This window comes from Hylobates moloch, unplaced genomic scaffold, assembly GCF_009828535.3.
Source record: "Hylobates moloch isolate HMO894 unplaced genomic scaffold, HMol_V3 SCAFFOLD_10, whole genome shotgun sequence".
Taxonomy (NCBI): domain Eukaryota; kingdom Metazoa; phylum Chordata; class Mammalia; order Primates; family Hylobatidae; genus Hylobates; species Hylobates moloch.
This window is the reverse complement of record NW_026652285.1, coordinates 46,925,087-46,994,718: the sequence shown is the minus strand read 5'-3', so window position 1 is coordinate 46,994,718 and position 69,632 is coordinate 46,925,087. Positions and strand designations below refer to the sequence as shown.

The following is a 69,632-nucleotide window of genomic DNA, read 5'->3' as shown; positions in this document are numbered from 1 at the left end:
CCTTCCTTCCTTCCTTCCTTCCTTCCTTCCTTCCTTCCTTCCTTCCTCTTTCTACTTATGTAGTTTTCTTAAAGTTTATTCTTAAGAATTTTATTTATAATTGTTTTTGTCTTATAAATGAGGTCACTACTAATGTTATTATTACTATCACCAATTGTGTATATAGGAAGTTTATTATTTTCTGTGCAATAATTTTGTATGCAGCCAACTCTATTGAGTTACCTTTTTGTTTACGATAATTTTTAAGCTAGCTTTCTTGAGTTTCCTAGGTAGCAGAAAGGTTATTTGCAAGTAACTAATTTTTCTCTTTCTTTGCAACTGAGTTTACTTACTATATTTTTGCCTTCTCTAATTGCATTGGTTAGAACATTTGGAGCAACATTAAACAGTAGTGATTTTAGTGATTTTGCATTATTCTTACATTTAATAGATATAATTTGGGTCAGGCATAGTGGCTCATGCCTGTAATCCCAGCCCTTTGGGAGGCCCAGGCAGGCAGATCACATGAGGCCAGGAGTTCAAGACCTGCCTGGCAAACATGGCGAAACCCCATCTCTACTAAGAATATAGAAATTATCCAAGCATGGTGGTGCATGGCTGTAATCCCAGCTACTTGGGAGGCTAAAGCAAGAGAATTGCTTGAACCTGGGAGGTGGAGGTTGCAGTGAGCTGAGATCATGCCACTGTACTCCAGTCTGGGTGACAGAGCAAGACTCTGTCAAAAAAAAAAAAAAAAAACACACAAACAAAAACAAAAACCAAAAAACAAAAATGCCAAAATGGATATAATTCTAGTATTTTCCCATTTCATTTAAAGAATGATCCTGGTCTTAGAAGTTTAACAGATTAAAAAGAACTATCCACCCATTTCTGTTTTTTTAAGAACCTATTGTTTAATAAAAAAGGTGTGGAAAATCTTTTCATCAAATAATTATTTAACAACAATGGATATATTTTGTAAGTTAGATCTATTCACACTTTAATTTATATTAACTGTAATTCATTGAATTAAAGTTTATTCTTTGAATCACAATTCATTGAATTACAGTTAATATAAATTAAAGTGTGAATAGATCTAACTTACAAAATTAATTTTTTGTAAGTTAGATCTATTCTACATACAGTTAATATAAAGTGTGACTAGATCTAACTTACAAAATATAATTCAATGAATTACAGTTAATTATTAATATGTGCTCTGAAATCTCTTTGCCAATATTTCATTTTGTTTAAATTTTTATTGATTTCCATGAGTGATATTAGTTAGCATATCCGATTTTTATAATTTTTTCTGACCTTCAGTAATATATTGCATTTAATACATAAGAATCTTTTAGGAGAAAGTCTCCAGTTTCTATTATCTGAAACAGTTTAAAACATTGTGATTACCTTTTATTTGATGATTTAGTAAAATTATGTGGTGAAACTATCTGGAGCTGTTGATTTGTGATTTATTATTTAAAAACTATTTCCTCTTTACCACTGCCGCTTCTTAGGTTAATTGGTTTGTTTAGATCTTTCACTATTTCTAGAATCTGTTTGGTGCATTTTGAATTGCAAGAAAGAAAGTAATTTTATATAGATTTTCAAATTTATATGTATAGAGTTAATAATTTCCTTCTAGACTCTTTTAATTTTCTCAGTTTCTATAGTTATTTCCTGTTTTAGTATTTCTTATTAGTTCTTTCTCCCTCTCACCACCCCTCACTCTCTGATTGGTTACTTAATAAGGTCAAGTATAATTGAAAAACAATTTTTAAAGAATCATCTTTTAGATTGTTACTTCAACATTTTTTTTTGCCATTTCAGTAGTTTTTTGTTATTAAATTGTCTCTCTGCATTTTTTCTTTTCAAGTTAAATGTTTATACAACTTACTCTTATTTTTAATAATTAATAGCAGATGTTTAACACTGAATTTTAACCTAGCACTGCCTTATGTCCAGTCCATGAGTTTTAATCATAGCTTTTTTTTTTTTTTTTTTGAGACAGAGTCTTGCTGTGTCGCCCAGGCTGAGTGCAGTGGTGCGATCTTGGCTCACTGCAAGCTCCGCCTCCCAGGTTCATGCCATTCTCCTGCCTCAGCTTCCCGAGTAGCTGGGACCACAGGCACCCGCCACCATGCCTGGCTAATTTTTTTGTATTTTTAGTAGAGACGGGGTTTCACCGTGTTAGTCAGGATGGTCTCCATCTCTTGACCTTGTGATCCGCCCACCTCGGCCTCCCAAAGTGCTAGGATTACAGGCATGATCCACCGCGCTTGGCTAATCATAGCTATTTTTTACATAAGTAGTTTAAATTTTTTTAAAAAAAATTTTTGATAGTAGAGTCAAAAAATTTTCTAGTCTTTTAAATTTTCTAATGTCTGGATTGTGTTCACATAATGTCATTAGTAATTTTTAGTACTTATTTTATGGCCCAATCAAGATCAATTTATATGTACAGCGTATCTGTGTCTATTACTCAAATGAAAACATCTTACTAATTATATTATAATTTTTATTTTGGTTTACAAAATAGTTCTGGCTTGCCCCACCTCTGGACCTAGGGTAGAATTGCATCTTTCTGTCCTCACTTTGTGATTGGGAGGGTGCAGTGTAATGAATTGTAAGCCAAAATGATGTGTGTTATTTAATTGCTAATATGAGTTTCTCCAGGGTGCTTTTTTTCCTATTAGTTACAAGTGACTGGCAATGTTAGAGAGCATGGCTGATCTGCCATTCTGGGTCCCTGAGTGATTACGCTGAGTAGGGGCCCCTTCCAACTCTTGACGAACATGTGGTGAACACAAGAATAAATAGCTACTGTTTTAAGTCAGTGGGATTGAGAAAACTGGTATTGTAGTGAAACCAAGGCAATATTGATTGAATTATTTTTCATAATCATACTGATTTTTGCTCACTTGATTTGTCACGTGCTGGCGGGCTTGAGTCTTTGTCGACGGATGTGTATTTCTGACGGTTTCTATTTGAATCTCATATCGTTTTTATTTTGCAAAGGTTGATGCTAAATTATCTGGCATCTAAGTCTTAATAACTGCTGTATCTTCATAATTAATTGTAGCATCAGTATTTTATATCTTTTTTTGTCTCACTCAATGGTTACTTGCATAATTTTAAACTCAATTAGGATTCTAACAAATCATGTTTTTTTTTTTTTTTTGCTTTTATATCCTAGTATTCTTTGGTCACCTTTCATTTCTAGGCCCTGGGATTTACATATTTTTCTTCCATAAAGCATAGAGTTTAGGGAGTTTAGCGCATATTTAAAAAATGGCCTACAGAGTTAAAAGACTTGTTTTTGTAAATAAATTTTAAATATTGTTCAATGTGTGGTCACTATGTTTTATTTTGTTTTTTCCTGATACTTAGAAAGTTTTTATTTTCTTCTAATGGTTAACTTTATATTATATCCTTAAGAATACACACACACACCATACATATGTATAAATATTATATAGATATTTTATGTACAACATATGTATACATATATATGTATATAATTTTGTGCTTTTATTTTTCCACTAGAAACAATGTAAAGTTTGTGTATTTCTTCCTTCTTACCTTCTTTTTCTCCTCCACCATTCATTTCTTGTTAGGTAGTTTCTTTCACAGTGTTGTAATGTTTAACTTCACGTTATTATATAAAATTATACTTTTATTAATTAATTCTTAGGTTTGTGGATTCTATTTTGACTTTTGCCAGCATATTGTCACTACTTCTATGTTTTTTCTTCCTTTAGCTCCAAAATTTTCTTAATTTTAATATTCCTTACTATGATTTATCTTTTTGTTAGTCCTACATGTAAACAGATGTTCACTAACATTTACTCCATGTTTTGAGTTACTTCGTGGTTGGCTCTATTCTCTCTCTTAAGAATAGTTCATAGGAATATCGTTTCCTCAGTTCCAGCAAGTTCTCTCTTCTCTCAAGTGTGTTTGTTGCTTTCGTATTTTAATGAGGATTTGGCCAAGCAGAAATGAGTTTTTCGTTCTTTAAAATTGCATATATTGCTTCACTGACTTCTTGATTTTAATGTCGCTGTGGAAAAGTAAGAGGTCAGGCTATTTTTTCTCTTATAACTGCTTTGGCGTTATTATATTTAAAATCTTTAAAATATAAAAGATTATTTTGAAGTATGGCAAATTTATTATGCTATACATTCATGTGGTCATTCTGGATAAATCTTTCCAGGGTCATGGTGATTAATCTTTCAATATATAATCAATTCTTCTTTTAAAGACAGTTTTCTTGAATTACATTTTAAATATTTGTTCTTTTCTGTGGTTTCCATTTTTTCAGCATGGATTCTAATTATACATTTGGAAATCTCCTTTGGCATCTTCCATACCTACTCATGTTCTTTCATTTCTAAACTCTATTTTCATTTCATTTTTATTTTTATTTATTTTTTATTATTATACTTTAGGTTTTAGGGTACATGTGCACAATGTGCAGGTTTGTTACATATGTATCCATGTGCCATGTTGGTTTGCTGCACCCATTAACTCGTCATTTAGCATTAGGTATATCTCCTAATGCTGTCCCTCCTCCATCCCCCACCCCACAACAGTCCCCGGAGTGTGATGTTCCCCTTCCTGTGTCCATGAGTTCTCATTGTTCAATTCCCACCTACGAGTGAGAACATGCGGTGTTTGGTTTTTTGTCCTTGCGATAGTTTACTGGGAATGATGTTTTCCAGTTTCATCCTTGTCCCTACAAAGGACATGAACTCATCCTTTTTTATGGCTGCATAGTATTCCATGGTGTATATGTGCCACATTTTCTTAATCCAGTCTATCGTTGTTGGACATTTGGGTTGGTTCCAAGTCTTTTTTTAAATTGTTTTCTGGGTCATTCATTGGGTTATTAGCACTATCTTTTTGCTTTCCCTAATTTAACCTACAACTATGAAATTTCAGTATTAAAAATCATTTCCCAAGATCTCCATCTCCTAAAGTTTATATCATTACACAGTCTTCAATCTCTTTCCTAAGTTATTTTGACTGTTACGTATGTTCTTTCTGCTGTTGCTCCCTAGAGGTTATTATTATTATTTTAATTTGTAGTAAGTTTCCTCTACTTCGTGACGATATTTGCCTGTGAGAGTTCTTTACTAGGAATTTGCTTTTAATATCTCTTCCTCCTTCTCTTCCTGTCCTTTACTCTTCCTTTAATTCTTTCTGAAAATAAATGAATTTTCCTAAACCAGCCATCGGAAAGGATATTTGTGTAGTAAGGAAGAGCCTAGGGCCAAATTCAATGCTAACTGGCATTACTTTTTAGCACCTGGATTTCTGTATTTTAGCACCTGGATTTCTGTGTTAGTTCTTTTAGTCTTTCATTCCTACCAAACAATGGAGATAGGTGGCTGGGAAAATTTTGCAAACAGCATTTTTTTAAATTAATAAATTTTATTTTTCAGAACAGTTTTAGGTTCACATCAAAATCGAGTAGAAGGTACAAGCAGCTCTCATATATTTTCTGTCCCCTGTATTACTAAGGCTCTCCAAAGAAAGAGAAGCAATACCACACACACACACACACACACACACACATGCACACACTTGCATACATCCATGCAAACAGACAGTCCTCAACTTATGATGGTTCAATTTACAATTTTTTGATATTACAATGGATTTATTGGGGGTATTAAATGCATTTTAGACTGACATATTTTTTATCTTATGATGAGTTTATGAAAACATAACCTCATTGTAAGTCAAGGAGCATTTGTACACATATATACGTATATATGTGTATACATACACACACACATATATGTATATAGTGAGGGATTGGCTTATGTGACTGTGGAGGCTGAGAAGATTCACAATTGCTGTCTGCAAGCTGAAAGCCCAGTAAACGAGTGGTGTAGTTCCAAACCAAACCTGAAGGCCCAAGAACCAGGAAGCTAATGAATGGAGTTTCAGTCTGAGTCTTAAGGCACAAAACAATAAATACCAATTTCCAAAGGCAGGAGGAAATGAATGTTGCAGCTTTAGAAAAGATTAAATTTATTTTTCCTCTTTCTTTTCATTCTACTCAGGGCCTCAACAAATCGGATGATTGTATTAGTCCATTCTCACACAGCTATAAAGATCTACCTTAGACTGGGTGTGGTGGCTCACGCCTGTAATCCTGGAACTTTGGGAGGCCAAGGAGGGTGGATCATCCAAGGTCAGGCATTTTATGACCAGCCTGGCCAACATAGTGAAACCCTATCTCTACTAAAAATACAAAAATTAGTGGGGCATGGTGGTACATGCCTGTAATCCCAGCTACTCAGGAGGCTGAGGCAAGAGAATCACTTGAACCCGGGAGGCAGAGGTTACAATGAGTAGAGATTGTGCCATTGCACTCTAGCCTGGGAGACAGCGCAAGACTCCATCTCAAAAAAAAAAAACAAAAAAAACAAAAAAACAACTACCTTAGACTAGAAGATTTATGAAAAAAAGAGGTTTAACTGACTCACAGTTCTGCAAGCTTAATAGGAAGCATGACTGGGAGGCCTCAGGAAACTTAAAATCATGGATAAGTACCACACACTTTTAAACCATCATATCTCATGAGAACTTATTCACTATTATGAGAATAGCAAGGGGGAAAACTGCACCCATAATCCAATCACTTCTCATCAGGCCCCTCCTTCAATTTGACATAAGATTTGAGCAGGGACACAAATCCAAATGATATCATTCTGTCCCTGGCTCCTCCCAAATCCTTTGTCTTTCTCACATTGCAAAATACAATTAACTTTTCTCAACAGTTCCCCAGTTTTAACTGATTTCAGCATTAACTTAAAAGTCCACATTCCGAAGTCATATCTGAGACAAGGTAAGTGCCTTCCACCCATGAACCTGTGAAATCAAAAACAAGTTAGTTAATTCCAAAGTGCAATGGAAGTACAGGGGTTAGGTAAATGCTCCCATTCCAAAAGGGAAAAATTAGCCTAAACAAAGGGCCTACAGGTCCCATGCAAGTCCAGAATCCAGCAGGGCAGACATTGCAGCCTAAAGCTCCAAAAAAATCTCCTTTGACTCTATGTCTCAAATCTAGGGCATGCTGATGCGACAGGTGGGCTTCAAAGGCCTTGGACAGCTTCATCCCCTGTGGCTCTGCAGGGTACACTCCCACGGCTGCTTTCACAAGCTGGTGTTGAGTGCCTGTGGCTTACCCAGCTGCACCATGGCAAGCTGTCAATGAATCTACCATTCTGGGGTCTGGAGGATGGTGGCCCACTTCTCACAGCTCCACTAGGCACTGCCCCATTTGGAACTCTGTGGGGGTTCCAACACCACATTTTCCCTTTGCACTGCCCTAGTAGGAGTTCTCTGTGAGGGCTCCTCCCCTGTAGCAGACTTTTGCCTGGACACCAAGATGTTTCCACGCATCCTCTGAAATTTAGGCAGAGGCTTAAAAACCTCAATCCTTGCCTTCTGCACAGCGGCAGACCCATAAACACATGGAAGCTGCTAAAGCTTGGGGCTTAAACCCTCTGAAGCCATGGCCCAAGTTGTACCTTGGCCCCTTCTAGCCACAGGTGGAGCTGGAGCAGCTGGGATGCAAGCTGCCATGTCCCAAGACTGAATAGAGCAGGGGGCCCTGGATCTGGCCCACAGAATCATTTTTTTCTCCTAGGTCTCTGGGCCTGTGGTTTGAGGAGCTGGCGGAAAGTTCTCTGAAATGCTCTGGAGACATTTTTCCCATTGTCTTGTCTATTAACATTCCACTTTTATTTTTTACTTATGCAGATTTCTGCAGTAGGCTTGAATTTCTCCCAGAAAATGGGTTTTTCTTTTCTATTGCATGGCTGGGATGCAAATTTTCCTAACTTTTATGCTCTGCTTCCCTTATAAATATGTTTCATTTTCAGATAATCTCTTTGTTCATGCAAATGAGTGTACGCTTTGAGAAACAGCAAAGTCAAATCTTGAATGCTTTGCTGCTTAGAAATTTGTTCAGCCAGATACCCTAAATCATCTCTCTCAAGCTCAAAGTTTCAGAGATCTCTGGGCTAGGGTCAAAAATCTGCCAGTCTCTTTGCTAAGGTATAGGAAGAGTGACCTTTACTCCAGTTCCCAATAAGTTTGTCATCCCCATCTGAGATCACCTCAGTCTGGACTTCATTCTACGTATCTCTCTCAGCATTTTGGTCAAAACTATTCAACAAGCGTCTAAGAAGTTCAAAACTGCCACATCTTCCTGTCTTCTTCTGAGCCCTCCAAACTTTTCTAACCTCAGAGAGTTATCCAGTTGCAAAGTCACTTCCACATTTTCAGGTATCTTTATAGCAGTACCCCACTCTTGGTACCAATTTTCTGTATTAGTCCATTCTCACACAGCTACAAAAAACTACCTGAGATTGAGTAATTTATGAAGAAAAGAGGTTTAATTGACTCACAGTTCCACAGGCTTAACAGGAAGCATGACTTAGAGGCCTCAGGAAACTTACAATCATGGTAGAAAATGAAGAGGAAGCAGACACCTTCTTCACATGATGGTAGGAGAGAGAGAGAGTGAAGGGGGAAGTGTCACACACTTTTAAACCATGAGATATCATGAGAACAGCAAGGAGGAAAACTGTCCTCGTGATCCAATTATCTTCCACCAGACCCCTCCTCGAATTCAACATGAGATTTGGGTGGGGACACAAATCCAAATCATATCAATAATGATACCACCTGCATTGGTGAGAGTAACCTTCTTACTCAGTCTACCAATCAAATGTGAGTCTCTTCTGGAAACGTACCACTACAGAAACAATGTTGAACAGCTATCTGGGCATTCCTTAGCCCAATCAAGTTGACATAAAATTAACCATTCCAATTCCACAACTTGTCAACTTGTCAACCAACTTGTCAACTTGGCACCCAGACATATATCTCCTTAAACCATACTTGATCCTCAGTAAAGACAATAACAAGGTCACAAGTCCACCTAACATGATACAACTGTATCCCACGTGCAGCTAAAATTGAACTAGTCCCTTTCTAAGAAGAAATGGTAAAGTCCTTGAGTGCTGTTTACTCTTCTCATATCCTTTAAGTACTTTTATGTAAAATCAGTAATTTTTAGATAATGACATAAAGTCAATATATGGTATGTACATAAGAGAAAAAAGACAAAAGAGAGCAAAGATATTTGTTTAATACATATGTATACACACACATGTATTCACAACAAAATAAAAAGGAACTACTCATAATTACAAACCTTGTCTCTGTAACTGGTAACATAGTCATAGTTGATATTATTTTATTACACATTATGTATTCCCTTTGCCTTAGCAATAACCTCATCTAGTTGTATTTCTTTTCCTGGTAGAGTGATCCAAACTCCTATTCCTAAAGGATCTGGGTCGGTCATGCTACTGTGTGGGGTGGGTTGTGGTTTTTCATTGACCTTAATCACTGGACCTTAATCAAGGCTAATGCTAAGAGACACTAAAGCATTACATGTGTTTCAGATATATTTGTCCTTACCTCCATTGTGGAGTAATAGACCATTTTTCCTTGGTATTAAACACCAATTATCCCAGCCAAAACTGTAGCTCCCTTCATTGCTGCATGATTCAGAGACATAAAGGGTCCAAAGTAGATGAATGGCAGTCTTCACTTCCGTTTCAATAGCATCATTGTATCTCCTGGTGGAAACATTCCTCCTTATAAAACTAGACCTGTAAGCCAGCAGAAGGGAAGGTCTTGGGAACAAGAAACAAAAATTTTGCTATTAGGTCACTAGGGGTAATATTTAGTGGTATCACTTTCATTTCCCAGCCCTTGATTTATAGATCTGTAAATCTTAGCTCTGGAAGAAAAAACACACCATATGTTCAATGCTGCTTCAATCCATATACAGCCTTCTGGAAAACCTTGCCTGAGTCTTGCAAAGTATTGTCACCTAGCTGGTGCTGTAGATGCGACTTCAAAAGGCTATTTCACTATTCTATCAAGCCAGTTGCTTCAGAATAGTGAGAAACATAGCAAGATCAATGAATTCCATAAATATGGGCCCATTATTGTACTTCTTTTGCTGTGAAATGAATTCCTTGATCAGAAGCAATGGTATGTAGACAACCATAATGATGAATAAGGCATTCTGTGCAGGGTAGTTTTGGTAGAAATATTGTATGCAATTCTGTATCCAGAGTAAGTGTCTATTCTAGTAAGGAAAAACTCTGCCCCCTTCATGATAGAAGTGATACAATGCAATCAAACTGCCACTAGATTAGCTGGCTGATCACCCTAGATAATAGTGCCAAATGGGGAGCGCAGTACTGGTCTCTGGGAAGTCAGTAATGACTATATCCAAGTCAATCTTGATGGGTGGAAATTCATGTTGCTGAGCCCATGCATAACCTCTGCCTGGTCACCAGGGCCATTTTGCTCATGATCCTATTGGGCAACGACAGGAGTTGCTGGAGAAAGAGACTGTCTGGTATTCAGAGAACAAATCATTCTCTCTGCTTGATTATTAAAATCTTCCTCTGCTACAGTCACTCTTTGGTAAACATTCACATAGGACACAAATATCTTTATGGCTTTTTGAGTATTCAGAGAGGTCTGTCTACATGCCTCTTTCCCAAATTTCTTTGTCACTAATTTGCCAATCATGATTTGTTTCTTCCAAAACACTGATCATCCAGCCACACTATTGACTGTAGTCTCTGCAAACTAGGCCTGCGTCTTTTCTTCCTGTGTCAACTGATTATAAGGAACTCCCCATGAAGCCATAGATACAGTCTGGGAGAGAGAAGGCACTTCAACAGCAAAGGACTCATTCCTTTCCTTAAAGAAGTGGGCATTTGGGTCTACTTCTTTGTGTAACTTACTTGGGTGTTCAAGACCAGCTCAGGCATGATCATGTATATACCACTTACAATTGCTGATGGACTGTTGTTGTGTGTGCCCAAATTTAGAGCTTTAGAGCCAGATACCCCTCAGTTTATGATGGGAAGCTCAGGTTGCACAGTAGCTTGGTGGTTCGTGGTCAAGCACTCAGTCTCTGCTAAATCCCATTATCAAGCCATGAACTCTTTCTCAAAAAGGGAGTAGTTATCTGCAGATGAGGGCAGAGCCTTTCTTCAAAATCCAAATGGGCTATGCTTCACCTATAGGTGCCTACCAAAGACTCCGAATAGCATCCTTATCTGCTACTGACACTTTAAGCACCATCGGGTCTGCTGGATCATATGACCCAAGGGACAAAGCAGCTTGAACAAAAGCCTAAACCTGCTACAGAGCCTTCTCTTGTTCTGAGCCCCACTCAAAACTAGCAGGTTTTAAGCCACTTGGTAAATGTGCTGAAGTAACACACCCTACTGAAATATATGTTGCCTCTAAAATCCAAAGAGGCCTACTAGGCATTGGGCCTCTTTCTTGCAGGAGGGGCAGCTGTAACAACTTATTCTTCACTTTAGAAAGGATATCTTGACATATCCCCCACTCGAACCCTAGAAATTTACTTTCTAGACCTGTGAGTTTTAGTCAAATTCATTTCCCACCCTCTGATATGCATGTGTATTACCAGTAATTCTGGAGTAGTTGCTACATCTTACTCACAAGGTCCAGTCAGCACAGTGCCATCAATATAATGGACCAGTGTGATGTCTTGTGGAAGGGAAAGGCAATCAAGATGCCTGAATACTAAATTATGACATAAGGCTGGAAAGTTGATATACCCCTGGGGTATGACAGTGAATGTATATTACTAGCCTTGCCAGCTGAAAACAAACTGCTTCTGGTAGGTCTTAGGTGCAGGGATGGAGAAAAAAGCATTTGCCAGATTAATAGCTGTAAACCAGGCACCAAGGGATGTTTTAATTTGCCCAAGCAATGAAATCCCATCTGGTACAGCAGTTGGAATTGGAGTCACCACCTAGTAAAGCCTATGATAATCCACTGTCATTTTCCAGGATCCATAAATTTTCTGCAGTATGCCTTTTTTAAAAGGAAAATTTATTGGGGATGTGGTAGGAATAACTACCTGTGCATCTTTCAAGTCTTTGATGATGGCCCTATCGCTATAATCTCTCCAGGAATGTGGTATTGCTTTTGATTTACTATTTTCCTAAGTCATGGAAGTTCTAATGGCTTCCACTTGGCTTTTCCCACCACAATGGCCTTCACTTCACAAATCAGGGCTCCAATGTGGAGATTCTGCCAGCTGCTATGTTTATTCTAATTTTGCATCTGGTACTGGGGAAATAACCACAGGATCGGTTCAGAGACCCACAGGACCCACTGGGAAATGGATTTGAAGTAAAACTCCATTGATCACATGATCTCTGTACGTCCTTTCTCTGACTGGCTACAGTGATGTTTTTGGTCTACTGAAATTAGTGTCAGTTCAGAGATAGTGTCAAGTAGTCCCTGAAAGGTCTGATGATTTCCTCTCCTCAGTGTACAGACAGTCACTCTGGTAAAAAGATGTCTTTGGCATAAGGCCGGAAGAAAGATTAACAGTGTAAATTTGTGGCAGTGTACCAACGTGTTTCCTCAGGAGAACCCAGCCTCTTTTCGATTTGAGGGGTTCTGGTTTGCAAACTGGCTCAGATCTGGGGATTGACTGAGGGGCCATAAATGGCTGGTTTTATAATCTGAGTTAGGCTTTTGTTAACTGGACCCAGAACTTATCTGCTTACACATATCAAATAAGAATTCAATAGGCTTCCTATCTATTTCACTTTTAGGAACATTAGGGTTAACCAGCCAGCACCATAGGTCTGTGTGAGTCATGCTGTCCTGATGTCAGCTTTGACTTTGCTGTCCACAAAGGCAGCCGTACCTGTCTTGCCATTGGTGGATGAATGCTGCCCCGTGGTCCTTGGCACCCTAGAATCTGATTTCTCCCATTGCATTTAGATTTCCCAATTCAGTGACTGCTGTTTTCAGTACGGGGTCTGGCCTACAGAGAAGAGCAATCACAGAGCTCTTCAAGAATGCTGGAGATCCCTTCACAAATTTATGTTTCACAGTATTAGTGAAAGGTATGTGCTTTTCTTACTACTGGAAACAGCCATTAGCATCTTTAAATCTAATGAGATTACAGAGCCAATTCCAGAAACCTCAGAATCAACAGAAATTTCATACTTAAAAATCTGCTTCTCTACAACCACTTTCAGTACCAAAACCTATATTAGTCAAGTTTCTCCAGAGCCAATAGTGTGTATATGTGTGTGTGTGTGTGTGTGTGTATAAATATATACATATAAAGAGATTTAATATAAAAGATTGACTCGTGATTATGGAGTCTGAGAAGTCCCACAATTTCCATTTGCAAGCTGGAGGCCCAGGAAAGCCAGTAGTGAAGTTCCAGTCCAGACCTGAAGGCCTGAGAACCCGGGGAGCTGGTGGTGTGAGTCCCAGTCTGATTTCAGAGGTCCAAGAATCAGGTACACCAATGACCAAGAGCAGGAGAAAATGAATTCCTTAGTTCAAGAAAAGAGCAAATTTGCTCTTCCTCTGCCTTTTTGTTCTATTTAGGGCCTAAATGGATTGGACGATGCCCAACTGAATGGGTGAGAGCACTCTTCTTTACTCAGTCTACCAATCAAATGTTAATTTCTTCTGGAAACCCAGCGTCACAGACACACTCAGAAATAACGTTTACCAGCTATATGGGCATTATTTAGCCCAGTCAAATTGACACACAAAATTAGCCATTGTTCACCCCACCTCACACGTACATGTCCTTCCCCAAGATCAACACCACATATCAGAGTGGTACATTTGTTATAATCTGTGAAGCCACATTGACACATCATCATCACCCAAAGACCATAGTTTACATTAGGGTTCACTCCTGCAAACTCTTGTAAATTAGAGTATTGCACATTTTGTGGTTTTGGCAACTATGTAATGACATACATCTACCATTGTAGTATCATACAGAAGAGTTTCAGTTTTCTAAAGATTTTCTATGTTCTTCCTGTTCATCTCTCCCTCCCCTTTGGCCCCTGGCAACCACTGATCATTTTACTATCTCCATAGTTTTGCTTTCCAGAAAGTCATATACCGTAGCTGAATTATACAGCATGTAGCCTTTCAGATTTGTTTCTTTCACCTTGTAATATGCCTGTACGTTTCCTTTATGCCCTTTCATGGCTTGATACCTCATTTCCTTTTAGCGCTGAAAAATATTCTATTTTCTTTATGTACTACACTTATTTATCCAGTCACCCACTAAAGGACATCTTGGCTGCTTCCCAATTTTGGCAATTATGAATAAAGTTTCTGTAAACATTTATGTGTAAGATTTTGTGTGAACATAAATTTTCATGTCCATTGAGTAAATACAAAGAAGCATGATTGTTGGGTCATGTGGAAAAATTATGTTTAGTTTTGTAAGAAACAGCCAAAATGACTGTGATAGGTTAATTTTATGTGTCAACTTGACTGGCCATGAGGTGCCCAGATTAAACATTATCTCTGAGTGTCTGTGAGGGTGTGTTTTGATGAGATAAATGTTTAAGTTAGTCGACGTAGTAAAGTAGATTGTCCTCCCTAATATGGTGGGGAGAGGAATGTCTTTCAATCGATTGAGAGCCTGGATAGAACAAAAGGCAGAAGAAAGAATAATTTGCCCTTTTTGATTCTTTCCTGCCTACTTGAGCTGGGACATCTCATCTCATGGTGGGAGTTGCACCATCAGCTCCTCTGGTTCTCAAACTTTCAGACATGAACTCAGTTACACCACTGGCTTTCTTGGGTCTCCAGATGGCAGATGGCAGATCATGGGACTTCTCAGATTTTATAATTGCATGAGCCAATTCCTCATAATCTCTCTATCCTCTCTGTCTCTCTCTCTTTCTGTCCTCTCTGTCTCACTCTTTCTCTATCTCTGTGTGTGAACATAAACAAAATGTATATATACACACACACAAAATGTGCATATATATATACATTATGTATATATATAATACATAGGATATAATCATCAATCTATAACATTTTATACTATAGATTGATAATGATATCCTAAATTCAAATTTTCCCTTTCTACTGAGAATTTTGCAATAGGAAGCCCTCTTATTGCAAGAATTTTCCTGGCTCTTGTTGGGCTCCTATAAACATTAAAGCTATTGCTAACCACATAATCAAGCAGATTAGCGTATTTGTAAGAGGTGCTGTGCAAAACGTTACAAAATGTTTACACACACACACAGAAAGAGATTATTAGGAATTGGTTCATGCAATTATAAAAACTGAGAGGTCCCATGATAACTATTATATATATATATATATATAACTATTATATATATATATAAATATTATATGTATATATAAAATAGTTCTGCTGCTTCTCTGGAGAACACTGACTAATACTTGGTGGTAATATTTTGCATATGCACCAGCAAAAAATAAAAGTTACTGTTGTTCTGCATCCTTGCCAGCATTTGGTGTTGTCAATGTACATTTTTTCACACAGCATCTCTAACAAACATGCTAATCTGCTTGATTATGTGGTTAGCAATAGCTTTAATGTTTATAGGAGCCTGACAGGTGCCAGGAAAATTCTTTTAATAAAAGGGCTTCCTATTGTAAAATTTTCAGTAGAAAGGGAAAATTTGAAATTAGGATATCATCGTCAATCTGTAAGCTTTAAAACCTTATGATTTTAAGTTACATAGGATTTTATTATGAATATGCTAATGATTTATTTTAATAAATAAATTTAATTTGTTTTGTTTTGCATGAACAAATATTAAATTAGATAAATGTCAAGTCCATCACTATTACATTTTTAAATGATGCTGTTTGTTTTTTGTATTTGGAAAATATTCCTTCACATTTATTTTTGAAGAAGTAATCCTTTGAAGAGTAACATTCAATCGTGTGCTTTGAGAGTAGAACACAGATATTTTCAAGTATATTATAGTCACATAGGGAACATATAAAATTGTACAACCACCATAATCTCTCTGAAAAATTATAAATTCAATTAAGAATAATAAAGACTTTTAAAAAGTTTTCATAGAGTATTTGTTATTCAAATACTAATATACTTGTTTATATTTAGTCCTGTTTTCTTTAAACACACGGAAAGCTATATTTTTGAGCTTGCATGCTCAGTCTGTGGGAAGAATTAATATGAAAACTGAAGAACACAGAGACACAAACACTGAGCTCCACTTTTAGGGTAAATTTATTCATAGAGATGTACCATTAAGTAACATCAGTATTAATTAATCTTTTTATATTTGACAAGTATTTCATTATATTTTATAAATTATTTCTCATTTAAATCATATGGACTACCCAACAAATAACTTAAAACAAAGAAACACCCTCTTCTTATTTTAGGTTATATCTGTGTCAGTTCTGGAAATAATTTTGTGAAGTTAACAAGGCTTCTGTAATTCTATTAGGCATATAATATTTGTATTAAACCTCTCCACATTTAAAAACTTTGAAATTCCAATAAAATGCTTAATTGTTACATATTCTTAAGGTACCAGGCCAGTGGAAAATATACAGACTTACATCTTTAAGAACGAATATACTTAAACACATTTTTAAGTATGCCATGTATTCTTTTTACTTACAAATGTATTTTCTTCTTCAAACAATGATGTAAGTATAGGATTGTACCCCTATTTTGCAAGTGAAAAAATGGAAGTAAAGATAGTGGTCTGACTCCAATGAGGAGTCTTGCCTATTTTAGTATACTATATCCCAATAGCAGTAAGACACACTCCAAATTCCTCCCTGAACTAGAAACACCACACAAAATAATCTTGAAATGTTTGCCAGAAGCATTTTGTGTTTACTGATGAGCAATATCGTGGAGCAATAGATGAAACATAATCTTTGCACCAGGATGAACATCGGTTGGGAGACTGGCTTTGCCTTTTGGAAGTCGTATGACCTCAGGAAAATTATGTAATTCAGGTAGTAATAACTACATTGCAGTGTTTTTATAATTTTTAACAATCCACTTTAAGCATGTAGCACTGTTCCTGCAATTCTGTGGTTTCAGTAAATGTTATATTTTAATATGTTAGAAAAAAATTATACCTGTTTCAATTACACAAATTGTTCATCCTATACTATTAATCTAATTGCTCTAGCTGCTAAAACACAAAAGGTTTATGAAAATAAACACAAAGTTAAATTTTATCAATTCTATATATATGTAGAAGATAATTCAAGGGGTCTATTCTCTGAAAATAATCTTTTTTTTTTCCTTTTTCTTTTTTCCCCTACCTGTTTGGTAGAAGGAGTGATACCAGTGAACTAATGGTGCTCTGTGTCCTCATATTAGGTTTCTTAATATTTATTTCAGATGTTTTGTTTAATGAAATTTCATATGTGATTTTTAAAAAGAGAAGTCTTTCCTTAAAAAAGGGAAAGAAACGTGCTTTCTGCCTAATCTTCTTATTTTATAGATATGTAAAATGAGGCTTAGAGAAAATGGCCCAAGAAGAAGAAAAATATGGCCCCAAAGCATAGAGAATCAGGACTAGGAAGTCTTGATGTCCAGGGAATTTCAGTTGTATTTGAGTGCAAATTTATAATATAGAGTCAAGTAAGGTACTAGACAATTAGTCTTGAAGGGAAAATGAGTTGTACCTCCTGCCTAACCCTAACAAACTTTTGCTAAAATAGCTGAAATTCCTGAAATTTGAGATTTAGCTATATTAACAACTCCTCTTTGAAGATTCAAACCCTCTGCAAGTATAACCTAAGTGGGAATCATAATCATGAAATTAATATCAGACTGTTTTCTTCCTATGACAACTTTGTAGGAAGTGGCACTTCAATGGCCTAAGGTCAGAAGTGGTAAATGTTAAATGGGACCATACAGAACTAGAGTAGAAAACAAGCTTAGCCTTACATTGAGAGATAGCAGAACATCACAGAGCAGCAAATGTCACTGAGGAAAGATTGTGAAGAGCAGAGGAAAGGTCAGAGATGAGATTCTTTTACGTGCAATTCTTCCTTAATTATACATTGGCTGTAGTGAATTAGAGAAGTATTTCCCTAGAAAGGTTTTTAAACAGTTTCCTAGGCCTCCCATCCAGAGAGTTTGATTCTGTAGATCTGGAACGGGCCATGGGATTTGCATTTTTAACAATATCCTAAGAGGTACAGATGCTGAGAGCAACCACACTTTGAGTACTAGTGAATTAAAATATGGGAAGAAACCTTTAGAATTGTGGTTCTCGAAGCTGGATGCACATTAGAATCACCTGAGAAGCATAAGACCTATCCCCAGGCTGCTTCCTCAGAGTATATGATTTAATTGGTCATGATGTATAAAGGGAATCAACACTTTTTAACCTCACATGTTTATCACGTGCACCAAGTTTAAAAGCTACTCAAAAGGACAACACAAGAAGGTCTAACCCAGGGAATGTAAGTGACAGAACTGCTCTGTAAGAGTGAAGCTAACTGTAGAGTACTCCTGGGGGTAAGGAACCATTCTTTGTTCTGGCTGATTATTTCTGTGGGGGTAGGCAGACCTTGTAGTGATCTTCACATTATTTTGAAAGAAAACAGAAATCCAAAAAGTTGAGAAATCTCTAAATCTTAAAGTATCAACAAATGTTTCAAATAAATTTTAAAATAATGTGTTAATGAAAGATAAAATGTTTAGGACTAAATATAGCCCACAGGACATAGTTTGTAAACTTTGCTTCAGAGAATTTTCAAGCAAATGGCCTATTAGTTCTAATTAGTGTCCAAAGATGGTATGGGTTTTTCATGCAGAATGGCATAGAGTACTAAAAAACAAATCTGAGATGTAACTGGGTTGAGAGAATGACCTTTTCTTTAATGCTGATAGAAGGCAGTAACCCAGATGTAAGTGGCTTGAAAACTTTAAATAGCTACAGAAATAAAAGAAATTATTATTATTTTGAAACAGTAAGCTTTACAATTTGGAAAGAAAGTTCCTTTAAAATAAAATGTATTGTCACAATGATTTGGGTTCTAACAATTTTGTCTCACTGATATAGATACAGCTTTATAAAATTAGATCATTCAACATCTAATTTGCCTTTATATTTATCTGATATTTTAGATTGTGCTCCAACTGTAGGAATTTTTTTGTCCCCCAGCTAATCAATTCATGGATAACTGTGCTCTAAAATCTTATACATTTTATAACTATAAAAATTTCATGCCGTGTGTGTTTAAAACTAAATTTACAGTGCTATAAACTATGATAACTCAGCTAAAATATTATTAAAATCAAATATGTAAAGTTAAACAGAACTCTAAACAAAACATTTTGTTTATACTGTTAAAGCATCTGTTAGTCTAACAGACCCTTCTGTGTAATTATTGATGAGGTCTATATAACAGCTCTCTTACCACTAAATTAACTGAATTAAAAAATACAGCAAATCTGTAATTGAAATATGTTTCAGAACTTTCACACACATGTGATGCAAAATGGATGCATCATTCAAATGTAAAGCATAAAAATGCAGATGATTCAGGAGTCTCATTCCATACCATAATACATACATTTAAAAATATCTTCTTTCTATTCACCTCTTATCATTGTGACTCCAATACTGTAGGTAAAAATGAAGATTCAAGTTTTTCCAAGGTGGAAGGGCTATGATATGACTTACATAATATTAACTTAAATTTATGCTAAGTGCCTTCCCAGAGATCCCTTGGACTTAATAGGAATGCACTAACAGGGACTCATTTGCGTTTTTAATCAGTAGTCACACGACCCTGATTGCTTGTTATTCATACGTATTTCCACATGAGAATACTTATTTCTTCTTATTTCTACATGCATTTTGATAAAAATGCAACTCAGATAAAAACGAAAGCTACAACTTCCAAAAATGATGTACAGAAGGGGTCAAAAAGTCAATTGGCTACAAGGGACAAGCAGGTGACATACGTGAGATAAGCAAGCTAGAATTATATACCCATTCTATAGGAATAGAAGATCATCAGATATAGCTGATGGCTCTCATGCACGATTGTAGGTCCTGTGTCGAATATCAGATTGTTCAACAGAAGTTGGTAATCTGGATTTTCAGGTAACATATTCTGAATTTTAAATGTCTCCCATCTATCAAGAAGCTTTTATGACATTGTGTAACCCCCCAAAAAAAATCTGTATGCAACATCATGTCTTGTATAACGAGGCAGAGATGACAATTAAGGAAAGGGAGATACAATTCTTATAATGGCTGTCTTACAGAAAACAAGTATTAGAGAATTATCATTGTCCCTTGATCAGCATGAATTTGACTTTGATCAACATGAATTTGACTTTGATGAACATGAGTCCCTGTATACGTGGACTTTTCTTCAACCAAATATAGATGGAAAACATGGTATCCTTGGTATATGAAACTCACACATACAGAGGGTCAACTTCTCATATCCACAGGCTCCTCAGGGCCAACTGTGAGACTTGACTATGTGCAGATTTTGGTATATGCAGGGAGTCCTGGACACCTGTATTATACAAAAGCTTCAATGCACAAAAATAAGCTCTCCTCACTAAAAATGTGTCAGCAAAAATTTGATATTGAAAAACGTTCCATTCATTCACTCATTCATTTAGCAAATATTTCTTAAGACATTTTTCAGGTGCTAGGAATAAGCGTGTCAAAGAAAAGTCTTTTTCCATGAAGCTTACACACCAGTGAGGAGAAAGCCAAACAAGCAAACACATGGTAGACATTAAAACCAAACCATGATGCAGTAAGCATCAAAAATACTCAATTACATGAATTACAGTACTATCATATTACAAGGTGTAGGAAAAATACTTTTATTTTGTTCTTACTCCAGTTATTCTATAGAAAATTAAAGAACATGACGTCTGATTTCTCTCAGCAGTGTTTTGTAGTTCTTCTTGGAGAGATCTTTCACCTCCTTGGTTAGTTGTATTACTTAAGTGCTTTATTGTTTTTGTGGCTATTGGAAATGGGATTGTATTCTTGATTTGGATCTAAGCTTGAACATTACTGTTGTACAGAAATGCTACTGATTTTTGTACGTTGATTTTGTATACTGAAGTTTACCAAGGTCGTTTATCAGTTCCCGGAACTTTCTGTGAGTGTATTTAGGGTTTTCTAGGTATAGAATCTTACAGCAAAGGGAGAAAGATTGGCTTCTTTCCTGTTTAGATGCCTTTTATTTATTTCTTCTGCTTGATTACTCTTGGTAGAACTTCCAGTACTGTGTTGAATAGGAGTGGTATCAGTGGGCATCCTTGTCTTGTTCCAGTTCTCAAGGGGAATGCTTCCAGCTTTTGCCTGTTCAGTATGATGTTGGCTGTGAGTTTGTTGTAGATGATTCTTACTATTTTGATGCATGTTCCTTGATGCCTCATTTGTTGAGGGTTTTTATCATGAAGGATATTGGATTGTCTTGAAGGCTATTTTTTGTTGCACCTTTAGAGATGTTCATCTAGTTTTTGCCTTTAATTGTGTTTATGTGGTGGATCACATATATTGATTTGCATATGTAGAAATAACCTTGCATCTCAGGAATGAAGCCCACTTGATTGTGGTAAATTAACTTTTTGATGTGCTGCTGGAATCAGTTTGCTAGTATTTTGTTGAGAATTTCTGTGTCTATGTTCATCAGGGATATTGCCCTGTAGTTTTCTTTTTTTGTTGTGTCTTTGTCAGGTTTTGGTATCAGGGTGATGCTGGCTTTATAGAACGATTTAAGGAGGAGTCCCTCCCCCTCAATTTTTTGGAATACTTTCAGTAGAATTGTTAGAAGCTTTTCTTTGTATGTGTGGTAGGATTTGGTGTGAATCCATTGGGTCTTGGGTTTTTCTTGGTTGGTAGGTCTTCTATTACTAATTCAATTTCATAACTCAACATTGATCTGTTCAGGATTTCAGTTTCTTCCTCATTCAGTCTTGGGAGGTTGTCTGATTCCAGGAATGTATCCATTTCCTCTAGACATTCTAGTTTGTATGCATAAATGTGTTCATAATAGTCTTTGAGGATCTTTTGGATTTCTGTGGGGTAGGATGTAATGTCAGCTTTGTCATTTCTGATTGTGCTTATTTGACTTTTCTCTCTTTTTTTATTTCTTAATCTACCTATTGGTCTATCGATCTTATCTATCCTTTCAAACAACCAACTTTTTGGTTGTGTTGATTCCGTTTATGAGTTTTGGGGTCTCAATTATGTTCAGTTCTGCTCTGATTTTAGTAATCTCTTTTCTTCTTTGGGGTTAGTTTGTTCTTGTTTTTCTAGTTCCTCTAGGTATGATGTTAGATTGTTAAATTAAGATCTTTTTAACTTTTTGAGGTCAGTTTTAGCACTAAAAACCTTCCTCTTAATACTGCTTGTGGTGCATCCCAGAGATTTTGGTATGTCTCTGTTATTTATTTCAAAGAATATTTTGATTTTTGCCTCAATTTTGCTCTTTACCCAAAAGTCATTCAGGAGCAAGTTTCTAAATTTTCATGTAATTTTGTGGTTTTGAGAGATCTTTTTGGTATTGATTTCTGTTTTCATTACATTGTGGTCCAAGAGCATGATTGTTATGTTTTCTATGCTGTTGAATTTATTGAGACTTGCCGTATTGCCAAGCTTGTGGTAAATCTTAAAGCATGTTCTGCTGCAGATGATAAGAATGTATATCCCATGGGTGATGGGTGGAGTATTCTGTAGCTATTATAATTGGTTCAGTTGGTCAGGTGTTGAATTTAAGTCCAGAATTTCTTTCTTAGTTTTCTGCTTCAATGATCTGTCTCATGTTGTTAGTGGGGTGTTGGTGTCCACCACTATTATCGTGTGCCTATGTAAGTCTTTTCCTAGGTCTAGAAGTACTTTTTTTATGAATTTGGATGCTCCAGTGTTGGGTGTGTGATATGGTTTGGCTGTGTCTCCACCCAAATCTCATCTTAAATTGTAGTTTTTATAATCCCCACATGTGGTGGGAGGGACTAAGTGGGAGGTACTCAGTGGGAGGTAACTGCATCATGGAAGCAGCTTCTCACATGCTGTTCTTGTGATAGTAAGTTCTCACGAGATAACATGGTTTTATAAGGGGCTTTCCCCTTCAATCAACTCTCTCATTCCCTCTCTTGCTGTCCTGGGAAGAGATGCCTTCCACCATGATTCTAAGTTCCCTGAGGTCTCCCCAGCCATGCTGGACTGTCAGTCAATTAAACCTCTTTCCTTTATAAATTACCCAGTCTCAGGCAGTTCTTTATAGCAGCATGAGAATGGGCTAATACAGTGCGTAAATATTTATGATAGTTAAGTCTCCTTGTTGAATTGAACCTTTCATCACTATGTAATGTCTTCCTTTGTCATTTTTTACTGTTGTTGGTTTAAAGTGTTTTATATGATATAAGAATAGCAACCTCTGCTCTTTCTTCCTTTTTATTTGCATGACAGCTCTTTCTCTAACCCTTTACTTTGAGCCTAGGGGTGTCATTACATATGAGATGGGTCTTTTGAACACAGCATAATTATGGGGCTTTTATTTAATCCAACTAGCAACTGTGTGCCATTTAAATGGGTAGTTTAGACTGTTTAAAGTTTAATATTGGTATGTAAAGTTTTTATGCTATCATAAAGTTGTTAACTGGTTGCTTTATAGTTTCTATGATGTGGTTGCTATATAGTGTCTAGAGATAATGTATGTAAGTATGTTTCTGTGGTAGCAGATATGTTCTTATGTTTCCATGTAAGGAACTGCCTTAAGGATCTCTTTAAAGTTGGTCTAGTGATAATAAATTTCATTAGTTATTGGCTGTCTGGAAATAACTTAATTTCTCCTTTGTTTGTGAAGCTTAGTTTGGCAGAATATGAAATTCTTGGTTGGAATTTCTTTTCTTTAAGGATGTTGAAAATTGGTGCCCACTCTCTCCTTGCTTATAAGGATTATGCTGAGAAGTCCACTGTTAGCTTGATGAAGTTCCCTCTGTACATGATCTGACCCCTTTCTCCAGTTGCCTTTAAGAATTTTTTCCTTAGCATTGATATTGGACAGCCTTGTGACAACATGCCTTGGTTCTGTTCATTTTATGTATAGTACCTCACAGGTCTTCTCTGTATTTCTTGTATCTGGATGTCTACCTCTCTACCAAGATTAGGGAAATTTTCTTGAATTATTCCCTCAAATATGTTTTCCAGGTTATTTCTTTTTTCTTCTTCTCTCTCAGGAATGCTAATATTTCATAAGTTTGGTCATTTTACATGATTCCATATTTATTGAAGACTTTATTTTTTAAGGATTTTTTTCTTTATTTTTGTCTGGGTTAATTCAAAATATTAGTCCTCAAACTTTGAAATTCTTTTTTCTGTTTGGTCCAGTCTATTGATAAAGCTTTCAATTGTATTTTGAAATTTATTAAATGAGTTTTTTCCAAATCCAGAAGCTCTTATTGATTTTATTTATTTCTTTTTTTTTTTTTTTTCTTTGAGACAGAGTCTCACTCTTGTTGCTCAGGCTGGAATGCAGTGGTGTGATCTTGGCTCACTGCAACCTCCGCCTCCCGGATTCAAGTGATTCTCTTGTCTCAGCCTCCCAAGTAGCTGGGATTACAGGCGTGTGCCACCATGCCCGGCTAATTTTTGTATTTTTAGGAGAGGTGAGGTTTCACCATGTTGGTCAGGGTGTTCTCGAACTCCTGACCTCAAGTGATCCTCCTGTCTTGGTCTCCTAAAGTGCTGGGATTACAGGCATGAGCCACCACACCCAGCCTTGATTTTCTTTTAATATGCCTTTCTTTTTCCTTCATTTTCTGGATTGCTTTAAAAGTTTCTCTGTTCATTTTCAACCTTGTCTTGGATCTCATTGAGGTTCTTTGCAATCTATACTTTGAATTTTTTATCTGTCATTTTGGAGCTTTCATTTTGGTTAAGGGCCATTGCTGAAGAGCTAGTGTAATCCTCTGGTAGTATCACAACATTCAGATTTTTCATGGTGCCACAATTATTGCACTGGTTCCTTTTCAGCTGGATATGCTGGCACTTCTAATTTTTGTAACTATTTTCATGTAGTAGGATTTTTTATTTTTCTTTCTTTCTTTCCCTGTAATACAGTCCATGCTCATAGATTAGAGGAATCAATATCATTAAAATTGCCAGGCTGCCTAAAGAAATCTACAGAATCAGTGTTATGCTTATCAAACTACCAACATCATTTTTCACAGAATCAGCAAAAAATATTCTAAAATTTATGTGGAACCCAAAGAGTCCAAATAGCCAAAGCAATTCTAAGCAGTAAGAACAAAACTGGAGGCATCACACTATCCAATATCTAACTTTACGTTAAGGTTATGCTAGGTTATGCTAACCAAAACAGCTTGGTACTGGTACAAAAGCAAACACATAGACCAATGAAACAAAAAGAGAACCCAGAAGCAAAGTCACACAACTACAGCCATCTGATCTTCAACAAAGTCAACAAAAATAAGCAATGGGGAAAGGATTCCCTCCTCAATAAATAGAGCTGAGATAGCTGGCTAGCCATATGCAGAAGAATAAAACTTGACTCCTGCATTTTACCATATGCAAACAATAACTCAAGATGGATTAAAGATTTAAGTATAAGACCTCAAACTGTAAGAATCCTAGAAGAAAACCTAAGAAACACCATTCTAGATATCAACCTGGAGAAACAATTTATGATTAAGTTCTCAAAAGCAATTGCCACAAAAATAAAAACTGACAAATGGGATTTACTTAAACTAAGGAGCTACTTCACAGCAAAAGAAACTATCAACAGGGTAAACACACAACCTACCGAATGGGAGAAAATATTCACAAACTACACATTCCACAAAGGTCTAATATCTAGATTCTATAGGAACTTAAACAATTGAACAAACAAAAACCAAATAACTCCATTAATAAATGGGCAAAGGGCATGAACATACATTTCTCAAAACAGGACATACAGGTTACTGACAAACATAAAAAAAGTTCCACATCACTAATCATCAGAGAAATGAAAACCTAAACCACAATGAGATACTGTCTCACACCAGTCAGAATGGCTATTAAAAAACAACAGGTGCTGGTAAGGCTGCAGAGAAACGGGAATGCAGTTAATGCAGGAATAGAAAACCAAATATTGAATGTTCTCACCTATAAGTGGGAACTAATCACTGGGTACTCACGAATATAAAGATGACAACAATAGAGAGTGAGTCTACTACAAGGGGAAGATAGTGAGGGGAGCGAGGTTGGAAAAATTATTTTGTACTCTGCTCACTAACTGGGTGAGGGAATGTTATTTCCCAAACATCAGCATCACGCAGTACACTTGTGTAACAAACCTGCACATGTACCTCCAAATCTAAAATTAAAAAATTGAAAATAAATAAATAATTGAACAAAATGCTAATTAAAAGTGAAAAGTCTTTGCTTATTTTAATGATATAGAATAGACTAATTATTAAATCATAGAGACAGAAAGTAAAGTGATGGTTGCCAGTGACTAGAAGGAAGGGGCATTGGGGAGTTATTGTTTAGTGAATATAAAGTTTCAGTTTTGTAAGTTGAAAAGAATTCTAGAGATAAATAATGGTGATGTTTGCTCAACAGTATGAATGTACTTACCTCCACTGCACTGTATGAGAGTTATGATTTTATCTTTTTTTGTGGAAAATTATCTGTTAACAGCTTGCACATTTTTGATGCCCACTTAATTGAAGTGGAAAGTAGAAGTTATGTTGTTACAAAATTTTAGGAACATGTGGCCATTAAAATTTCTTTTTGGGGATATTTGTTGAATTTGTTGTTTTGGGGATATTTGTTGAATGGGCCATTTCAACCAAAAAATAAATGCTTGTGTTTTCACTTTTTAAAACAATAGATAATTACAAACAAAATGTGTGCTGTACCTGGAAGTAAGAAAGTACCAAATAAGGAAGTCTGATTCTAGTTATATTCTGTCTTTCAGAAAGGCTAAGACTTAAGCCTTCTCCTCCTCATAGAGGGGATCCAATCACCCTATATTTGAATGTTCATTATTTGTGAGATTGATAATTAATATAATATCAGGTATTGAAATGTGTTCTGAATAAGACTAAAACAGAAAAAGGAGGTGGTGAATGGTGAGAATCTAGTGTAGCATTAATACCTTACGTGTAAGGTAATCTATCCATCTACCACACCACTTTTCTCCCAAATTATTGACTGAGAATGGTGCTCATTCCTACTCCTCCAATTCTTTAACTGTTCTGAAAAGCAAAATCAATATCTAAGGCTGTGGGTAATGGGAGTTGGAAGATGCCCAACCTCATGCCCCACTGCGTTCTGGCTCTTTTTATAAACTACAACGTGTTGCTCATAGTTGGGTGTTTGTTCAGCAAACCTTTATTTTGAATAAAGCTGATATACATATTCACATACAGAATTTTGTGAGAAAAGGCTATCCTATGTTCATAGAGTAGACTCTGCTCCTTTGTCAAAAATCAGTTGGTTATATTTCTATGGGTCTGCTTCTGTCTGTCTATCCTGTTTCACTGATCTATTTTTCTATTTTTTAACCAATACCATGCTATCTTGATTACTAGAGCTTTATAGCAAGTCTTGAAGTTGGCTACTGTTAGTTATCTAATTTTGTTCTTTTCTAGTATTTAATTCACTGTTCTGAGATTTTATCATGCCATATAAATTTTAGAATAAGTGTGTTGAAAACCACAAAATTTGTGGGATTTTGACAGGATTTCTTTTAATCTACGGATCAAGATGGGGGGAACTGATATCTTAACAATATTGAGTCTTTCTATCCAGGAACATGGAACATTTCTCTGTCTATATATTTTTTTGATATCTATAATCAGAAAATGGTATTTTTCCTTATACAGCTCTTTCATATATTTTGTTGGATTTAGAACTAATTATTTCATTAGTTACATAATTATTATTCAGTTATGTGATCATTAGAGATTGCTAATGAAATTGTTTTACTTTATCTAAATTATCAAATTTCTGTGCATATAATCATTCATAATATTCCATTATTACCATTTTGATATACATGGAAACAGTAGTCATGAATATGCTTTCGTTTCTGACATCAGTAATTTGTATCTTCTCTCTTTTTCTTTTCTTTAGCCATGCCAGAGGTTTAAAACTTTTATTGACCCCTTCAGGAAGCAAACTTTTTTGCTTCATTGGTTTTTAAATTGATTTTGTTTTCAATTTCATTTATTTACATGCTAATTTTATTATTTCTTTCATTCTGTTTGGTTTGGTTTCAAATTGCTCTTTTATTCTCTAGTTTCCTAAGGTAGAAGCTTAGGTAATTGAGTTTAGATTTCTCTTATCTTCTGACATATTCATTAAATGCCACAAATCTCCCTTTAAGAACTTTCATTGCATTACAAAAGTTTTGATTTCTATTTTAATGTGATTTTAGTTCAAAATTTTTAAAATTTTTTCTTGAGAGTCTTCTTTTGACCCATGCAATATTTTAAAACATGTTGTTTAATGTACAAAGTCTGGATTTCTCAGTCATCTTTCTCTTATTGACTTCTACTTTAATTCTATTAGTTTGAGAACATATTTTGAATGATTTCTATTGCTTTAAATTTGTTAAAGTGTGTTTACTGGCTCAGAATGTTGTTTATTTTGGCGAACGTTCCATGTAATTCAGAGAAGAATGTGTATTCTTCTGACGTATAAAAATATATAAATGTAGATTAGATAAAGTTGATTGATGGTGTTGTTCCAATCTACTATATCTCTACTGAATTTCTGCCTGCTGGATCTGTCAATTACTGATAGATGTGTGCTGAAGTTTCCAGCTAAAATGCTAGATGCATCTGTTTCTTCTTATAATTCTATTCATTTTGCCTCATGTAATTTAATGTCAGTTGTTAAGTAATACACATTACACATTGTTGTGCCTTCTTAAAGAATTAATTTATCCTCGGCCGGGCGCGGTGGCTCATGCCTGTAATGCCAGCACTTTGGGAGTCGGAGATGGGCGGATCACCTAAGACTGGGAGTTTGAGACCAGCCTGACCAACATGGAGAAACCCTGTCTCTACTAAAAAAAAAATACAAAATTAGCTGGGCGTGGTGGCACACATCTGTAGTCCCAGCTACTTGGGAGGCTGAGGTGAGAGAATCACTTGAACCTGGGAGGCAGAGGTTGCGGTGAGCCGAGATCACACCATTGCACTTCAGCCCGGGTGACAAGAGCAAAACTCTGTCTCAAAAAAAAAAAAAAGGAAAAAGAAAACTGTAACCTCTGCCTCCCAGGTTCTAGCAATTCTCCTGCCTCAGCATCCCAAGTAGCTGAGATTACGGGTGCCCGTCTTCATGCCTGGCTAATGTTTGTATTTTTAGTAGAGATGAGAGTTCACCATGTTGGCTAGGCTGGTCTCGAACTCCTGACCTCAGGTGATCACCTGCCTTGGCCTCCCAAAGTGCTGGGATTATAGGCGTGAGCCACCACGCCCGGCCCTAAGTCTCCTTAGACTATGTTTTTCTTGGCTTTTAGTATGCCTTGTAATTTTTTTCTTGTTGTTGTTATGATAGAGTTGGTAATAAGACCTAAGATAATCAGGCTTTTAGTGAAAGGTTTTATATTAATCTGATTAGGAACTTTCTTTCATATTTAATGTTTCCTGTTGCTATAGGTCAAAGAGGCTTCTGTTTTCTCTAGTTTCCTTTTTTATTTTATTTCCTCCCACGCTGTTTTGTGTTTTCCTAAATACTCCTTCTTAAATAAGAGTTTGTGCACTGCAGCCCTCTCAGTTGTAATCCACTATAATAATAATAGGACTCTGTTTATGTGCTGTAAGGTGTTGGAGAAAGAATGCATTCTATAACCTTATGATTAAATATCACTTTGTTTTAATGGTTGAGTCTTAGGGCTGTGACTTTACTTTTTTTTTTTTCTCCTTACACGAGAGCATAAAGGCTAGAGTGGAATGAACTTTTCTAATTGCCTTTCCCCCCCAGGTCAAATAAGGCCCTAGTAAGATAAATTCATGTAACATAATAATTTACCATGGAAGGCAGAACATTGTTACGATTACTTTCATCTGGGCTTGTTTAAAAATGATTTCTTTTTCTCTCTCCCTGCCTGATACAAAAGGGGATTTTTCTCCAGCCCTCACCCTGAGAAGCTGATGAATTATACGGAGGTAAAACCTGCAAGAGTATAGGGATTCCCCTAGGACTGCCACTACCCAGGTGTTTTTAACTTTCATGCTGATACACCTTCAGCTTTAAGCAATTTATCAATTACCATTTAACGGCTTCTTTTAATCAGTGACTTCAGCTGCTTCTGCATCTGGTAAGCTAATCTCAGTTGTGTTTCTTTGCATTTCCCTATCTCTGCAGTTTGGGGGTAACTTTATCCTTGATTACCTGATGAATCTAAAAAAAGTCATGGTTTATCAGTTTGTTCAACCTTTTTTGTTTGTTAGTTTTAAACATGAGAATGATAACTTCCAAGCTCTTTACATGTCACAACTGAAACCGTAAGTCCTCTTACCTTTTTTCTCCTTTCAGTGTTTTTCAAAGAGTGGTTAGTTTAGATGGATTCCAAATTGTTAATTTTAAAAAAACGTATCATGTTTTGGTGTCTATTAAGAAATTCTTGTCTATTATAAGTTCACATAGATTTTCTCTTAGTTTTTTTTTTTAGAAGTTTTATAGTTTCTGGCTTTGCATGTAGGTTTCTCATCCATTTAGAAGTAATTTTACATGCCGTGAGTATTTTAGTTTTTTTCTTTATATATGGATTTATAATTGTTTCAACACCATTTTTGAATGATTATATCATTTTTTTCTTTGAATTGCCTTTGTAATAGTGAATTGATTCCAGGTTCCTCTATTCTATTCCATTTACTCACATCTCTGTATTTTGTGAATACAACACTGTCTTGATTATTATACTTCTGTAGCAAGTCTTGTCAGGTAGTGTGTCTTATAATTTTTTTCTTTTTAAAGTTGATCTGACTATTCTGGTTCTTTTGACTTTCCATATAAATTCTACAGGTAGTATATCTATTTGTACACATATACAAAATTCTGCTGGGATTTTGCATAGAATTTCATTGAATTTATAAATCAAATTGGGGACAATATTAATAATGTTGATTCTTTGAATCAATGAACATAGTATATTTTTAAATTTATGTATGTATTTTGTTGCATTAGTGTTTTAAACTTTTCAGAATATAGATCGTACATGTATTTTGCTAGATTTATAACTAACAGTGTTATTATGAGTGGTATGTATTTTTATTTACATTTTTAATTACTTATTGTTAATATATATAGTTTTCATATGTGAAACTTTTATCTTTTTGCTAAATTAGATCCAGTAGTTTTTTTGTAGATGCCTTACATAAATGATGAGTCATCTGCAAGTAATGAAAGTTATATTTCTTTCTTTTCAGCATATATATGGCTTTTATTTCTTTTTCTTGGTTATTGTACTGAATAAGTCCTCAAATACAAAGTACAGTGAGTAAATATTATGACCTTATTATCCACCTTAGAAGAAAAACATTCAGTCTTTTGCCATTAGGCATAATGTTAGCTGATGGGTTTTTTATAGATTTTTTTTATCAGATTGAGGAAGTTACTTCTAGTTTTCTAAACTGTTTATTCTGAATGAATACTGAATTTTGTCAAAGGATGTTATTGCAGCTATTGAGATAATATATTTGGTTTCCTTTAATCTGTCTGTTAATGGAGAATAGTATTATTTCTGAATGTCAAACTAGCATTGCATTCCAAAGATGATTTTTTCTTGGTCTTGATGTTTTATATATTGCTGAATTTTGTTTGTTTATATTTTGCTGGTAACTTTTGTGTCTATATTTATGAAGAATATTTGTCTGTAGTTTTCCTTACTAGTACTGATTTTGACATCAGGATAATGCTGGCCTCAGAAAATAACATCAGTAGTGATCTCTCCTTTTCTATTTGTAGGACAACTTTGTGTAGAATTGATAGTATTATTCCTTAAATATTTTGCAAATTCAAGAGTGAAGTTATCTAGATTTTGAGTTACAAGACTTGTGAAAAGTGTGATATTTTACCCCACTTGCAGGTTAGTAAATTATGCTGCCAGTTTCATAGATGCTGGTAGAATACTTGAAAATGTTGGCTCATGGATGGCATTCTTTATTTCTCATAGCAATAGCAGTAGCTAGATTATCAACATTTTCACTTCAGTTTCTTGAGCCCTAGTTTCCACAGAGTGACACAAAGAGATCTAGAAAAAAAACCAGTTTTGAGAATACAGGAGAAAAATTCTGAGTTTAAAAACAAATTCTTATAGTGGTCTAGAGAGAGATACAGTCTCTGTCTCTATCTTTCAAAGCTATTTGCTGTGCAAACATCCTTCAGAAATTATGCAGAAAAGAGTGTAAATAGCGCTTTATTCCAAAATATGTAGAAATACAGGAAACTCAAACCCAGCAACTTTAAATGCAATTTGTTTAACACATATAGTACTATTCAGGTTTTCTATTTTATGTTGAGTGAGTTTGGTAGTTTGTATTTTTTAAAAAAATAATTTATTTCATGTACGTTTTGAATTACTAGGCATATATTTTCTTTATATGCTCCACTTAGTCTTTGGAAAGTCTATAGAATTCAAAATTATTTTCTACTTTTTTATTCTTGGTATTAGTAATTTGAATTTTCTTTTTTTGTTAGTCTGTTTTGAGATTAATCAATTATATTGATTCTTTCAGAGAAATAGCTTTTGGTTTAATCCACTTTATTGTTTTTTGGCCTTATAATTTCCTTGACTTCTGTTTGCCTTTATTATTTCCTTTGTTCTACTTTAATTGTGTTTAATTTGCTCTTATTTACAGATTCTTGAGATGAAAGCTTACATAATTTATTTGAGACCTTTCTTATCTGAATGGAAGATTTAATATTGTAAATTTCTAAGCGTTGCTTTAGCTGCATTCAAAAAATTTGTGACATGTTTTTATGTTCATGCAGTTTAAAATATTTTAAACTTCTCTGTATTTCTTCTTTGACCCATAAGTTATTTATGTATTCCAAAAAGTGGGTAATAAGCCTTATTTTATGTTCCATTTCTTTTAACTTACCAATTTTTTTTTCAATGTTTTTACTTCTTTCTTGTTAAATTGTTTGGCTTTATCTGCCAGGTCACTAATTCTCTCTTTAACTAACCAACTGGGATTTTTTTTTAATTTCAACAATTATATTTGTAATTATAAAAATGCATGTTTTCAAGTTTTTAAAATATTTTGATAGTTAATATTCTCACCATCTTTATGTTTCTTTCATTATTTATTTTAACATTTCATACATTTATGTTTTCTGTATCTGATAATAACAATGTTGGAAAATCTTTAGAGGTTTAAACAGTATCCTGTTAGTCTATTTTGACTTCTGCTAGTTGCCTTCTCCTCATGTTGGTGATGCTGTGTATGTGCGTGTGTTTGTGTGTGTGTTTATGCATGATTTTAATCAGCAGTTTTGTGGCCTAACTCGGGGAAATTTTGAAAACGGAATTAGACTGCTTTTGCCCCTGGGATATGGTGACTATCCCCAGGTCATTTCAGTCCTTCAAATTATTGAATTCTCTTTTGACCATTTAAAGGTCAATGTGTTGCAACTCTGGGCCAAGGTAGCTCATAGCTGCCTCATTATCTGCTTGCTGATCCGGTCATATTTACTGCCCCTCTGGCTTCTACTTGATTAGAAACTGGCTTCCAACAATGAAGCTCTAACACCTGGAGACGCATTTGAATTTTTGTCCCTGATATTCCTATTTTGACTTAAATTCACAAATATCTGTGTTTCTGGCTAACCATATCCCCTCACTCCACATATGACGACTGGGGTATTCTTATTTGTTTGTTGGTTTGGGAGGTGTGGTAACAACAGCAATGTTATCAAGAGTATGATCAATTTGGGAGTCTATTTTTTGTGGATCACAGTTTTTAATAGACTTGCAAACATAGCCAGTTATGTACAAGTTGTACAAGTCTTGTACAAGTTGCAAAAGCTCAAAATATCATCTAAATTTTTTTTTAATTTTTAACTGGTCTTTCATCAGTAGATGATATCTTGCATATGATTGCAATCACTAATTAAAATCTATATTGCCTTTCATTTCTTGCAGAATAAAATTCAAGCTCTTCCGCATGACATTCAATTTCTTTCATCAACTGTGTCCAGTCTATCTGTTCAACATCATTTACTTTCACTTTTCTATATAACCTGAATCTGGATTGCCTCAGAACATTTTAGGCTCCACAAATATGGTATATTTTTTCAACAATTACTTTTCTTAATGTTTCCTCTGTCTATGAGGCCCTTCTGTTGAAAATTAGATATATTCTTTTCAACCTTCAAAATTCTACCCAAATATTTTCATTTTTGTGAAGGCTTATCTGTTTCCCTCTATAAGAAAAATAAATGATAGTCTTCCCTCTTCCTTCATACACTCAGATTTTTTTTTTTTTTTTTGAGATGGAGTCTCACTCTGTTGCCCAGGCTGGAGTGCAGTGGCACCGTCTTGGCTCACTGCAAGCTCCACCTCTTGGGTTCACGCCATTCTCCTACCTCAGCCTCCTAAGCAGCTGGGACTACAGGCGCCCACCACCACACCCGGCTAATTTTTTTGTATTTTTAGTAGAGACAGGTTTCACTGTGTTAGCCAGGATGGTCTCAATCTCCTGACCTCGTGATCTGCCCGCCTCGGCCTCCCAAAGTGCTGGGATTACAGGTGTGAGCCACCATGCCCAGCCAGATTCATTTTTTATACCACTGTGTTTGTTTTGCCTCACTGATGATGAGATCCTTAGTAATGGGTAAAATATTCTCCGTATCTCCAGGGTACAGCACTCAGTGGGTGCTCAGCATATGCGAGTGAGTGATATAAATGCTATTGCACTATCATTGATAATGTATTCATTCTAAACAGAGACAGAGTAGCATATATAGAAATATTTTGTAATTGGGTTAAAAAATAAAGTTTGATTTCTGTATATTGCCACTTACTGTCTGTCTAGCTTTAGCCAAATTTAAATATTGACAACATTAAAGTTGACTTTTGCCATCTATAGCACTTGATTCCTCTAAAATATACACTAGGGATACAGAATCTTCTTACATGGAGGAGCATTATGAGAAATAGCTCTAAGAAACCCAATTTGGATCTAATGGATTGTATCTTTTGAGATTGTTGTTTACTTCTTTACATGATCTCCTATTTGAGAAGGTCTGGAGAATATTTTTTTCTTTTTTGTTTTCAAAACTAATGAATTTATCTTGAATAATTGGTTTGCTATTTTCTCTTATATTCTCTTAATCATAGATTAATTGTGTTTACCTCCGCTTTATTTAAAAAAAATTTTTTTCTAAAATTTGTGCCTAATTTTTACTAGGTATTTTGTGCTTTCTGATATGGATTTCAGTTATTAAATTTACCTGTTATTAGTATATAGTTTCTTTATTATTCCCTTGACTTTATGCTTGAAATAATCCTGGTCTCCATGTTATATCATATATATTTTTATAAGTCCCTCTAAATACTTTTTGGAATTATGGCATATTATCAATCATTACATTAACAAGTATGTTTGATTTACTCTTATAGGTGTTATACAAAGTAAATAAGATGTACATGAGCAGGTATAAGTGAAAACACACTGTAAATTATCAGACATTTTGCTTACAAAAACAACTATTATTTGGTCCCACAGTTAATAGTAATACACCATCTTCAGTGATTCGTAAGCAAATTAGAGTCAAAGAGGGCTTACCTAACCAGTATTTTTGTGATTTTTATTTAATTAATAAATTAATACATTATTGAACAACTTTTAATTAGGCAAATTCTCAGAGTTCTGAACATTATTATTATGATGAAAAATGCTACACATTTATCTAGCAACAAATCCACAACTAAAATAAAAGTTTATGAATACATTTTAGAAAATCTTCCACCATCCCAAAAGAGCTACGTTGAGGTCTTTACAGAGGATTCTTAACTGCCATGCTATGGTATAAATAGGATAGTTTATGACCTTGCTCAAATTATCTGAAATTGAAATTATGGTTTCCTTAGTTGTAGAATCAAAAAGTTTATCAACAACTAGGTTGCAGGAAGGTTTACACTGCATAATTCATTCATGTTAGACATTCATTAAATGTTGTTTCATTTTCTTCTTCCTTTAGCTAAATTAGGAATTACAGTCAGGTACCACATAGTGGCATTTCGGTCAGTGATGGACTGCATATATGAAGGCGGTCATTCAGCAAACTAAAGTTAATTTATTATTAAAGTTAAAATATGTTTTATAAATTTAGCGTAGCCTAAGCGCATAGTGTTTATAATGTCTACAATACCGTACAGTAATGTCCTAGGCCTTTACATTCACTCCCCACTCATTCAGTGACTCACCCCAAGCAACTTCCATTCCTGAAGCTCCATTCATGGTTCCTGCCCTGCACAGGTGGAGCATTATTTTAATCTTTAACAGTGTATTTTTACTGTACCTTTTTATATTTAGATACATTTAGATACACAGATACTTACCATTGTGTTAAAATTGCCTACAGTATTCAGTACAGCAACATACTATACAGGTCTGATGCTTAGGGGAAATAGGCTGTCCCATATAGCCTAGGTTTGTCATTGGCTATACCATCTAGGTTTGTGTAAGTACACTCTGCGATATTTGCGTCATGAGGAAATTGCCTAATAATGCATTTCTTAGGACAAACCCATGTTTAAGCAACACATCACTGTACAAGAATAGGTTTTCAAGAGCACCCTGTTACTTTCGTTTTTCTTCTATAGGACTTCAAACATTTGGTTAAAAAATCTGTCATTAGTTGATTTGCCCAAGCTTTCTATTCCCAATATGTCTAATTCCTCAAAAAACTCTTTTTCTATGTTTGTCAACTTTTCCCACATTAGAGAAAAAAAAAGATTAACTTAATTTATTTTTTGGTGCAGAACACTATGTTCCTTACCACACATATGGAAGTTTATATCTTTTAGAAGAGAAGTTTTTATTTTAACGAGATTTTTAGTTCTTAAATCATAAAATGGAATTACTGACTCAAAGAGGCTAAATTACCGATTGGACATAAAAGGGAACACACACACACACACACACACACACACAAGCAAACATACACACGCTCCATACAAATATATATTTATTTACAAATAGGAGATCATCTAAATGTGTAATGTGTCTGGCCAGGCCAGAGAAAGATAAATGTGTTTATTTGAAAAAGTTACCGAAGTAGATTTTTCCCTTTGTAATGTTATTTTATTATTATTTAAATAGTTTTATTAAGATAAGGTAGATATACAGTAAACTGCACATATTTGATGTATACAAGTTGATGAGTTTGGACATATGCATATGCCTATGAAACCATCACCATAATCCAGGGAATAAACTTATTTATTCCCTTATCACCTCCAAACCTTTTCTTCCTCTGCAATTTTAAAGGACGTGTTTTAAACCCTATACAGATAAAAATAGCACATCAGAAAGAAAAAGAATAACTTCTTTATATGAGAATATAAAAAGATATTTTCTAGATGCAGCAATTAAACCATGCTTAAATCAATTGCACATTTGTCTCATTTAGAGGTATGTTCAATAGCCATCTCATTTTAGAATGTTCACATGTGACTTCTGACATGGATCTACATCAATTCAGTAAAACTGCACACTCTTTTATCAGAGATCTTCTATTTTTGCTTTCAGGCTAAATAAAGGCTAAATTAAAATTTTTCAAATTATGCAGTGGGTGTTCCCACTTACAAGGATATTTAAAATTTTTGGCTACCCCAAAATCAGATACTAGATATAGAGCTTACATAAAATTGTCCTATAGCTGCTTACTCCATATTATAGAATAGTATACAATCATTTCTAAAATAGTTCTATTCTATTTTAGTTATGCTACTTAAATATTACATCTTCTCTGGCCTGGGAGAAAGAGCAAGACTCCGTCTCAAAAAAAAAAAAAAATATTACATCTTCAGCTTTCAATGTCAATTAAACATTCCTGTATGTGCTTATCATTTTAATGTCTAATTATATTTTTATGTTCAAAACTTCATTATTCAATTCTGAGATCTATGAATCAACAAGAACTTGCTAAAGGTGCCAAAAAAGAAAATAGTGTTAATGGAATTACTAATATAGATGTAATTGCTTATTGGTACACATATTCAAATCAATTCAACTAAATTTTTTTTTCTTACAATCCTCATAGACACAAAGTATCTATGCAAGGTATTGTGTTTCTCACCAGCAGTGGTTCTCATCTAGGGGAACAATTTCATCCTCAAGGGTACATTTGGCAATGTCTAGAGATTCTTTTGGTTGTTACAACTGGGAATGGAAGTGCTAATGGCATCTAGTGGGCATAACATGGGATATTACTACATATTAGAAAGTGCAGGACACCCCCCTTCTCCAACAAAAATTTATCTAGTCCAAAACGTCAGTATCACTGAGGTTGGGAAACACTGCATTATAGTCTATTCGGGTAGATGATATAGATGCATGACTAACTATAGTAAAATTAACAATAATAAGGGTTCAAAGTACCATGAGGAATATTCTATTTACCTCCTCTAATTTAATCTTTACCTAAGGTGGGTATTATTATAATCATTTTATAGAATATGAGAAAGTCTAATATAGCTCATATAAAAAACATTAATACCTGCCAATCATTTTATTCAAAATCAATATTATACAGTAAAACTACTAGAATTTCAGCCACATGTTGTAAATGATGATAGTAAAACCCTATGCAGTAAAACTACTAGAATTTCAGCCACATGTTGTAAATGATGATAATGTCACATTTACGTCTCTTGCTACCAGATATACATAAGGTAAGAGAGCAAATAATTCACCAACTAGCTATATTTCCAGACAGCAAAGGGGTGGACACTGCTACATGAGTTTCTAAGGGCCATTATCAGTCCAGAAAGCAATGAACTTCTAGGGCGTTTACTTTGTCCTATGTACTTTGTCAAACAGCTTTATAATTATCTCATTTAATTCTAGCTACTACCCTGTAAGATATATATATTATGTTGCCTACATTGTTACTGGGAAAATGAAGCTTAGGTAATATGGCAGACTATCACAGAACCAATCAATAGGAAATTGGGTTTACATTTTAAATCTGTATGGTTACTAAACAATTCTCTTTCTAATATCATCTGATCTCTTCCCATTTTCTCAGAGGTGACATGTTTTACTGCCGGAACCAGTAGAGAATAATCCAGAGTAATAATAATTACAATGTTAAAACAATGCATAATTAATTTCCAAGAACACCTATATAAATTGTAAGCTATGAAGGCAATTATATTCGTAATTAAAATGTTATATCTGTTAGGAAGGGCTTTGGTTGCCATTAATAGTGGCCATTAATACTCACAGTGACCTAACCAATAGGATTTCCTCCCATAATGAAAAGGCAGGAGGTAGGTAGTCCCAGGAGTGTTTCAGTGGCTTAGTGAAGTCAGAATCCTTGGTTAGAGCCTCTTGTATTCTTTTGGCCTTTTTCTTACAGTCAAAGTTGTTTGGAGCAGCTTCAAATGTTATATTGTCACACTACAGAGAGCAAGGGAGAGAAAGGCAGAAAGAACTCTATTTTTGTGTTATATTGGGGGACAGGTAGAAAAAAGAAAAAACTTTTTCAGAAGCCATAAGTAGATTTCCATAGCATCTTGTAAGCTCACGAAGTCTTCCGTAGTTGCAAAGGAGGCTAATTCTTCTCTCCATCCATTCAAGGACCAGGTTGGGAAATCTCTTAATTAGCCAATACAAAGTGCAATAAAAAATGGCATTACAGGCTGTGGGGCCTGGTGGTTCACGCCTGTAAAGCCCAGAACTTTGGGAAGCCAAAGTAGGAGGATTGCTTGAGTCCAAGAATTCACGATCAGCCTTGGCAACATGGTGAAACCACATTTTTCAAAAATAAAAAGATAGCAGAGAGTGGTGGCATGCACCTGCACCTGTAGTCCCAACTACTCAGAAGGCTAAGGTAGAAGGTCTCGTAAGCATGAGAGATCTGGGATCACTCACTGGGCTGAGGTGGGAGGATCACTGGAGCCTGGGACATTGAGGCAGCAGTCAGCTGTGATGACGCCACTACACTCCAGTCTGGATGACAGAGCAATACTCTGTCACACACACACAAAAATGTTGGGGCACAATTATATTTTACAAAGCAACTTCACATGTTTCATCTCATTCTTTTATATTTATAATAGAATATAACAACAGAACGTTAAGTAAACACCCTAAATGGTCAAGTATTTGTTTGTGATTTATTAGTTAACAACAATATAACTAATTCTTATTAAACATTTAATCTGCTCCAAATATCTTCTGTGTAAGTCTCATAACACTGTCAGCTAGGTAAATTTATAACATCTGTTTCTGTATTATTTTATTTTTAATAGAAACATAATAATTATATGTATTTATGGATTACAATATGATGCTTTGTTATATGTATACATTGTGGAAAGAGTAAATCAAGCTAATTAACATTCATGACATCACCTACTTATTTTTTAAAGATGTGAACATTTAAATCTAATCTTGTAGCAGTATTGATATATTCAATATATGATTACTAATTATAGTAACGATGCTATGTAATATATCACTAAAACCTATTTCTCCTGTCTGATTAAAACTTCATGCCTTTTTATCAACGTCTTTTTCCTCCTCCAAACCCTACAGCCCCTGAAAATCACCACTCTACTCTCTGCTCCTATGAATTTGACTTTTTTTAGATTCTACATATAAGTGAGATCATATAGTATTGATCTTTCTTTGCCTGGCTTATTTCACTTAGCACAGTGTTCTTCAGATTCATCCATGTTGTCACAGATGGTATGATTTCCTCCTTTTTAAAAGCTGAATAGTGTACCATTGCATTCCATATATACAACACACACCCAATATTTTCTTTATCCATTTGTCTACTGATGAACACTCACATTGCTTTCCTGTCTTGGCTATTGTTAATATTACTACAGTAAACAGGGCAGTGCAGATATTTCCTTGACATACTGATTTTAATTCCATTAAGCCCAGCCTTACTCCTGGGCTCAAGCCATCCTCCCACCTTAGCCTTGCAAAGTGCTGGGATTTAGAGGCAGGAACCATCACCATTCCCCCACGCTCGGCCTGCAATGACCCCCCGCCCTTTTTTTTTTTTTTTTTTGGATAATTAAGAGATTTCTCAACCTTGTTCTTGAATGGATAGACAGAAAAATTAGTCTCCTTTTATACCCAGAAGTGGAATTACTGGATCATGGTAATTCTATTTTTACTTTTTGAAGACCTTACATACTGTTTTTCATAATGACTAATTTAAATTGCCACCAACAGTGTGTAAGGGTTCCCTTTTCTCCACATCCTCCCCAACGTTTGCTATATTTTGTCTTTCTGAAATACCTATTTTAACAAGTGTGAGGTGATATTTCATTGTGGTTTTAATTTGCATTTCCCTGGTTAATGTTGAGCATTTTTTCATATATCTACTGGCTGTTTGTCTTTTTTTAAGAAATATGTAGTCAGGTCCTTTGCCCATTTTTAAAATTGGGTTGTTTCCTTCTATTAAGTTGCCAATTTTTTAAATATATTTTAGATACTAGCCCCTTATCATATGTATGGTTTGCAAATATTTTCTCCCAATCTGTTGATTGTCTGTTCACTCTGTTCATTGTTTCCTTTGCTGTGCAAAAAGTTTTAAATTTGATACAATCACATTCATCTTTTTTTGTTTATACAGAAAAATCATTGACCAAACCAATGTAATGGAGATTCCCCTTATGTTTTCTTCTAGTACTCTTACAATTTCAGGTATTAAATTTAAGTTTTTAATCCATTTTGAGTTCATTTTTCCATATGGTGTGAGATAAGGGTTCAATTTTATTCTACTACAATTGGATATCCAGTTTTCCCAACACTTTTTATTATAGAACCTCTCATTTCCCCATTGTGTGTTTTTGGCAACTTTTTGAAAAATTAATTGGCCATAAATATGTAGGTTTATTTCTGAGGTTTCTATTCCATCCCATTGGTACAAGTGTCTGTTTTTATGCCAGTAGCTTGTTGTTTTCATTACCATAGCTTTGCAATGAATTTTGAAATCAGGTAGTATGATACATCCAATGCTTTTTTCTTTTTGTTCAAGATTTCTTTGACTATTCAAGGACTTCCATGGTTCCACACAAATTTTAGGATTTAAAAATAAACTTCATGTAATTTTAAATATTTCATGTAATTTTGATAGAATTTGCATTGAAATCTATAGATTGCTTTGGGTACTATGGACATTTTAACAATATTAATTATTTTAATCCATGAATATAGTATTTTTTCCACTTTTTAATCTTCAGTTTCTTTCATCAATGTCTGTTTAATATATATCTGTTTTATAGGTGAAAAAAATTTGGTTTAGCAAAATTAAGTAATTTGCTAAATTTATACAACTGGTAAGGGATGGAATAGAATGCAAATCCATCTGACCAACTATAAAGCTGAAATATTAATGACTATATTATTATAATGACCTTTACATGGCTCATTTGTTTTTATTTCTCCACTGATCAGGTCTATAGACACAAGCTGATATTACCATGGAATGTTTCTTTTAATATTATTGACTCTTTTATCATCATCATTATGATTGTCCTCAGCAGCAGCAGAAACAGCACCATTGTCACCATCACAGACTCATACTGACATTACGTTAGAAGTCAGAGATTCTAGGCTGGGCACAGTAGCTCATTCCTGTAATCCCAGCACTGTGGGAGGCCCAGGCAGGTGGATCACCTGAGGTCAGGAGTTCAAGACCAGCCTGGCCAACATGGCAAAACCCCATCTCTACTAAAAATACAAAAATTAGTCAGGCATGGTGGCAGGCACCTGTAATCCAAGCTACTCTGGAGGCTGAGGTGGGAGAATCTTGAACCCGGGAGGTGGGGGTTGCAGTGATCAGAGAGTGTGCCACTGCACTTTAGCTTGGCAACAGAGTGAGACTCCATCTCAAAAAAAAAAAAAAAAAAAGCAAAACAAAACAACAACAACAAAAAAAACAAGTCGGAGATTCTGACTTTGCCTGCCAACATTGCTATTACTTTGCACTAACTTTTAAATTTTTATATCCATACTTCCATTTCTCTGCTCTATCATTTCCACTGACCACCTGTGTGGTCTTCCTTCAGCTGGTCTCTTCCATGTCTCTAGTTCAAACCCCTCAGGTGAAAACAAGCACGTATTTTCCTACAGAATATTTGAACATTATTTTTTGCCTCTTATTATAATCTGTAAGTAAATCAATATTGGTCATAGCCTAGAAACTCTGTTTAATGAGAATATAGACACCCCATGGTAATAACAGAATAATTACTATGTTCAGTTTTGGGCAGATGCTAGAAATACTCAAGTCATGACCAGTGAGGATGCAGAGAGAAAGAGCAAGAAGAGAGCTTGAGAATGAGTGTTAACCTCTGAAACCTGGGTGCTTTTAAGGCCAATGGCTGTCATTCAACACATACATTTGAATAAATAAAAACAAATAAAGAAAAGTTTAAACTAGAGGAGGGCAAAAATATATCACAACTGCAAGGTATTTATTTTTTAAACAAGTATCAAAGCAATGAGCTACTATGTATCAAATGGTTTTGCTTATAGAAAACCAGGTACACCTAATGTTAAATGATGAGTTAATGGGTGCAGCACACCAACATGGCACATGTATACATATGTAACAAACCTGCACACTGTGCACATGTACCCTAAAACTTACAGTACAATTAAAAAAAGGAAAAAAATCAGAACTGTGATTTTTAGGTGGAAGATGAAAGTTATCATCAATGAGTAAGCATTTTCTATAGGTTCCCTAAGACATGCGATTTATTAATTTAAGAGGAAATAAATTATCTTTATCAGAGAAACAAGGCTTAAAAGTACACATGGAAGGTAGGTTAGTATGTAATACAAATAAGTTGCAGATGAATGGATTAACAATTCTTTCTTCATTAAGAGGAGAAGAGGATGGAAAGCTGGAGGATGAATTGTACTGAAAAATAAGGGGCGATGACAGTGTCAGGGTAAAGATGTTTGTTGATAGAGGACTGAAAACATAAAGTCAAAATTGAAAGCTTTAAATGCAGTCTTCAAAGACGTCAACACAATCATGTCTCACTTTGCTTTATCTTAAATATGGGCTTCATAGTAACAATATCAAATGTAGATTTCATCTCTTTTTTTTACTTTTTTTATCCATTTTTAAGTGTACAGTTTTTCAGTGTTAAACATATTTACATTGCTGTGAAAGAGATCTCCAGAAATGTTTCATTTTGCACATATGAAACCCTGTACCCATTAAAAAACAATTATCCTTTACCCTTGCCTCCAGCCCCTGGTAACCACTATTCTGCTTCTGTTTCTATGAACTTGACTAATTTAGATATTTCACATAAGTGATATCACACAGTATTTTTTTCTGGTATGATATCCAAGAAATCATTGTCTAGTTCAATGCCATAAAGCATTTCCCCTATATTTTCTTCTAGAAGTATTATAGTTTTAGGTATTATGTTTAGGTCTTTCTTTTTAGTTAATTTTTGTATATGATATATGGTACTGGTCGAACTTTATTCTTTTGCATATAGGTCTCAAGATTTCCCAGAACTCTTTGTTGAAGAGACTGTCCTTTCTACATTGAGGGAGTGGTCTTGGCACTTTTTTAGATGATCATTTGGCCATAGACTTAAAGGTTTATCTTCGGATTGTCTTTTATTACATTGACCTGTTAGTCTGTCTTTACACAGGAACCACTGTGTTTTAGTTACCACAGCTTTGTGATATGTTTTGAAATTAGAAAGGTGATTCTACAGCTTTTTTCATATCTTTCCCTGGATTGTTTTGGCTGTTTGGCATCTTTTGAGATTCCATGTGAATCTTAAGATGAATTTTTCTATGTCTGCAAAAAATACCATTGGGATTTTGATAGGGACTTTGTTGAATTTTTAGATCACTTTGGGTAGTATGTACATATTAATAATATTAACACTTTCAATCCATGAACATGAGATATCTTTTCATTTATTTGTGTTTTAATTTATTTAGCAATGTTTTGTAGTTTTCAGTATAAAAGTCTTTCACATCTTGGTTAGGTTTATTCCTAAATATTTTATTTGATGCTACTGCAAATGCAAGTTTTCTTAACTTTCAGAATTTTTATTGTTTCATTGTGTATAAAAATGCTACTGATTTTTTAAATCAATTTTGAATCGTGCAACTTTGCTAAATTAGTTTATTGATGCTAACAATTTTTGTCTGTGTGTGCAGAATTGTTAGGGTTTTCTACATATGAGATCATGTCATCTATAAAGAGAGGTAATTTTACTTCTTTCTTTCCAAACTGGATAACTTTTAATTTATTTTCTCTCTGTTGCCTAATTGTTCTTGCTAGCACTTCCAATACTATGTTAAATAAAAGTGGCAAGACTGGGTATCCTAGTCTTGTTCCTAATCTTAAAGAAAAAGCCTTCAGCCTTTCACCATTAAGTATAATGTCAGCTGTGGGTATTTTTATAAATGGCCTTTACTATATTGAGTTATTTTCCTTCTATTCCTAATTTGCTGAGTGTTTTTCTTAACCATAAAATAATGTTGCATCTTGTCAAATGCCTTATTTGCATTAATTGAGGTGGTTTTTAGCCCTCATTATGTTAATATGATCCATCATATTAATTGATTTTGTTATGTTAAGCCATCCTTGCATTTCAGGATTAAATTCCTCCTGTTCATGGTGTATGATCCTTTTAATATCGAATTTGGTTTTCTAGTATTATGTTGAGAATTTTTGCATTAATACTTTTCAGAGATATTGTTCTGTAGCTACCTTGGAGTGTCTTTGCCTGGTTTTGGCATCAGGATGATGCTGGCTTCATAGACTTTTCCTAGAAATGTTCCCTTCTCTTCAATATTTCAGAAAAGTTTCAGGAAGATGGGAGTTAATTCTTTAAATGCTTGGTAAAATACATCTAGTCCTACCATTTTCTTTGTTTGGAGGTTTTTGATTACCAATTAAATCTTCTTATTTGTATTTGATCTGTTCAGATTTTCTTCTTTTTTATGATTCAGTATTGGTAGGTTTTGTATTTATAGGAATGTATCCATTTCTTCTAGACTATGCAATCGTTTGACCTACAATTGTTCATAGTATTCTTCTGTAATGCTTTTTTATTTTCTATGGTGTTGTTTATAATATCTTCTTTATTTATTGCTGATTTTAGTTATTTGAGTAGCCTCTTATTTATTGGTTAATCTAGATAAGGGTTTGTCAATTTGTTAATCGTTTCAAGAAAACCATTTCTTAGTTTGATTTTTTTCTATGGTTTTTATGGTCTCTGTTTTATTTATCTCTGCTCTAATTTTTATTATTTCCTTCTTTCTGCTAGCTTTGGGTTTAATTTGTGATTCTTTTATCTGATTTCTTGAGATGTAAAGTTAGACTGTTGATTTGAGGTCTTTCTTCTTTTTTAATATGTGTATTTACAGCTATAAGCTTCTTTCTTAGCACCACCATTGCTATGCCATAAATTTTGGTATGTTTTATTTTTATTTATGTTTATCCCCAGATACATTCTCATTTTTCTTATGACCATCCATTTTTTAAGGATGTGTCATTTAATTTCACATATTTGTGGATTTTCCAATTTTCTATGTGCTATTGATTTCTGGTTTCACTTCATTGTGATTAAAAAGACTATCTGTATGACTTGAATCTTCTTGAATTTGTTGACTTATGTGTCCTAATATGTGTTTTATCCTGAAGAACATTCCTTGTACACTCCAGAGTAATGTATATTCTGCTGTTGTTGAGTGAAGTATTCTCTATATGTCTGTTAGGTCCAAGTGGTGTAGAGTGTTGTTCAAGTTGTCTATTGCCATAATGATTTTCTATCTACTTGTTCATTATTAAAAGAGGGGTTTTGAAGTCTCCTACTATTACTGTGTTGTCTGTTCCTCACTTCCATTCTGTCAAAGTTTACTTCTTGTCTTTGGGAGCTCTAAGTATTGGAGAATAAAGATTTGTAATTTTTACATCTTATTAATGAATTGATCATTTTATCATTAATTAATTGCTCTTATTTGGTGCTTATAATGGGTTTTCATTAAGTATACTTTTTGTTTTTTCAGGCAGAGTCTCACTCTCTTGCCCAGGCTGGAGTGCAGTGGTACAATCACAGCTCACTGCAACCTCCACCTCCCGGGTTAAAGTGATTCTCCTGCCTCAGCCTCTCAAGTAGCTGAGATTACAGGAGCATACCACCATGCCTGGCTAATTTTTAGTACAGACAGGGTTTCACCCTGTTGGCCAGGCTGGTCTCGAACTCCTGACCTCAGGTGATCTGCCCATCTCGGCCTCCCAAAGTACTGGGATTATATGAGTATAGCCATCCCACTCTCTGTCTCTCTCTCTCTCTTTTTTTTTTTTTACCACTTGCAAGAAATGCCATTTTCAGTCTTTTACTTTCCACCTGTGTGTGTCCTTAGATCTATCATGAGGCTCTTGTAGACAATCTAGATATGGATCCCCCCTCCTTTCTTTATTTTTGGGGACGAAGTTTCACTCTTGTTGTCCAGGCTGGAGTGCAGTGGCACGACCTTGGCTCACCGTGACCTCCACCTCCCAGGTTCAAGTGATTCTCCTGCCTCAGCCTCCCAAGTAGCTGGAATTACAGGCATGTGCCACCACGCCTGGTTAATTTTTGTATTTTTGGTAGAGACAGGGTTTCACCATGTTGCCCAGGCTGGTCTTAAACTCCTCACCTCAGGTGTGGATTTCCCTTTTTAATCCATTCAGACAATCTATGACTTTTAATTTGGGAATTCAATCCATCTATATTTAAAGTAATTACTGATAAAAAGTACAGGTTTTATTGCCATTTTGAATATTATTTTCTAATGGATTATATATTTTTTGTTCTTCATTTCTTCTCATTGGCTTCCTTCTCATTTTATTGATTTTTAACATGATGTACTTTAGTTCTCTTCTCATTCCTTTTTGAGTACATTCTACAGATTTTTGTAGTTACCATTTTAATTACACAAAACATCTTAGTGTTATAGCATTCTATTTTAACTGAATTACAAACTTAATTTTAATCACATATAAAAACTCTACTACTTTATAGTTCCACATCCCTAATTTATATTACTAAGGTCACTAATAACTTTTTTATATATTATATACTCATTAATATAGTTTAATTGTTTATAATTGTTCTTGTCATTTAAATTCTATGCACCAAATTATTATGGTATAATTTATTATATTTGTCTGCATATTTGCCTTTATTGAAGAGCACTGTATGTTCATATTGCTTTGTGTTGCTACCTACCATCCTTTTCCTTCTAATTTAAAAAGTCCCTTTAGCATTTCTTGTATAGAAGATACAGTGGCGAAGAATATCCACAGTACATTTTTCATATTTATTAGTTATTTTTATTTCAATTTAATATTGTGTATTCATGTCCTTTGCCTGTCTTCTAGTGGAATGTTAATTTTTAAAATATTTTTCATTTGCTCTTTACATAGGAAGTGTATTACATTTTGATGTAAAACTCTGTATATATTAGGCTGGGCATGGTGGCTCATGCCTGTAATCCCAGCACTTTGGGAGGCCGAGACCAGCAGATCATGAGGTCAGGAGATCCAGACCATCCTGGCCTACATGGTGAAACCCCGTCTCTACTAAAATACAAAAAGTCACCTGGGCGTGGTGGTGCACGCCTGTAGTCCCAGCTACTCTGGTGGCTGAGGCAGGGGAATCACTTGAACCCGGGAGGAGGAGATTGCAGTGAGCCAAGATCACGCCACTGCACTCTAGCCTGCCGACTGAGCGAGACTCTGTCAAAAAAAAAAAAAAAAAAAAAAAAAAAAGGGCCTGGTGTGGTGGCTCACGCCTGTAATTCCAGCACTTTAGAAGGCCAAGGTGGGTGGATCAACTGAGATCGAGAGTTTGAGACCAGCCTGGCCAACATGGAGAAACCCCGCCTCTACTAAAAATACAAAATTAGCTGGCGTGGTGGTGCATGCCTGTAATCCCAGCTATTTAGGAGGCTGAGGCAGGAGAATCACTGGAACCCAGGAGGCAGAGGTTGCGGTGGGCTGAGATCGTGCCATTGCACTTCAGCCTGGGCAACAAGAGTGAAACTCCGTCTCAAAAAAACAAAACAAAACAAAACAAAAAACGCTTTGTATGTATTGCACCTGAGTTATTACAATTTTAAATTATTTTCCCAAATAATGAGTTTGTAGTTTACCTTCCCACTCTACTCAGGAAGCAGTTGCATTAATGTAAGAACACTAGTTCCTGATATCCATCAGTTTGCCTCTTTTGTTTAATTGTTTTCTTAACAATAATATCCTTCCTTATTTAAACATATTTATATAGATTTTTTTTCCTAAATAATATTATTTTGGAAATGTTACTTAGGTTTTGGAAATCAGGGACGGCTAATAGATGTGTTCAGTACACCATCTTGAAACTAAAGTTCATCTTAATAGAGCTTATAAATCTTTTGAAAGAGTATTTAATGGCAGACATAGCATTTTCACATGACCAAAGAAAAAACTAGGAGATACTGATTCTATGACTAAATCAAGGTTGAAAACGTATCTAAAAAAGTTAAAACTATAATCCAAGATGTGAAAAAAATCAGTTTAAGATAAGGGATAATACAATTTCCCTGAAGGCCCAAAATATTTGCTCAATTTTTGCACTAATGTATTATATAATTGGGGGTGACTGATTAGTGAAATTCTGGGAAAATCAATCACATATTTGTTTACTATAATGGTATTTGGTTATTTCTAAAGGAAATAATGGCAATTGTGGATTGGTAATGCATTGATCAAGGAGATGATAATGTATACAATTTGGGGTATTTCATTCAGTTCTGAGACTTGTGTTTTAAGGTGTACCATGAAATACTGTAGAAAATACTCTTGAGTGACTTTTTAAGAGTTGAAGGTAAGAGGGCATAAAGAAAACTGGGGTGTCTAGAATCCATATCATACAACTCCAATACTAAAGGCAGAAATCATACATCAAAATGTAATACACTTCCTGTGTAAAGAGCAAATGAAAAATATTTTAAAAATTAACATTCCACTAGAAGACAGGCAAAAGACATGAATACACAATATTAAGTTGAAATAAAAATAACTAATAAATATGAAAAATGTACTGTGGATATTCTTCACCACTGTATCTTCTATACAAGAAATGCTAAAGGGACCTTTTAAAATAGAAGGAAAAGGATGATAGGTAGCAACACAAAGCAGTATGAACATACAGTGCTCTTCAATAAAGGCAAATACGCAGACAAATATAATAAATTATACCATAATAATTTGGTGCATGGAATTTAAATGACAAGAACAATTATAAACAATTAAACTATATTAATGAGTATATAATATATAAAAAAGTAATTAGTGACCTTAGTAATATAAATTGGGGATGTGGAACTATAAAGAAGCAGAGTTTTTATATGCGATTTAAATTGTTCGTAATTCAGTTAAAATAGAATGCTATAACACTAAGATGTTTTGTGTAATTAAAATGGTAACTACAAAAAAATCTGCTTTCCTCTCTTTTTTCTCTCACACAAATGCAGACACACAAGGCCATACATGAAGCACACATAATTAAGCTGTCCCCCGATGTGCAAATAGTCAAGGGTTTTATGACTTTGGAGAAGAGATTCCTGAAGTTAAGACCATGTACTGGATCACCTCTCACTAGGAAATATGAATCTGTGTCATTATTATTTACCTTCTTAAGAATTATATGGGCAAAATAGATTACAATAATTTCATTGTCTGCTCTATGAGAATAAAGACTAAGGAGACCCTCAAGAGAAGATAACAATAGAATTGTGGAGATAAGAAATTGACATGAAGACCTGAAATAATAGAACCAAAAATTTATATATAAATAAAACTAAAAAAAAGAAAAATATGAAAACTTAGGAGTTAACAGAGTTCTTAAAATTTAGAGTCACAGAAAACTAATTCTGAGAATATTGCTTCTGAACTCGAAGGATAAAACATGATATACTGGGAATTTATAATTATATTTAGAAAACTTTGCTTTTACAATTATGTTTACATAATAAAACTTAAAAGTAACAGCTATATTAGAATTTAGTTTCTTTTGCTTAATTTATTTTTCTCATTAGATCCTGGTCACTAGCTAAATTGATGCATATTTTACTTTTTATAGCTTGAATTTAGATGTATTAAAGTATCACGTGTGCTACCTCATGTATTTTAGATATTTAAAAATGCAAAAATTTTGTGATAATTGGACATTTATTCTCAATTCTAAGAAATATGTAGAAAGACCACTCTGAACTTTGTAAACTTAGAAAAGAAAGAGACCAGAAGTGTTTATGTTTCTATATATGTGCATCCTTTTTAAAAATTTTACCCATCAGTAGTTACCCAGCATCACTTTGATTCCTTCTTTTTTATGTAGAAACACAGCTCAAAGCACCAAACCCATTCTCCAGTGATCGGAACAAAAGTAGGTTAGTAGAGTTGGTTGCTAGGAGACCAATGTCAGCGTCATCTATGACCTTGCAGGATGAAAAAAATAAGTATAGATTTATTGACCTCAGTGGCACATTGTCTGAATCCTCTGCTCTGACTGTCTTATTTCATTTCTGTCTATCTCACTGTTTTCCTCTCTTTTTTCTGTCACACAAATGCAGACACATAGGGCCGTACAACTCCCTTGCTTGATACCTCCTAATTTCTCAAAGTTATTACTTTGCTGCATTTAACCACATCATTGTCTCTCAGCTAACAAGGCACTCTATCAGCAGTGTCAGCAAATCCCAACCCCTTTAAAAGGCTGATTCTTCATACTATTGCTGTAAGAAATATAGAAATCAGTTCTACTGGGAACAGCATTATGAAAAATGTATAAACATCAGAAAGTAATTTTGCTGTCACATTCAAAATGTTTTCTCAAAGTTGCATCCCCAGTTTTCACAGTTGAGGTGGTTTAGGTTAAATAATCTCATGCAGGAGAGAGCTGTAACATTCTTGTCATCTTCTTGGCATATATTTTTCTGAAATTGTTTACAATATGGATTTCATGGAGGAACAAGTAACAGCAGAGAAAGTTAAATTACAAAATAAAAAGTTCACATCCCAAACAATTTTTGTTTTAGTGTTTATAGGCATACATTATCCCAATCAACTTATAAATTACATTGCCAATAAATGATTGATATATGTGTTTGTTTGGGGAGGGTTATAATTATTTGCTTCCGCAGGTTGAAATCTTCACTGGGAGGTACACGAGAATGCAGCTCTTCTTCATCTGTAGAAAAAAGTTCTGTAGTTCAAACTTGCTATTGTAATTGTGTTGTTTAGTTGTTTAAAAACTAAAATAGGTGTGCCTATATCTCACCAGTACAAGTATCTGGATTTTGTAAACTATTGAATAAAAATAATATTTCAATTAAAATAAATTATAATTTATTTTCAAAATCAATTAATGATGATTAACAAACTGAAACCAGGTTATTTAAATGAACTGTAAAGCTTTCTGTCAGAATGAAAACTTGTGATTGTACAAGGAAAATTTCATACGAGGCTTAATATCTATGATAGGCTGGATAATATAATTAAAAATAATTTATTTGCATTTCCTGTTTCTAATACATCTTAAAATAATGACTAATAATCAAGAAAATAGTTACTGAAGCTTATCATTTACATTTTTCTAAATTTCTATGAAAGAAAATACATCAAATTCCTAATCTTGAGAGTGTAGAAAAATATTTATGAAGAATTAACATTTATATAATATTAACAAGTAACATTAACAGTATATAAACTGGTCCTTAGAAATGCATTTGTCTTATTTTCTCTGTGCTAAAGACATTGATTATGTTCATAGTTACAGATATATCATTTAGGACAGCAAAGTTATACTATTCTGTATAAAAATTTAGTGGTTTCCTCATGATGTTAGAAAGAGGTATTGGAAAATTACTGAAGAAATGGATACTAAAGACTATTAATATTTTAACTAAAAATGGTGAGTTTTGAAATTTAAATCCAAACTCTATATGGCATACATACAAACCTAGGAAGCAAGGAAGAATTTGCTGAAATGGGACAAAGATTTTTTGTCTTGGATTTTTTTTAGGTGTAATCATTGAGTTCATGTATTTCACAAGTAAATCATTGAGTTGTTACTTGTGAAATACATGAACCAGAAAAGGCTCTCTAAAACCACTTTAGAATTGTGGAGTAAGTTTTAGAGCAAAAGGCAAATGTGTGATCAGATGCTGAGACGAATAATAAAGATGAATTAGGGGAAGAGTGAAAAGTCAAGGATTGGGTGAAACATCTGTGGCAAAGCCTTTGCCAAATAATCTTATCATCTCTGAAAATAGGTTATGTTTCCCTTCGTTCCATGAGTTGCTGGAGAAAAAATACAAATTACATTTCAACATGAAATAAGTACAATTTGAAAATAAATACAAGTTTTATTTCAATAAAAATAAAATGATACATTCATTTGATATTTTATTTATTCATTAAACAAAGAAACCATTGAGTGCATGTTATGTGCTAAACCTTTTTACATCTGACTTCTGAGTCTAATGGAGAAGACAGGTATGTAAAAAGATAATTATAATGCAAAGTAACAAAAAGTGCTAACAAATGTAGGAAAAATTGCTGTGTTGGCTGGGTAGATTTGCTTATAATTGGCATATATATTATTATGATAGTGGTCCCAGGGCATGTTTAAGATATTCCATAGAAACTAATATAGTACTTGGGATTTTGCACATTGTAAAACTTTGCAGATGGTGATTTGGTTCTAGTGATTAGCTCATTTTATGCAAAGAAACCTGAGAAAATTACCCTAGAAAACATAAGTTTATATTAAAAATCAATTCCACTCCAAAAATATTTCCCCCCCATAATTTATTTATGAATATTTCAAAATAATTAGGATAATTATAAACTTGATCTCATGTCCTATTGCCAAATTTACTTCAGACCAGGACATCAACACACACACACACATACAATCAGTCAGGAGTAATACCAAGAAAAAGAAAATGCCATAGATGCCAATATGGTTTGGCTGTGTCCCCACCCAAATCTCATCTTGAATTGTAGCTTCCATAATTCCCATGTGTCATGGGAGAGACCTGGTGGAAGTAATTGAATCATAGGGGCTGGTCTTTCCCATGCTGTTTTCATGATAGTGAATAAGTCTCATGAGATCTGATGGTTTTATAAAGGAGAGTTCCCCTACACAAGCTCTCTTGCCTGCTGCCGTGTAAGATGTGACTTTGCTCCTCATTTCTCTTCTGCCATGATAATGAGGCCTCTGAGTCCATTAAACCTCTTTCCTTTATAAATTACCCAGTCTCACGTATGTCTTTATTAGCAGTATGAAAACAGATTAGTACATATTGCAAATTTATATCAACCAGAAGTATCCATAATCACTTAGAATGGCAAAGCTACTCAGTCTTACTTTGAATATGTGCACATACTTTACACGTTGATTCAGTGAGTCCCAAAGTTCTCAAAGGGTATGAAAAATATAAAATATGACAGTTGTATTTCAGAATTTATTTCTCTACACTAATATGCAAGTTAAAATTTATGTAAATTTATAAATAACTACAACATTTCTTTTCATAAAGTTTGTAAATAATTTTTGGAAAAAGCAGTAGATTGTCGTGGGTGCACAGAGCTAAAGGGACTATAGTTTTTCCTCAATATATTTTTTCTAACAACTAATCATTCAAATATACTCTTCTGACATAAGATATAAGTATAAAGTATCATGGAAGTTGCTTTCCATAGTATTTTATCTATAGCAAATCATTTATGAAAGCAAAATCTAAGTAATAATTTCCCTCTTTGGCCCCTCCAACTCACAGGTGCAGCTTCTTAGGGTCAGAAAAAGTAAAATACACCAGGAAGAAATGTATGCTATTAATGTATTCTCTCATTAGCCTCTGCTTCAGGTCTTACTTCACACTTTGTAATTATGAGAATTTTCTATACTTTTCTGGAAAGCCAAAAATATCTACAGGTTTAATAGGATGGACATTTAAAATGAAGCTTCAAAGTTTTTCTTACAAACTAGAAGAACATTTTTGTGAAAATATTAGGTCTAAGATTATTTTTGGGTTCCTGGGGTTTACTACGTTACAAGCTAATGCTTAGAAAACTGAGGTAGGACACTACACTAAGCATGATTAGGTAAGAAGGAAAATACAATTCAGGGCAGTAAGAAAAGGTGAGCAGCATACAATGAAAATACCTCTCAGTTTTGCACAGTTGTTTCTCACTGAATTAGCAGACCCATGACTATTACCTCCTGCAACTTCCCAGTTGGTCTCTAGGTACGTCAACTCTTGGAAAGGCTGATGGCTCTACAATCCTCTACAATCGCAGAGCTAAAGTGGATCTTGTATATAATTGAAACATTTAAGGGTGACTTAAATGGCTGCCTTTGAGCCTACAGGGAAAGCACAGCAAATACAGGCATGATATGGGCTAGCCCCAGTGGTCTGGTTAATAAAACAAAGGACATTGTGGAAAGTTAGTTATCAGAGACCTTGAAAGCTTTGTACAACAATGTATTACACACAACAGCCATTTTAGCTTTAAAATCGCAGGATTAAGCAAGTCTGGAAGGTTTAAGAAACTTAAAAAAAAAAACCCAAGGTATCAAGCAGAGATTCACAAGGGCCTCTTTGGGTGCCCTATTGATTCCGCTAATTCAACAAGGGATAATTGCAGAAAGTTACTGGACACATTTAAAACTCCCTAAAGCACAAGGTTTCTATCAAATACTGGCCTATGGGCAGAAGGTCTGCAAAAGACGAAGCTTGCAAAGCAAAATGAGCATTGGAGCTTTAGCCCTCAAAGTGTTTATAGGCAGAGTCTTTGATTCGCCAAAGGGGAAAAATAATTGTACTTCTAAACCAAGTAGTTTTTGCCTATAACAGATCTACAAAAGGATCACGATCTTGTTTTGCTCGTACTAATCCAAGTAAGAGACAATTCTGCCACAGAATGATGCTTTGAAACATAAACAACTTTATTTTTTTTACTATATTCTGAAAATTAAAATCCAGTGGGGGTGTGTGACTATTTTTTTTTAATTGTATGGGCTTGTAGTTAGGACACACTTTTAGTTATATGAGTAGGACTTTTATTCCCTTTGTGAGTTTGCATAATATCTTTGTTATGGCAGATTTTTAAAAATGTTTTTTCTTATTTTTTATTAAGGATTGGTGAAGTGCTAATATTTATTCCACTCCTGTCTTCTGAGCTCTAACCAAATTGAGAACAACTACAAAAAATGAGGTGAGAATTTAAATATTAAATGTTAAAATACATTCTAAATATTGTTAGTATTATATTAGGTGAAAACGTTTGGGCTTTGACAGCAAAGTAAGACTTCCTATTTCATCTACCTTTCCCAACTTGACCTTGGAGCCTTTTTGCTGGGAGTGTTGAGCAGTGTTAGTGTGTCCGGAATTGGTGGGTTTTTGGTCTCACTGACTTCAAGAATGAAGCCGCGGACCCTCGCGGTGAGTGTTACAGCTCTTAAGGTGGCGTGTCTGGAGTTTGTTCCTTCTGATGTTCGGATGTGTTTGGAGTTTCTTCCTTCTGGTGGGTTCATGGTCTCGCTGGCTCAGGAGTGAAGCTGCAGACCTTGGCGGTGAGTGTTACAGCTCTTAAGGCCGTGCGTCTGGAGTTGTTCGTTCCTCCCGGTGGGCTCGTGGTCTCGCTGGCTTCAGGAGTGAAGCTGCAGACCTTCGCGCTGAGTGTCACAGCTCATAAAAGCAGTGTGGATCCAAAGAGTGAGCAGTAGCAAGATTTATTGCAAAGAGCAAAAGAACAAAGCTTCCACAGTGTGGAAGGGGACCCCAGTGGGTTGCCACTGCTGGCTGGGGCAGCCTGCTTTTATTCTCTTATCTGGCCCCACCCACGTCCTGCTGATTGGTAGAGCCCAGTGGTCTGTTTTGACAGGGCACTGATTGGTGCATTTATAATCCCTGAGGTAGACATAAAGGTTCTCCACGTCCCCATCAGATCAGTTAGATACAGTGTATGGACACAAAGGTTCTCCAAGGCCCCACCAGAGCACCTAGATACAGAGTGTCGATTGGTGCACTCACAAACCTCGTGCTAGACACAGGGTGCTGATTGGTGTGTTTACAAACCTTGAGCTAGATACAGAGTGCCGATTGGTGTATTTACAATCCCTGAGCTAGACATAAAGGTTTTCCAAGGCCCCACCAGAGTAGCTAGATACAGAGTGTCGATTGGTGCATTCACAGACCCTGAGCTAGATACAGGGTGCTGATTGGTGTATTTACAATCCCTGAGCTAGACATAAAGGTTCTCCACATCTCCACCAGACTCAGGAGCCCAGCTGGCTTCACCCAGTGGATCCTGCACCAGGGCTGCAGGTGGAGCTGCCTGCCAGTCCCACACCATGTGCTCACACTCCTCAGCCCTTGGGTGGTCGATGGGACTGGGCGTGGTGGAGCAGGGTGTGGCACTTGTCGGGGAGGCTGGGGCTGCACAGGAGCCCATGGAGGGGGTGGGAGGCTCAGGCATGGTGGGCTGCAGGTCCCCAGCCCTGCCCCATGGGAAGGCAGCTAAGGTCTGGTGAGAAATCCAGCGCAGCGCGGGTGGGCTGGCACTGCTGGGGGACTCAGTACACCCTCCGCAGCTGCTGGCCCAGGTGCTAAGTCCCCCATTGCCGGGGACCAGCAGGGCTGGCCAGCTGCTCCCAGTGCAGGGCCTGCCAAGCCCATGCCCACCCAGAAGTCCAGCTGGCACGCAAGCGCCACGCACAGCCCCGGTTCCCACTCGGGCCTCTCCCTCCACATCTCCCTGCAAGCTGAGGGAGCCGGCGCCTGCCTTGGCCAGCCCAGAAAGGTGCTCCCACAGTGCAGCGGTGGGCTGAAGGGCTCCTCAAGTGCCGCCAAAGTGGGAGCCCAGGCAGAGGAGGCTCTGAGAGCGAGCGAGGGCTGTGAGGACTGCCAGCACACTGTCACCTCTCATTAGGAGTTTGAGCAGAGATTTACCTGTTGAACCACATAGAGAATAACCTTTCATCCACTCTAGAATTCAGCAAGCCAGGGCTGAGAGAATGTTGCCATATTCTAATTCATGCAGACTTCCTGCATAAGTGCAGGAGTGGTGAGAGTGAACACACATCCCTGGTGGGCACACTGATGATAAGGAAAGTGAAAAAGAGAAAGCTGAAGCCAAGAATGTGGATCACCTGCAAGCTGTAGCCTTTGCCCCAGGGTACTAATTCGAAAAGTCACCCATCTTCCTGTGGGGTGGAGGAAGTATGTAGGATGGAGAAAATGGCGGAAGCTTCCTCTCCAGTACTTGCCTAACACGATGGCAGAATTGGCAAAGTTCTTATTTCATAGGTCAAGGAAGGAATGTGGGAATAGGATTCTCCCAGTTCTTATAAATCTCATCTTGCCTATAATAAATAGGCTATATAAGATCATGAAGAGCTGAGGAATGTGCCTTTGGTGTACTATGAAACCTAGCTCTTGGTGTGCCCACTTCACATACAATTTAAATAATACAACAATTAAACAGGCAGTATTTTATTTTATTATTTTATTTCTTTTTGAGATGGAGTCTCACTGTGTTGCCCAGGCTGGAGTGCAGTGGTGTGATCTCTGTTCACTGCAACCTCCACCTCCTGGGTTCAAGCAATTCTCCTGTTTCAGCCTCCCAAGTAGCCGGGATTACAGGCGCCTGTCACCACACTCGGCTAATTTTTGTATTTTTAGTAGAGACAGAGTTTCGTATATTGGTCATGCTGGTCTCGAACTCCTGGGCTCAGGTGATCCACCCGCCCCGGCCTCCCAAAGTGTTAGGATTACAGGCGTGAGCCACTGTGCCCAGCCAGGAAATATTTTAGAAAAATAAATCCTAAACTATTTCTATGTGCCAGTTTAAATTATGGGATACTACTGCCCCACCAACTATTTTGTGTTTTATTTTACTAGATATTTTTACTTAAGTCTATTTTTAGGCAGTATATTTCATTTTATAAGAATACAAAATAAATATAATGTAACTTAAGGTATATAATAACAGTATGTGAAATTGAAAATTGCTTTAGAATAGGTACTGATTAATGTAGGGTTTTTCTATTTGTTCGTTTTTTGTTTTGAGACAGATTCTTGCTCTGTTGCTGGAATACAATGGTAGGAATACAACTCACCATAGCCTCGACCTCCTGTGCTCAAGCAATGCTCCCATCTCAGCCTCTGGAGTAACTGAAATTACAGACATGTGCCACCATGCCCAGCTAATTTTTATTTTTTGCAGAGGTGGGGTCTCACTATGTTGCCCAGGCTGCTCTTGAACTCCTGTGCTCAAGTAATCTTCCCATCTTGGTCTCCCAAAATGTTGAGAGGATAGGTGTGAGCCACTGTAACTGGCCTAATGTATGTTCAATCTAACTTTACATAATCATGTGCAAATACATCCATTTATTTAAGTCACCTGAAGGGACTCATGAGAAAACTAAAGGAACATCTCTGAGTTTTATTGGATGGCTTAGTCTAGCTTTTAGTCTTTAGATGAGGAAGGAATGGTATTGGCTGCCTGCAATTTCTTATTTGCTCCCAGTCAGTATATTAAATAAACTTTTATGACAAAGTGCATAGCAACCAGTGATACTAAAAAAATGAATGCAAATTTCTGTGCAACCTTACCCAGATCAGTAACTACTCCTGGTTTTCTCTTGCTAAACAAGAAAAATAAAATGTAAGAAAGACCTTGATATTTCTTGGGGTTGAACTTTATGTGTAGGGAATAACATGATCTTTCTACAGCTTGTTTTTTTTCTTTTTTGCTCAAATTTTACAGGATTACTTAGGATATGTCTGTTAATGTTACTGTTTTCATGCTATTTTCTGTCATAGTTTATTTATATTTTGTCATCACTTTGATCCCATCACCTTGATTTGCATGTTCCCTTGTTTAAAGTGATACATAAAATAAGTGACTGTGCCTCACAAGGATTAAAAATTTTTTCCTTGAGGTAATTGTTCAATCAGAATAATTTTGTCCTTATTTCAGTCCAATGCTATCATTATCTAAGGAAATTTTGCATAAATTACTTCATGTGTTCTATCAGATATATATGTGAGCATATCGATATGTGTATATGTGTGGGTGTATGTGTGCATTCAGCGCAAAATAATGTATTGAGAGCACATATCTATCTACAGGTTCTCTCAATACACCAGTGATATAACTATAAAAATTTTTGTTTGCAATGAAATAATTCATATCAGTCGTGAAAACCCTAGTGGGTGCCACAGTAGATAACATATTTTGGAGAATTCTTGAAAGGCAGAAAAGGCAAGATTTTATTAATGGATATATGGGACAGAGGAAACCACAGATTAAACTTCCAGGTGAGAAAGCTGTAAGCAGAGGTAGGAGCCATAGGTTCTGAAACTGCATTAAGTTCAGAGTGAGCAGGTCCTAATCCTCCCAGTGGAGTTGTCTAGAGGGCAGCCATCAGCAGAGCTAATCAGAGGGCTGTCTGTATCATACAGAAAATACCAAGAAGGTAAATCCTCCCAATTTCCCTCTCCACCACCCGAGTTTACAGAGCTCTGGCTGCAGCACTTGGCCTGACCTGCGTTAAGACACAAGAAAGCTACTTTCTAAAGACCGTGGAAGACATATGATGTGGCTATTGGGCTTGGAAAGAGGACTAGCAGGATTCAGCATAGAAAAGTAAACCAATAAAGGCAAGTCCATAGCTCCACTGAGGGCTAAAGTACAGCAAAACTGCTCCCCTTGGAGTGAAGTTCATCTTAACTTTGGAAATTATGTGAGCCCTGGGCTGGTGTCCTGTCTTCTCTCATGCTTCCCCATGCTCCATAAGAGAAAGCCCAGGTCTCAGTGAAAATCACTCTTGTCCCATGGCCCTGTCTTATGCCTCCCATTGGCGGGAAAGTTATTTTGGGTAAAGAGTAGGAAGAGATAGTTCTAAAAAATAAACAAAACAATTGACTGGAGGAACTACAGGAAGTCAATGAACCTAACAGAAATGTATTACCAATTACAATTAATATTCTTAGAGAAAGGTGAGAGAATATCATATTTATAGTACAAAACAAGGCTACTATGAAAAAGGAGAAAATGTAGAACAAAAATAAGTAATTCTTGATAATTAAAAATATGATTGTCAAAATACATAAAAAATCAGTAGAAAATCTGACTGATATAATAGACACTGGCGTCCATTACAGAATACATGAAGAGGGGAATACATGAATATATGAAGAAAAATTTACAATTAGATATGTTATTCTGAAATTTCAGACCTTCAAATATAAAGAGAAAATTCAGTTCTCTGGAGAAGAAACGAGAATATCTAGAAACACAAAATTTTCACCTTGGTATCAGACTTTTAAGAGTGTTATTAAATGCTAGAAACTAATGAAGCAAAGCAAATACTCAGAATTTGAATCTGAATAGTATAAATCAGATATGAGAGCAAAAGAAGCATATTTTTGAGATATGAGAAGACAGAATATTTAGTTTTATACAAATCTTTACAAGACTTACTTAACATCATGATCCAGTAAAACAATAAAAGAGAAACCCAACAAAAAAGAAAATATTAGATACAAGCAGTAAAAGTAACCCACAATTTTATTTGAAAAACAATCTCAGAAAGACATCTGTGTAGCTGTCATAGACTTTTATCTGTCCAGTTTAGACCAAAGAAGTAAAAAGAGCTTTTTAAAAGATGCCATTTTTTACTTATGGAAGAAAAAAATTGAGAGAGTTAGAAGCCTTAATAATAAGATGAACCTGTAGTTCTCTTATTTCCAGAAGGTAATGAAAAAGTGATTGGATCTTCTAGGAAAAGAAAAACAAACAACGTCATGATTCAAATATGAAACAAACTAAGATGTGACGTGATGAAATGGAAAGGAATCTATTTGATCTTAATGCCTTGAAATTCCATGTTAAGTGGCATAGATTTATGGGGCTAGAATTACACCTCAGTTTCTGAGTCCAGTCCTATTCAATTCTTTGGGGAACAACATTTGGATCATTCAAATGTAAAGGAATAATGATTTTCGATGTTTTCAAATTTAGAAATATTCCAGAAGAGGCCGGGTATGGTGGCTCATGCCTGTGATCCCAGCACTTTGGGAGGCCGAGGCGGGTAGACCACAAGGTCAGGAGTTCACTACTCTGATTTGCTTAGAAAAAGGCCAAGATGGTGAAACCCCATGTCTACTAAAAATACAAAGATTAGCCGGGCACGGTGGCAGGCACCTGGAATCCCAGCTACTCGGGCAGCTGAGGCAGGATAATTGCTGGAACCCGGGAGTTGGAGGTTGCAGTGAGCCGAGATCACACCACTGCACTCTAGTCTGGGTGACAGAGAAAGACCCTGTCTCAAAAAAAAAAAAAAAAAAAAAAAGGAAAAGAAAAGAAATATTCCAGAAGAATAATGTACCTGTTTTGAACATTGATAAAAGAGTTTGCAGATACGGAAAGAAAGGAGAGAAGTGGTACCAGAGAAGTATTATTATTTCTTCATCTAATGTACTGGGTAATCAACATGTACTACTTAATTTTGTCAGATCAAAACTAGAGAATAAATTTTGCTAGTTAAAATTATAAAGGTAACTGCTAACAGAACTAAAATAATAATATAATAAATTAAAATCTGGAGATAGGTGAGAGAAAGGGAAATTGAAGTTGTATAAGAAGGATAATAATTATATTTCATATCAGAAAAAATATATATTTTAAATTTACTAGTCAGTAAATGTTAGAAATATTATTTATAATTATGATAAAGACTATCAAACAAAACAGAAAGGGTTAAAAATGTTTACATTTCAAGAATAGAGGAAGAAGGAGGGTGAGGGATGCAAAATATTTTATTTCTTTATCTTTTTTAACATGGTGCATTTATTTCTGTTATGATTTATAACTATGAGTTGTGAACCAGATATTAAGGAGTCCCAATAAGATAGTGTTAAAATTCCTATGTCCAAGATGTTTTCAAATATAAGTAGCAGAAACTTTGACTCATACTGGCTTAAACCGTAAAGGCCTTTATTATGTCAGTAATTCAAAATCCCAGGGGAGGATGGATATCAGGAAAGGCACTTTATATAGTTGGCTGTTTCAGGTTGTTTTAGTAGCTCAGTCATATCATGGGTATTATAATTTCTTTACGTGTAAATATCATAATGTTCTCAGAAGTTTGGATTTGCCCTTAGAACCACTCATTTAGTAACAAAAAGGCTGTAGGAGTCCCAGGCATTCTACCCAAAAATGGCAATGTCATAGGAAGAAGAGGTGTTTCATCTTCTCATAATTTCCTCTCAGAAGTGAGAAAATATCTCCCAAAAGTTTCCCTTTTTTCTCACTGGCAATAATTGGGTCACATACTCTTTCCTATATGAATAAATAACACAAACATTGCTACCACTCTGATTTGCTTAGAAAAGTATGATCTGAGAATAAGGCCATTTTCCTTTGGAACCTAAAAATGTAGAGTAAGAAGTCCTTTAACAGAACCATTATTCTAATAGAAATAAAAACAACCAAATGGATGCTGAGTAGGCAAACTAATGTGTTCTCAAGTGTTCTAAGCAGAATTATTGATGCAGTAGAGACTAGAAAATTCCTAAATTTTAATCCATATTCCCAAATCATATTATTCCCAAATAATCTGGGTCTGAATTTCCTCACCTGTTAGATCAGAATGATTAGCTCGGCTGGAGGTTTTCATGCTCTAGCATACATCAGAGCCACCTGGAAGGTTCATTACGACACAGATTGTAGGTTACCAACCTCAGAATTTCTGATTCAGTAAATCGGGGTGTTAAAAGTTTGCATTTCTCACAGGTTCCCAGACAATGCTGATGTTGCTGGTCTGGGAACTACACACTGAGAACCATTGACCTAGGTCATCTTCTTTGTGAAGACTCATCTCGGAATCCCTGGTAACTGGCCTAGTGACTAAGAATTAACAGGTCCAGAATGATTACTATTATTATTATTATTATTTGAGATGGAGTCTCACTCTGTCACCCAGGCTGGAGTGCAGTGGCGTGATCTTGGCTCACTGCAACCTTCAATGCCCGGATTCAAGTGATTCTCTTGCCTCAACCTTCCAAGTAGCTGGTACTACAAGTGTGTGCCATCATGCCTAGCTGTTTTTGTTTTTTTTTTTTGTATTTTTAGTAGAGACAGGGTTTCGCCATGTTGGCCAGGATGGTCTGAAACTCCTGACCTCAGGTGATCCACCTGCCTCGGCCTCCCAAAGTGCTGGGATTACAGGCTTAAGTAAACCACTGTACCTGGCCCGGAATTATATTTTTTACAAAGAAACTAAATACATATATTCTGTTTCTAACCTTCAGTAAATCTTAGTTTTTCTCTAGATCTAGATTTATCGCAACTACAAATTCTATTTTTCTTTCCAATTAAAAATTTACTGTTGCCTACATTCCCTGAATAATCTTGTACTATTAAAATAATTTGATATTTATTAATTCCCTGGTTTGATCTTTATTCACCCACCTGCCTGCGTTATGTAAGTGCAACAATATGTCTGATTTTTAAAAAAATATTTTAAAAATTGAGCACTTAATACTAACAAAATTCTATAACCTGAATTCCTCCAGTGCTGTTTTGTGGTGACCAACATGTAGCCAAAAGCCTATTACTACCCCTCAGGCTTCTTGCTGTGGGGAATTATTTCCTAAGCTTATTTGACTACAGGACACATTTAAACATTGGCAGAATATCAAGCAAAGCTCATGAGATGTAAGGCTCATTGGGATTAAAATGGACAAATAAATGATCTCACAGATGAATTCTCTGCTATAAGAAATAACTGAGCCCTCATTTATATGCTTTTTAAGAAACATTATAATTTAGAACAATTAAGTAATATTAATTATGATCAAAAAGAACAAAATAAAGTAAAATAATTCACTTTATATGTTGATATGAAAACTAACACAAAGAACATTTTAATGAGACCAGTCCTTTTAAGTGATTTCTTCCTTCATTGTTAATATTATGAATAATTTTATTGAATTATGTTTTTATACTGGACAAAACATTGTGTTTTTTGGGGATGATTACTTTCCACTTTAGTGCTGCATAACAATCTTGTTTGAAGAGATCTGCTGCATCAGAAATAATAAAACAGACTGTGGTTCAGCAATGGAATACCTTTGAATTAGGGTTTTCCAGAAACTATTAATTAATTTCTATTAGACCGCTTGGCTTCTGAGATTTTGAAAACCACAGTCTTCTTTTTTTTTTTTTATACTTTAGGTTTTAGGGTACATGTGCACAATGTGCAGGTTTGTTACATACGTATCCATGTGCCGTGTTGGTTTGCTGCACCCATTAACTCGTCATTTAGCATTAGGTATATCTCCTAATGCTGTCCCTCCCCCCTTCCCCCGCCCCACAACAGTCCCCGGAGTGTGATGTTCCTCTTCCTGTGTCCATGAGTTCTCATTGTTCAATTCCCACCTATGCGTGAGAACACGCGGTGTTTGGTTTTTTGTCCTTGCGATAGTTTACTGAGAATGATGTTTTCCAGTTTCATCCATGTCCCTACAAAGGAAAAGAACTCATCATTCTTATGGCTGCATAGTATTCCATGGTGTATATGTGCCACATTTTCTTAATCCAGTCTATGGTTGTTGGACATTTGGGTTGGTTCCAAGTGTTTGCTATTGTGAATAGTGCCGCAATAAACATACGTGTGCATGTGTCTTTATAGTAGCATGATTTAGAGTCCTTTGGGTATATACCCAGCAATGGGATGTCTGGGTCAAATGGTATTTCTAGTTCTACATCCCTGAGGAATCGCCACACTGACTTCCACAATGGCTGAACTAGTTTACAGTCCCACCAACAGTGTAAAAGTGTTCCTATTTCTCCACAACCTCTCCAGCACCTGTTGTTTCCTGACTTTTTAATGATGGCCATTCTAACTGGTGTGAGATGGTATCTCATTGTGGTTTTGATTTGCATTTCTCTGATGGCCAGTGATGATGAGCATTTTTTCATGTGTTTTTTGGCTGCATAAATGTCTTCTTTTGAGAAGTGTCTGTTCATGTCCTTCACCCACTTTTTGATGTGGTTGTTTGTTTTTTTCTTGTAAATTTGTTTGAGTTCATTGTAGATTCTGGATATTAGCCCTTTGTCAGATGAGTACATTGCAAAAATTTTCTCCCATTCTGTAGGTTGCCTGTTCACTCTGATGGTAGTTTCTTTTGCTGTGCAGAAGCTCTTTAGTTTAATTAGATCCCATTTGTCAATTTTGGCTTTTGTTGCCATTGCTTTTGGTGTTTGAGACATGAAGTCCTTGCCCATGCCTATGTCCTGAATGGTATTGCCTAGGTTTTCTTGTAGGGTTTTTATGGTTTTAGGTCTAACATGTAAGTCTTTAATCCATCTTGAAATAATTTTTGTATAAGGTGTAAGGAAGCGATCCAGTTTCAGCTTTCTATATAGGGCTAGCCAGTTCTCCTAGCACCATTTATTAAATAGGGAATCCTTTACCCATTGCTTGTTTTAGTCAGGTTTGTCAAAGATCAGATAGTTGTAGATATGCGGCATTATTTCTGAGGGCTCTGTTCTGTTCCATTGATCTATGTCTCTGTTGTGGTACCAGTACCATGCTGTTTTGGTTATTGTAGCATTGTAGTATAGTTTGAAGTCAGGTAGCATGATGCCTCCGGCTTTGTTCTTTTGGTTTAGGATTGACTTGGCGATGCGGGCTCTTTTTTGGTTCCATATGAACTTTAAAGTAGTTTTTTCCAATTCTGTGAAGAAAGTCATTGGTAGCTTGATGGGATGGCATTGAATCTATAAGTTACCTTGGGCAGTATGGCCATTTTCACGATATTGATTCTTCCAACCCATGAGCATGGAATGTTCTTCCATTTGTTTGTATCCTCTTTTATTTCATTGAGCAGTGGTTTGTAGTTCTCCTTGAAGAGGTCCTTCACATCCCTTGTAAGTTGGATTCCTAGGTATATTATTCTCTTTGAAGCAATTGCGAACGGGAGTTCACTCATGATTTGGCTCTCTTTTTGTCTGTGATTGGTGTACAAGAATGCTTGTGATTTTTGTACATTGATTTTGTATCCTGAGACTTTGCTGAAGTTACTAATCAGCTTAAGGAGATTTTGGGCTGAGACAATTGGGGTTTTCTAGATATACAATCATGTCATCTGCAAACAGGGACAATTCGACTTCCTCTTTTCCTAATTGAATACCCTTTATTTCCTTCTCCTGACTAATTGCCCTGGCCAGAACTTCCAGCACTATGTTGAATAGGAGCGGTGAGAGAGGGCATCCCTGTCTTGTGCCAGTTTTCAAAGGGAATGCTTCCAGTTTTTGCCCATTCATTATGATATTGGCTGTGGGTTTGTCATCGATAGCTCTTATTATTTTGAGATACGTCCCGTCAATACCTAATTTATTGAGAGATTTTAGCATGAAGGGTTGTTGAATTTTTGTCAAAGGCCTTTTCTGCATCTATTGAGATAATCATGCGATTTTTATCTTTGGTTCTGTTTATATGCTGGATTACATTTATTGATTTGCGTATGTTGAACCAGCCTTGCATCCCAGGGATGAAGCCCACTTGATCATGGTGGATAAGCTTTTTGATGTGCTGCTAGAATCGGTTTACCAGTATTTTATTGAGGATTTTTGCATCAATGTTCATCAAGGATATTGGTCTGAAATTTTCTTTTTTGGTTGTGTCTCTGTCAGGCTTTGGTATCAGGATGATGCTGGCCTCATAAAATGTGTTAGAGAGGATTCCGTCTTTTTCTATCGATTGGAATAGTTTCAGAAGGAATGGTACCAGTTCCTCCTTGTACCTCTGGTAGAATTCGGCTGTGAGTCCATCAGGTCCTGGACTCTTTTTGGTTGGTAAGCTATTGATTATTGCCACAATTTCAGAGCCTGTTACTGGTCTATTCAGAGATTCAACTACTTCCCGGTTTAGTCTTGGGAGGGTGTATTTGTCGAGGAATTTATCCATTTCTTCTAGATTTTCTAGTTTATTTGCATAGAGGTGTTTGTAGTATTCTCTGATGGTAGATTGTATTTCTGTGAGATCGGTGGTGATATCCCCTTTTTCATTTTTTATTGCATGTATTTGATTCTTCTCTCTTTTCTTCTTTATTAGTCTTGCTAGTGGTCTATCAATTTTGTTGATCTTTTCAAAAAACCAGCTCCTGGATTCATTAATTTTTTGAAGGGTTTTTTGTGTCTCTATTTCCTTCAGTTCTGCTCTGATTTTAGGTATTTCTAGCCTTCTGCTAGCTTTTGAATGTGTTTGCTCTTGCTTTTCTAGTTCTTTTAATTGTGATGTTAGGGTGTCAATTTTGGATCTTTCCTGCTTTCTCTTGTGGGCATTTAGTGCTATAAATTTCCCTCTACACACTGCTTTGAATGTGTCCCAGAGATTCTGGTATGTTGTGTCTTTGTTCTCGTTGGTTTCAAAGAACATCTTTATTTCTGCCTTCATTTCATTATGTACCCAGTAGTCATTCAGGAGCAGGTTGTTCACTTTCCATGTCGTTGAGCGGTTTTGAATGAGTTTCTTAATCCTGAGTTCTAGTTTGATTGCACTGTGGTCTGAGAGACAGTTTGTTATAATTTCTATTCTTTTACATTTGCTGAGGAGAGCTTTACTTCCAAATATGTGGTCAATTTTGGAATAGGTGTGGTGCTGAAAAAAATGTATATTCTGTTGATTTGGGGTGGAGAGTTCTGTAGATATCTATTACGTCCACTCTGTGCAGAGCTGAGTTCAATTCCTGGATATCATTGTTAACTTTCTGTCTCGTTGATCTGTCTAATGTTGACAGTGGGGTGTTAAAATCTCTCATTATTATTGTGTGGGAGTTTAAGTCTCTTTGTAGGTCAGTCAGGACTTGCTTTATTAATCTAGGTGCTCCTGTGTTGGGTGCATATATATTTAGGATAGTTAGCTCTTCTTGTTGAATTGATCCCTTTACCATTATATAATGGCCTTCTCTGTTTTGATCTTTGTTGGTTTAAAGTCTATTTTATCAGAGACTAGGATTGCAACCCCTGCCTTTTTTTATTTTCCATTTGCTTGGTAGATCTTCCTCCATCCGTTTATTTTGAGTCTATGTGTGTCTCTGCACATGAGATGGGTTTCCTGAATATAGCACACTGATGGGTCTTGACTCATCCAGTTTGCCAGTCTGTGTCTTTTAGTTGGAGCATTTAGCCCATTTACATTTAAAGTTAATATTGTTATGTGTGAATTTGATCCTGTCATTTTGATGTTAGTTGGTTATTTTGCTCATTAGTTGATGCAGTTTCTTCCTAGCCTCGATGGTCTTTACAATTTGGCATGTTTCTGCAGTGGCTGGTACCGGTTGTTGCTTTCCATGTTTAGTGCTTCCTTCAGGAGCTCTTTTAGGGTAGGCCTGGTGGTGAGAAAATCACTCAGCATTTGCTTGTCTG

At 35.6% G+C, this 69,632-nt stretch overlaps 1 long non-coding RNA gene across 1 annotated transcript; it reads right to left on the bottom strand.

Moving 5' to 3' along the window:
* Positions 1–9,520: 9,520 nt before the first annotated feature.
* LOC131384369 (uncharacterized) lies at positions 9,521–51,562 on the bottom strand. Its single transcript, XR_009215158.1, has 3 exons — positions 51,486–51,562; positions 39,369–39,544; positions 9,521–9,680 (listed from the first exon to the last, which is right to left on the bottom strand). It is a non-coding gene; the product is annotated as an uncharacterized LOC131384369 (long non-coding RNA).
* Positions 51,563–69,632: the final 18,070 nt, after the last annotated feature.